Below are 64,390 nucleotides of genomic sequence, written 5' to 3'. Positions count from 1 at the left end.
AGCACATTAATGCTTGCAAAGCATTTTCCTTAGGAGAGCAGTTTGATGGGGATAGTAAAGGCACAATTCTCCTCCATATTGCAGATGAGGAGATGGAGGCCCTGAGCAATGAAGACCTTGGCCAAGGTCACACAGCTAGTAAGTGACAAACCCAGGGCTAGAAGCCAACTCTTCCAAATCCAAACCTTGTACTCTTTTCACTACATTATGCTGAATATATAGATCTGGGAATCATGTAGATAACCTATGGGAAATGATGAGGTCACCATGAAAATAATTGTACTGAGAATATAAGAGGACCAAGACAAAGCCTTGGGGAACACTCTCGGTTATAGGGGGAGGGGGCTTGATATAAATGGTAAGACAAAAAAAAGGAGATTTAGAAGGAGTGGTCAGACATATAGCCCAAGGACCAGGAGAGAGAAATAGTGTTGAAAAAATCCAGAGATGAGAGGGAGGTGGGCCACAGTATCAAATACAACAGAGAGGCGGCCAGAAATTGAATCCAGAGCCTCTGGCTATGGGATATTTTTGTTTCTCTTAAGAGATGAAAGATGAAGATTGAGGGAGAAGCCATCAGATTCAGCAATTAAGATGTCAGTAATATCTCTGGAGAAAGACGTTTCAGTTGAGTGATAGGTTCCAAATCTAGATTTCAAAGGGCTAAGACATAAGAAGAGAAGAGGGCTAAGACATAAGACAAAGGGCTAAGACATAAGAAGTAACAAAGCGCTTGGCTGAGGAGAGATATTAGGCAATAACTTGAAGGAGAGTTTTATTTTGTTTTGTTTTTAAGGATAGAGGAGAGTTGGCATATTTGAGGGCAAGGAAGGAACCATTAGATAGGGAGAAGTTGAAGATTAGAAAGAAAGAGGGGACGATTAAGGAAGCTATCTGCTGGAGAAGACTGGAACAGAACATGGGGTAAAGGGCATATGGAGAGGGGTTGGCCTTGGCAAGAGTGGCCATCTTATCATCAGAGACTGGAGAAAAAGAGACAGCGTAATATGGTAGAAAGAGTGTTGGTTTTAGAGTCAAGGGTCCTGGTTCAATTCCTGACTGTTACTTCTGAAAACTAAATGACCTTGGGCAAGTGACTCATTGGGCATTGGTTTCCTTATCTGTAAAATGGACTAGCCGGCTTTTGAGGTCCCAGATCTAAAACTATGATCCTATGAAGAGAGAGTGTAGAGATTTCAAGGGGTTTTGAGATGAAGGGGAAAAAAAGGGAGCTCATGCCACATGGCCTTAATTTTCTTTGTAAAATAAGAATTTAGATCCTCAGATGAGAGGACATGGAACGGAAGGGTGGTGTGAGAGGCTTGGGAAGGGAATTTTGCAATAACTTCTGTGGGGGGAGATAGGGAATCAATGAGCGAGGAGGAGCATTCTTTTGCCATGGGAAGAGCCCAGTTGAAATTGGATAACACGAATTTGTAGTGTTCCCAGTCCGCAGGGTTATAAGACTTCTTCCAGCTCTATTCAGCTGCAGAAGTGGAGGTGGCACATGGTAGGAGCAATCCAGAGCTGGGGTTTGGCAAGGGATGAACAGCAATAATTCACAGGGGTGAAGGATTCAAGAGCAGAAAACAGAACAGAGTTGAATTGGTTAACTAGAGAGTAGAAACTGGGAAGGAGAGTCAAGTCAGAACAAAGGTAATGAATGGCCTGAGGAGGTATTCAGGGAGGGAGGGATTGGAGGTTGTGATAAGACGAAGAACAGAGGGGAAAGGTACAGGAGAAAGACAGAATGAAAGGATATTATGGGCCAATAGAGAGATATCAGAGGTTTTCATCAAGGAGCAATTCTTGGATGCTTTACTTACAGTTATTACCTCCCAGGAACTCTACATCCTTGTATGTATTCTCTCCTGCCACCTCAGCCAAGGAAGGAGGCTGAGAGAAGATATCTGCCCATGACACCATACCTGGAGTATTATATTTAGCTTTGGGTAACATATTTTTGTTTTTTAAAAAAGTGACAATCTAGAGAGAAGAGCAGCCAGGATGAAAAAGGGCCTTGAGTTCATACTTTACAAGGATGAGGTCGAAGGGTTGGGAATGCTTAGCCTGAAGAACAGAAGACTCAAAGAACACATGACAGCTGTCTTTAAGTACTTCACATACAGAATCACAGAATTTGAGAGTTAGAAGAAACTTCAGCAGCATCTAGTCCTACCCCTATGTGAAAGGAATTCCCACTATAACATACTCAGCTCTGCTTGAACACCTCCAAGGAGAAGGAGCCACCTCCTCTCAAGGCATCTCTAATTGTTAGGAAGACATTTCATGAATCAAGCCTAAACTTTCTTGTTTGTAATTTCCATCCATTGCTCCTGGTTCTGCCCTTTGGGACCAAATGGAACAAATGTAGTCCTACTACTCTACTTGACAGCCCTTCAAATATTTGAAGACATGTCTCCCTTGCGTCTTCTTTTCTCCAGGTTAACCTTCCCATTTCCTTCAACAGATCCTCAAATGTCATGAACTCATGCTCTTTTACCATCCTGGTTGCCCTCTTCTGGACACTCTCCACCTTATCTATGTCCTTCCTAAACCAAGAACTGAACCCAGTACTCCAGATGAAATCTGAAAAGCAAAGAATATAGTGAGACTATCACTCCCTATTTCTGGAAGCTAATACCTCTTACTGCAGCCCAAGATTGAATAAGCTTTTTTGGCTGCATATTACATCACTGCCTCAAGTTGAGTTTGTAGGCTACTAAGCTCCTTCCCCACCCAGGTCTTTTTTGCACATCCCCCATATTATATTTATGAAGTTGATTTTTTGTACCCAAGTGCAAGATTTTACATTTACCCCTATTGAGTTTCATCTTGTTGAGTCAGCCCAAAATTTTAGCCTGGCAAGATCCCCCCAGATCCTGACTGTCATCCACTACCTTAGCTATCCCTCTCACCTCTGTGTAATCTACAAATTGGATGAACATACCTCATATGCTTTTATCTGAATTAGTGATAGAAAGGTGACACAGCACAGGGCCAAACACAGATCCCAAAGGTACTCCACTGGAGACTTCTTGCCATGTTGCTAGTTTTGATCCCATCTGATTGTATTATTGTTCAATCCATCTCTCTCCATCTTTTCTATGAGAATAACATGCTACTGTTCTGTAAGAAATGATGAAGGAGATGGTTTCTAAAAAACCTAGGAAGTCTTATATGAACTGATGCAAAGTAAAGAGAGTAGAATCAGAACAACTTCTACAGTAACTGCAATATTGTCAAGATGATCAACTGTGAAAGACTCAGTAACTGATTGACATGATGACCAATAATAATTCCAAAGGACTCGTGACAAAGCATGTTATCTACCTCCAAATAGAGATGTAGTGGACTCAGTGTACATTGAAGTATATTTTTTCTTTTTTCTCTTATTTTCTGGAATATGACTAATGTGGAAATTTGTTTTGTGTGACTTCATATTTATAATGAGTTTTGTATTTCTTGTCTTCTTAGGGGACAAGGGAGGGAGAGAATTTGGAACTGAAAATAAAATAAAACTGAATTTTAAAAGAAAAATGACATGAGATACTTAATCAAAAGCTTCACTAAAATCTGGGGAAACTACACCCACAGAATTCCCACCCCCCCATCTACTAGTTTAGCAATCCTGTCAAAAAAGGAAATGATGTGAGTTTGGGAGGATCCATACTTGAGGAAGCCATGATGGCTTTTGGTAGTCACTGTTCCCCTTCCTACATACTTACCAACCCTCTCTTTATTGCTCCTCCAATTATAGTTTGCACACGTAGCTCTCTTTCTTTTTATGAAAACTGAAGAAACGTTTACCTTTCTCCAGTCTTATGGTACCTCTCCCACTTTCCATGACCATTCAAGTACCATTAGTAATGGCTCAAAAATCACAAGTCAAGTCAACAAGAATTTATTAAATGCCTACTATGTGCTATTGTCTAACCATTTTCAGTTATATCTGACTCTTGGTGTCCCCATTTGGGGTTTTCTTGCCAAAGATCCTAAAGCGGTTTGCCATTTCCTTCTCCAGCTCATTAGCAGATGAAGAAACTGAGGCAAACAGGGTTAAGTGACTTGCCCAGGGTCACATAACTAATAAGTGTCCGAGACCAGAGTTGAACTCACCAAGATGAGTCTTCCTCAGCATTCTATCCACTGCACCACCTAGCTCCCCAGGGATACAAAAAAGGGCAAAAACAGTCTCTTCCTCAAGGAACTCACAATGGACAATTCTTTCAGTACTGAAGGATGTGTAGTTCATCTGGGCCAGGTGGTTTCAATTCATCAAGGGCAGTTAGGTGCTGTCTTACTCTCTCTTTCCTTACCTTGGGCATCAATTCCCTGTTATTCTCCTTTGAAGAGAAAACAGTAATAAATAAAGCCTGAAAGCTCTGCCTTCTTCCTATTCAGTTATCATCATTCTATCAACCACTAACAATGGTCGTATCTTTGATCTCAGCTCCTTTTCTCCCAATATGGATTTTAAAAAACCCAACAACGACCCCTTTTTGGCATCCTTAGCCTCCCTCCACAGTTCCCTCAGTCTTTTTCTTGAGTTCTAACGTTCCCTTTAGCGTTTCTATTATTAATTGAATTAGGTGGCTGCTGAGGTACCTTCCAAGTCTGAAATGCTGTGATTCTGATTACTCTGTCCTCAAAAAGGGAAGGAGAATGAAGGATGTGGTATGCCCAGGATACCACAGAGTTTATTTCTTGGCTATAGATGGGAAGGGACTTGAATAATCTCTATCAGTAAGTCAGAGTCACTCAATGAAGGTCCACCCTGTGGGCAAAGCCCCAAACTAAGGTGTTTGTTTGGGTTTTGTTTTAGGGGGGAAGGCAAGGCAATTGGGGTTAAGTGACTTGCCCAAGGTCACACATCTAGTAAGTATGTCAAGTGTCTGAGGCCACATTTGAACTCAGGTCCTCCTGACTCCAGGGCTGGTGCTCTACTTACTGCGCCACCTAGCTACCCCCAAACTAAGGTGTTAGGGAGAAGTGGTACCTAAGTGCCTAGTTGGTCCAAGGTTAGCAATTGGTCCAAGAATTAAAAACAGGAGTTCATTTTCTAGACTCAATTCTTCTCGAGGTAGAGCACTCAGTAGGACAACAGCAATAATCACACTAGACTTCATCATTCTGGCCATCTGCAAAGTCAGGGACCATCTAGCGCATCCAGAAACACAAAAAGGGTCTCCTTGCCCCTTCCCCAGCCCTGGAGAAGGCCTGAAAACCACAGGAGGTCTTTCGTGAGCTCTCAAGCTGCCAGTGTCCCACCTCCTACAAATTTACTCTGTATACATTTTGTATTTTCTTATACAGATAACAACCAATCAATCAGCAAGCATTCATTAAACATTTGCTATGTAGTAGACAGTTGGGTAGTACAGTGGGTGGAGCACTGAGCCCAGAGTCAGGAAGATCTGTGTTCAAACCCAGCCTCAAATACTTACTAGCTTTGTGATCCTGGGCAAGTCACTTAACTCTGTTTACCTCAGTTTCCTCATCTGTAAAATGGGGATATACTGGAGAAGGAAAGGGTCAATCACTCCAGTATCTTTATCTGTGGATAAAGCCCACGGGGACACGTAAAGTTGGATACGACCTAATGACTGAACAACAACATGGCAGACACTGCTAAGAGCTGGGGATAGAAAAGCAAAAATAGATCCTGCCCTTGAAGAGCTTAGATTCTAAGGATATATGCTATTCCTCCTCTCCCCTCTCCCCGCCCCCCATAGCCTGGCACGTAGAAGGTACTTAACAAAGGCTCACTGATTGGTTAAAAGGCCAAATAGCAAAATCTCATAGGAATTGTTTTTGCTCAATTCTATCTCCTTTGTGCCACTTGGTTCCGTGTAAAGGAGGCAGGGGCCCTCGATTTTTCTTCTGCTCCAACTTCCCTTTCTTTGCATTCCCCTCCAGCATGGCTGCACAGGACCCTACCAGGTCTGGAGCTCCATGGCCTCCAGGAACCAGGGATGCTAGTCATCATGAGGGAATGATGGCCTAGAAGTACCCTGTGAGATCCAAGAGTCCCTCTCATCCTGGGCCCCTTGGTCCCAGAGTCCCTGTTTCTCTCTTCCATACCTTAGTGATTCTTAATTGGACCAGGGGGCATGGTCTCGGGTGCCCAGACCAATACCAAAATGGAACCCATAGGTCAGTCCCCAAACCACCCTGGCTACTAAGGGATCCCCAGGAGAATACTTGTATCCAGATCCAGTTTAGACTAAATCTTTGAGCCCCATCCTCTGATCCCTCTCTCTAGCATTTGCACCGCTCTAAGCCTAAAGGCAGGGTGGGGGGAGGCGGCTAGGAGGTGCAGTGGTTAGAATGCCAGACACGAAGTCATCTTTCTGAGCTCAAATCTGGCCTCATACTTACTGGCTGTATGAACCTGTTTTACCTTGTTTACCTCAGTTTTCTCATCTGTAAAAATGAGCTGGAGAAGGAAATGGCAAACCACTTCAGTATCTTTGCCAAGAAAACCCCAAATGGGGTCACCAAGAGTTGGACAGGTCTGAAAAATGATTGAACAACAAGTCTAATGGAGGGATAATCCCAGCCCAACTATGTAAGACCCTGAAACTAAAGCTAAAATTAATGGTTCAGGTACTACTAAGATGAGGATAAGGAAGGAAAAGAAGGGGCTGGGGGAAGGAAGAAGAAAAAGATCTTTATCCAACATCCACCACCACATGCAATGAGATTTTTAATTAATCACTGTTTGTCAGTGATGATGAAATCCTAACCCTAGTGCCACCTGGGCTATCTGAATGAAGAGAATCCATCCCCTGGGAAGCCTGGAGAAAAAGCAGGAAGGAATGTGTCTGGAATCTGTCGAGGTCCTTATCTCACTCTCTTGGCCCGTCAGGGACTTCCAAGTTTGGGACTGTCCTTTGTTTCTTCCCTTATTTGGCCCTCCAGGTGATAAGATGAATACATAAGTGAGGGAGTGCAGGACAGGCAGCAGCAGCTGGGACATCCACAAAGTCAGGAGATGGTGAGTCTGAGGGATGGGGTGGGGGTGGGGAGGAGAGGAGGATGCAGGATGGAGAGGAGAGTAAAAGAGGAGCCTTCCTTTTGGGAGAAATTTGGTTTCTCCAGCTTCAAACTACAGGCAAAGGCCTTCCAAGAAGGTTAAGGGACAAAGCTGCCTCCCAAAGGTTGGAAGATTCAAACCTCATCCCTTCTTGCTATCTAGCAAGTGTGGGAGATGAAATGCCCTGCAGACAAAGATCATAGAAGAAAGACTGATGGAATGGAAAGGACCTTAGAGAGCATCTAATTCAATCCCTTTGTTTTACATATAAAGAATCTGAGGCTCAGAGAGATTGTGTGATCATGATTGGAGATATTCCCAGCAGCCACCTGGGTCTAAGGAAAATGATCTCCAGGGATGAGGAGGGGAAAATGGAACTGACTAGTCTTGGCAATATCCCTTAAAACTGAGAAGGGCTGAGGAGGGGGAAAGGGAGATGTAGGGAATTGAGATTTTACAACCATATGGATGGGATTGGGTTCAGTGGGATTTTAGCTTCAGAACCACCTCCACCCATAGCCCTGGGGGGATGTGGGACAAAGGAGAGGGCAATTTGGACAACGGGCTTCCCTGTTCTAAAATCTGGGGCAGAAGATTCCTCTGAGACAGATATTCCACAGGCCAGCAGGAAGGCAGGGACTCGGGGGAAGGTGGCGGCTGCCAAGCAAGCCCATAGGGGATCTTCGAATGTCTTCTCCATGTTTGAACAAGCACAGATCCAGGAGTTTAAGGAGGTGAGTCCCTCACCCACTCATCCCTCTAGTATCCCTGCTTCTCCATTTTCCTCCTGTTCCTCCTATATTCTCCTATTTCTCCCTGAGGTAGATTGGCACAGTGAAAAGTACTCACTCTATAATTGGAAGACATAGGTTCAAATCTCACCTCTGATATTTAATGCTTGCGTGACTTTGGACAAGTCACTTCATACCTTCCCTACCTCAATTTCCTCATCTGTAAAATGAGGGGGTTGGACTAGATGGTGTCTGATGTTCCTTCCAATTCTGGAGCTATTATCTCACAATCCTTCTTAACTTCTGCCTCTCTTCTTCTTCCTTATGCTGACCCTGAAGTTTGAATCAGCTGAATGAAGGGTTCCTGGATGTCCTCCCAAACCACTCTATCCCTTCCTTTGCTCCTGCTTTCCCACTCAATCTGTGATCTGCCCATCCCCTCACCCATCCATCCTCCCTTAGGCCCTTGGGGGAGGGAGCACCTGCCTCTCTTCCCTGGAGGCACAGTGAGTTCTGTTCCTGACCCAGGAAACTGGGACCTCTCTGTCTCGCAGGCATTCAGTTGCATTGATCAAAACCGAGATGGCATCATCAGCAAATCGGACCTGAAGGAGACATACTCCCAACTAGGTGAGTTAGCAGGCTTGCACACTCTAACCCAATACTTTCTCAATGAGGCAGGACCCATAGACCAGTTCTTCACACATCTCCTCCTCCCTGCCCAGTACTATGTTATGGAAATAACATCAGGAAGGTGATGCCATGACTTGCAAGTGAACTGGATTTCAGTGAGGGAGAGCTGCGCAAAGTCCAGTTCCCTCATCTTATGTAGCTGACAAGGAGAAGTTAAGGATCACGGATTCCATGGATTAAGAGGATGTCACGTCCAAGCCCTTTATTTTACAGATGGGGAAACTAAGTCAGAATGAGGTTAAGTGACTTGCCCAGGCTCATACAGCTAGTAAGTATCCGAGGCAGTATTTGAAGCCAAATATTGCAGAGTCCAAATCCAGAGCTCCTTTTACCATACCAAGCCTGCCATGAACTGAACCTAAATTTAATCATCTCTCATAAAATCGGCTCTTCTTCCTCTTTCCTATTCTCCCTGCTATCCCTCCTCACTCTCAGCTCATATCTCCTACCCTCTTCTCACACCTCCCCCCAAGCTCACACCTCCCCTCCTCTCTCCTCTTCTCACACCTCTGCTCCCAGTACATTGCCAAAGCTCATCCTTTACCAAATCTCCTCCTCCTTTTCCAGAGCTCTGCCTTCTCTCCACTACACAATTTTACATTTCCCTCATAGCTAGCACCCTTGCTGACTTTCTCATTCTCCTCAGACCTCTCCCAAAGCTCCCTTCAATTTTTTAATTTAAATTTATTCTTCAATTTATGGAAAAAACAAGCATTTCCATAACATAGTACAATAAAACAGATGACTGTACATGAAACCGCAAATTCATTATGTACAACTTGCTATTTCTTTTAAATACACAACAGTTATTGTGTAAATTTCCTTTTTTTCTTCTTTCCCTTTCTTTTACCTCCCCCCTCCCTGCCCACCTCAGAGATAGCTACCATTAGCCACAAATAGGTGTATATAAGTAAAATTATTCTGTACATACTTCTATTTATCAGTTCTTTCTCTGGGTACAGACTGGGTATTTGTGATATTCAAAATAACGTATTGCTCAAAGTCATTCTTAAAACAATATTGTTACTGGATACAGTGTTCTCTTGGTTCTGTTCATTTTGCTCTTTGTTATTTTGTGCGAGTCTTTCCGTGTTTTCTAAGATCATTGAGCTCAACATTTCTCGTAGCACAGTAGTACTCCATCAGGTGCCATCTCCATTAGTCCTGATCTATGTCTTGCCACTGGACCTAAATGGCTCTGGAAGAGAAAGTGAGGCTGGTGACTTTGCGCAGCTCTCCCTCACTGAAATCCAGTTCACTTGCAAGTCATGGCATCACCTTCCTGATGCCATGGTCTCTTCAAGAATGAAGGACAAACAACAGCAACAACAAATATTCCATCACAATCACATACAACTTGTTCAGCCATTACCTAGTTGATGGGCATCCCCTCAACGTTCAGTTCTTTGCCACCACAAAGAGAGCCGCTATAAACATTGTAGAACTTATAGGTTCTTTTCCTTTTTCCCCAGTCATCTTTGGAAATGGACCTAGCAGTGGTATTGCTGGGTCAAAGGGTATAGGCAGTTTAATAACTCTTCTTCTCTGCTCCCTTCTATTCTTTCCCATTTCTCCCACCTTCCTACCTCCAAGGTATTTTCTTTCTGCAATACCATGGGCACTGGAATGCTAGCTATGCCTGTAGGCTTGAGGGTTGGGGGGGAGGATATCAGTCCCCCTCTCATCCTTTGTCCATGCCCTCCTCCAGGAAGAGCGAATGTGCCTGAGGAAGAGTTGGATGAGATGCTACAGGAAGGCAAGGGCCCAATCAACTTCACAGTCTTTCTCACGCTCTTTGGGGAGAAACTCAATGGTAAGGATTAGAGGAAGGGAAGAGGGATCACTTCATCTTTCCTCTATACACTCTCCCAATATTGCATTACTTATTATTATATTATCCACATCCAATTTCTAAGTCCCAGGGACCTAAATCATAAGAAACTAGAGGCTATGTGACCAACTAATCCAAGACACCTCCTCCCACCCCTAGTTTGGGTCATATGATCATAGGTTTAGACTGCTAAGGTCTGTAGAGATTATTTAGTCCAGTCTTAACCTGGACCCCATGGATAGATTTCAGGAAGTCCATGAACTTGGATTGGAAAAAAACTACATCTTTATTTTCAATAACCTCCAACTGAAATTTAGCTTTGATTATAGATGTAGACAACAAACTGATGGCCTGAGAAAGAGTCCAGGGATTTCACTAGATTATTTAAGGAATCCTTAGAACAAAGCCGCTTCCTTTTACAAAGGAGGAAACCGAGGCATAGATAAGTAAAGTGACCCTCCCAGGATTGCAAAGCTAGTATCTGAGATAGGATTTGAACCCATGTCTCTGTGATTCCAAGTTTCAGTGTCTCCCCCACTATACTGTGATACCCTTAACTTGGTCTCACCATGGATCATTCTTCAATAGTCAAGTATATTCTGGGGCCATGGTCAGGCCTGGGGAATCTGGAACCTAATTGGAATCCTGAGTCCATCCTGGAACTGCCCTTGGTGTGTGTTGGGTCTGCCTCAGAAACCACCACTTATAGCAGATAACATTGAACTGGGAGTCAGGAGGCCTGAGTTCCAGTCCCAACTTGACTACTGACTAGCTGTGTGACCTTGGTCAAATCATAAAGCCTCTTTGGGCTTCCCATCAGTCAAATGAGGAGCTCAGACCAGGTGTTCTCCAAGGTCCCTTCCAGCTTTGATATTCAATGATGGAGGTGGCATGGGACTGGATTCAGAAAGACCTAGGCTTAAATTCTGCCTCACTTACAAGTTGTGTGATCCTGGGCAAGTCCCTTGCCTCTGTGGGCCTCAGTTTCCTCATCTATAAAATTAGGGTGTTAATCTAAGTGACCCTGGAAATCGCTTCCTATGATTCTGTGAAGAGAGAGTGACGGAATGACAAAGAGTTTTGAGATAAAGAGATAAATGGTCCCAAATCTCTTAACAAATGTTCCTTCTGCCTCTAAATCTCAGATCTATGTCCTCTTTTGGAATGGAGGAGGGAGAGTGAGGGACGTATTTATGAGGCCAGAGCAGGGGTGGGAAACCTGTGGCCTTGAGGCCACAGGTTCCTCACTCCTAGGCCAGAGTTTATACTGTCTGCTGTTCCTTAGGAACTGACCCTGAAGAATCCATCCTCAGCGCCTTCCGCATGTTTGATCCCAGTGGCAGTGGGGTTGTCAACAAAGAAGAGTGAGTATAAGCAGGAGAGAGCTGGGCCTAAGTGGGACAGGGTTTTTGAAGCTCTAGGAGAAAGAGCTGTTGGTTCCAGGAACACTCCTGCCCTTGGCAAAAGCACAGGGTGAATGTTTGCCTGCAGCAATTCTCATTCCCCGCTGCCCACATTGGATCTCCCAGGGCCAGAAGTTCCCAGGGACCTCGTGCTGATTCCTGAGTGCTTAGAACCCAACTCCACCCAGCTCCCAGGCCTGCTCTCTCCAACAATGAGCCATGCCCATGTTCTGGGCAGAACCTTTGCTCTCAGGATCAGAGAATGACAGAATTCAAGAGCTGGGAGATATGACAATAACCAGCTAGTCTAACTCTCCCACAAAAGGAATTCCAACTCTAGCATACTGACAAAATGGTCGGCCACACAGCCTCTGATTAAAGGCTCCAAGGAAGGGAACCCCATCACTTCCAAAGGCACTTCTAGACAGTTCTAGGAAATTTACCCTGACCTCAAGCCTAACTTTGCCTCCTTACAAATTCCACCCATTGCTGATGATTCTGTCCCTCTGGGGGGACAAATAGAACAGGTCTCCAAACCATCCAAATTTATCTGCACCTAATAATGAATGATAAATTCCCTAAGGTTCTACCCTAGGTTTTGTTAGTCAGTTGTGTCCAACTTTGTAATGCCATTTGGGGTTTCCTTGGCAAAGATATTGGAGTGGTTTGCCATTTCCTTCTCCAGCTCATTTCACAGATGAGGAAACGGAGGCAAACAGGGTTAAATGACTTGCCCAGGGTCACACAGTTAGTATCTGAGGCCAGATTTGAACTTAGTAATATGAGTCTTCCTGACTTCAGGCCCAGTGCTTTACCTACTGCATCACCTAGCTGCCCCTCCTGCCCTTGGATAGCTTCTGATAAATGCCACTTAAGTTCATCATGTGTTTGTGTAACCACCTGTACATTTTAGTATCATTAAATGACTTATCTCAAAGAAGTGCTTTGGGGTTGAAATGATAGAATTTCAGGCATCTTAGCAAGCAGGCCTAGCAGAGAACGTGGTGTAGGGTCTTCTGAATGCCCTTCAAATCACACTCTACCCCACCTACTTATATAACTCAGAGGCAGTGTGATACAATCAAAAGAGCATTGGCCCTGGAGTCAGAGGCCCTGGGTTCAAACTTCACTTCAGTCACTACATATGTGACCTTGGGCAAGTCATAACCCCTCTGAGACTCTGTTTCCTCATCTTACAGATGAGAAGGTTGGACTCGATGAGTCGATGACTTTTGAGGTTGCTTCTACTCAGCCCTACGATCCTAGAATCCAGTGACTGGCCCCTTGGGCAGACTCTTCCCTCATCAAAATCCCTCATTTGAATCCGCCACTTACTAGCAAGGTGGCCTCAGACAAAGTTGGTCACTTAACTTCTCTGAGCCTCAGTTTCTTCATCTGCAAAGTACAGAAACTGGACTAAATGATCTGTCAGATCACTTCTGGTTCTGTGAGTCTGTGAGACTTTCTTCCTGATTTGCTTCCCTTTTAATGGGGCTATAATAGCTTACCACTGCTAGCTGTCATGTTTTTCTAACTCCCTCCTCTCTTCCTAGGTTTAAGCAGCTCCTGCTGACCCAGGCAGACAAGTTCTCTCCAGCTGAGGTGAGTAGGAACCATCTCTATATCCCACCTGGGGCTAGGGCATTCCTAACTTTAGGTTCCCCATTTGGGACCCTAGAGGCCTGCCCACAGTGCTATGTTGGAAAACAGAAAATAATCTGAATAGTTCTGAGTTTAGAGGACTGGTAACCAAAAGCATGCATCATCGTAAATCCTACTATAGTGGCAATGGACAATCTTTTCTCTTTTCCGTACCTGGAGATGGGAAAAGGAAAACTGAATCACAAGATTTCTGTCCAAGTCACAGAGAAATACACAAATTGGATCCAGCCCTTTTCAGGCACTAAATGTCCCCCAGGCTGGGAAGTATGAATGTTGCAACTGTGCACCAGACTCTGTAGCAGAAGATGGGCTGGACTTGGAACCTGGTGTAGCATTCCCCTCCCTTCAGGCACCCTGGTACCCAGTGTCTGCTCACCAGCATCTTCTCTGTCATAGGTGGAGCAAATGTTTTCATTGACGCCTATGGACCTGTCTGGAAACATCGACTATAAGTCTCTGTGCTACATCATCACCCATGGGGATGAGAAGGAGGAGTGAAAGGATGAGGGGAGACGGTGGGCAGCAGAGGGACAAGCTCAATAAAACACAGATGCTAAGATCTAATGCAGTCTTGTCTTGTGTTTGGGAGAAGTGTGGGGGGGATGCTGCTAGAGGGACAGATGGAGGCAATGCAGAGTAACGGAAAAAGTGGTGTGGATTGAGAGGGGAAGAATGGATTCAAGTTGTTGCTTCCTCAGTCTCTGAACCTCAGTTTTCTCATCCGTAAAATGGAGATAACAAAACAACAGTACTATTAATACTGTTAATTGTAAATATTGCTTACCCCACCAGATACCTACGAGACAAATGAAAGTGATTTGAAAAATGTAAAGCAGCATCTATAGTCATATCAAAATATGCTCTAAACCACTATCAATTAGAGAAATGCAAATGAAAACAACCGAGATACCACCACATGCCTCTCAGATTGGCTTATATGACAGAAAAGAAAAAGGATAAATGTTGGAGGGGATGTGGGAAAATTGGGACACTGATTCACTGTTGATAGAATTGTGAACTGATCCAACCATTCTGGAGAGCAATTTGCAACTATGCCCAAAGGTCTATAAAGCTGTGCATATCCTTCGATCCAGCAATACCACTTCTAGGTCTGTATCCCAAAGAGATCATAAAAAAGAGAAAAGGACCCACATACACAAAAATATAGCACCCCTTTCTGTGGTGGCAGAGGATTGGAAATTGAGAGGATACCTATCAATTGGGGAATGGCTGAACAGGTTTTGGTATATGATTGTAATGGAATACTATAAGAAATGATGAGCCGGCAGATTTCAGAAAAACCTGGAAAGTCTTAAATGAACTGATACTGAATGAAGTGAACAGAACCAGGAGAACATTTTACCCAGTAATAGCAACACTGTGAGATGATCAGCTTTGATTGACTTAGCTCTTCTCAGCAATACAATGATCTAAGACAATTCCAAAAGACTCATGAAGGAAAATGCCATCCATATCCATAAAAAAACTGATGGAGTCTGAATGCAGACTGAAGCAGACTATTTTTATTTTCTTTATTTTTTTGGTTCTTTTTTCCTTTTGCAAACTGTAATTTTTTGCCAACTTTTTTCTTTCACAACATGATTAATATGGAAATGTTTTGCATGATTGCACATATATAACCTATATCAAATGAAGAGAAGGAAGGAGAAAATTTGGAACTTATATTTTTAAATGAATGTTAAAAATTAAATTATTTATTAAATTAATTATTTTTGAAAAGAAAAATGTAAAGCACCAAAAAAATGTAAAGCTTTATCATTATTATTTTCCCTAAGGGCTAAGTGGCACTTTGGGGTCAAAATACTCAGGAAATGGTTACTTGGTTGGAAGCAACACTCAGTGCCTCAAGGTTGCCCCAGAGAACTGGCTGCAAGATACAACCTGTGGGCCTGTGGCTCCCCAAGTCTTGAGTTCACATGAACCAGATTCCAAAGGTCATTTTCTCTTTAGCTTGTACCTCCTCTCCCCCTTCCCCCAAGTTTATTCTGATCAGTTTCCAAATATGCTCATGTCTAGATTCATTCATATCTAGGCAGCCGGGTGGGTCAGTGGAGAGAGCACTGGGCCTGGAGTCAAGATGACTTGAGTTCAAATCCAGCCTCAAATACTTAGTAGTTGTGTGATCCTGAGCAAAACACTTAACTTCAGTTTGCCTCAGTTTCCCACAAATGCAAAATGGGATAATTAGCCTCTACCTCGCAGGATTATTGCGAGGATTAAATGTGGTAATACTTTGTAAAGGACTTAGCATAGCATCTGGCACACAGTTGTTTGTCCTTTGCTTTTGAAGAGGACCGATGATGTCAGGGGTAATGTCACGACTCCCGCATGAATTGGATATAAGTGAGGCAGAGTTGCACAAAGTCATCGGCCTCACTCTCTCTTCCAGAATCTTCCAAGTCCAGTGGCAAGACAAAAATAGGCACTATATAAATGCTTATTCCCCTCCCCAGCTTCAGCGAGCATTTATTAAGCATCTTTTACAAGTGTGGGTAACTGGGTCTTCAGCTCCCCGCAAACTCAAATTGTCACAAATTCACATTGGGTAGAGGACAATCTTTATTTCTTCCCACTAAAAGTGTGATTGATTCAAAGGAGACCGTAAAAAGATACAGAAAACACACATACACACACAACTCACAACCCCTCCCAAGAGAACTTAATTTAGATTTGCCAGTGGGGCAACACTCTGACATTCCAGAGAATCCCTAGCTCTGTCCCACAGGGCCTTATATAATCTTTCCTCAATTCCTTGGTTATGCCTCCCTCCCCTCCTCACCTGTCCCCAAACAAACACACCTTGGGAGCATCAAAACAGGCAAACCCCATCTTTCCAACGCATGAATTCACTTGATTCTTACAAGCTTGTGGTGAAATAAGTGACTTACTGTCATGAAGGTGGGGAGCGGCTCCCAGTCTTTTACTTCCTCTTATTGTGATCCCTGATACCTTTCAGGCCCAACACAAAATTTGTATTACCTCATGGATATACAAGTTTAGAAGGAAGGAGCTGAGAAACTCAAGGGAGCTACTTTGGAATTCAGTCCCTCTCTACTCCACAGACTCTGACTGGTCTAATAAGAGCCTATTAGAAGCTCTTCCTTCTCAGTGAAGCCCTGACACCTGGAGCTCTCCCATTCTCCCTCTTATGTACTAGATGAGTTTCTGAAATCCTGGGTATGAATCAATTTTTTTGTCAGCTGAATTATATTTGAAAATGAAAAATTTCATGACAAATATTTACAACACAAATTTAGTTTTCTGGTAAACATAGATCCTTAGATATCAGATTGATTAAAATGAGGTATGAATCATTCAGGTCCGGGGCATGTGGAGAGCAGACCATATATGTTTGTGTATGTGTGTGTGCACGTGTGTGTGTGTGTGTGTGTGTGTGTGTTTTTCCTGGACCCGAGGAGCAGCACCAAGAAGCAGATGAATGTTTGAACTCAAGAGCCAGTTGTCCTAGAACACCCAGGACAAAGGGACCCTAAAACTTCTGTTTTCATTACAAATTGCATCTGTAGACATATCTCCCCTCTTTGAAGCTTCCTTATTACTATACTATTAAGGACACCCAAGCCTGTGACCTTGTTGTCCTCCTCAGTTCCTCATTCTCTGCACCTCAGATAGACAATCCATCACCAAATTCTCTCATTTCTACCTTTACGACATCTCTTGTACACATCTCCTTCTCTTCACTCACGTAGACATTATCCCATTTCAAGCCCTCATCAGCTCTCACCCACATGTGTAGTATCCTCCTAACTGACCTCCCTACCTCAAGTCTCTAACCACTCTGATCCAGCCTTCTCTCAGTTGCAAGGTGATTTTTATAAAGCATAGGTCTGACCACATCACACACAGCTCCACTATTCAATGAGTCTCAGTGGTTCCTTATTACCTCCAGCATCAAATAGAAATCCCTCTGCGTTTCACATTTAAACTCTTCATAACTTGGTTCCCTTCCAGCTTTCTTATACCTTATTCTCTTCCATGAACTCGATGATCCCACTACACTGGCCTCTTTGCTGTTACTCAAACGTGACTTTCACCAATGTACTTTAGGAACTAATAGTCTCTGTATGCTATCATTTACAGAACTTCATGTTTTAAAGAATCAGGAGACCCTGGGCAAGTGGCGTCTGAGCTCCGTACACCTTGAAGGGACCTTTGAAAGGACCCTAAAAGGCAGAATTGGAGAGAGAACATTTCTGGCATGGGAGGTAACCTTGGAGCCACCCTTGATTCTTCACTCTCCTTCACCCTCCATGGTCAGTCAGTTTGTTAAAACCCAAACTCCCCAGCCTGGCATTTAAAGCCCTCCACAATCAGGCTGCTAGCTACTTTTTCAATCTCCTTTCATATTGCTGTATTCCCTTCCATGGACTCTAGAATGCAGCAAAATTGTCCTCTTCACCTTGTTACTACACCTCCTGCCTCCATGAATTTATACAAGCTATTCCCCATGTCCAAAAGGCCTTCCCACCTCATCTCTGCCTGTCAGAATCCTTATCTTCCTTTAGGGCTTAATTCAAGTGGCTACTTTCTCCAAGAAGCCATCCCTGATCTCCTCAGCTGTTCATTGTTAGAGCTTTCTCCCTTCTTACTTTTCCTATATTGTACTTAACTTCCCAGGAAAGTGAAAACTCCTTGAGGACAAAGACTTTTTTCTTTTTTTGATCTTTTTATTCATATCTTCTGTTTTCCCATCACCTTCATTTCCCAAAAGATCCCTCCCCACACTCCTACCCAGAGAACCTTGCTATGTAATTCAAATTTGAAAACAGAGAACAAAACAGCAATTCAGCAAAATCATCCAACGCATCAGTCTAATCTGACATTTGATGTAACATTCCACATTTGTTGTTCCTCACCTCTGCAAAGAAAAGGGCGTATTTTATCAGCTCGTTGGTCATTGTTATAACAGAGAGCTCAGTTAAAATGTAAACTCTTTTGAGGACAGGGGCCATTTCATTTTTGTTTTGATATCCCCAACAACTAGCACAATGCCTGGCACATAGTAGGTGCTTAATAAATGCTTGTCGACTGATTATTGATTAAGTTTTGTCCTGTTCCTTTCATTTATATCATTGTAGTCATTGTGTATGTTGCTTTCCCTGGTTGGGCTTACTTCAGTCTGTATCAGTTCATTAAAGTTTCCATCACACCCCTGCATCCAGGACCTTCTCTCTCCCCTCCCCGCTTCAGCTTACTTTTGTGAGTTATCTTGCCCATTGTGAGGCAAGCTCTTTGAGTGCAGGGGTTGTCTTTCTTTTTTGCTTGTATATGTAATCCTGACCCTGAGCACCATACCTGGCCAGTAGTAAGAGCTAATAAATGTTTGTTGACTTGTTTATGAAGACATGTTATGCTTCTCTTTATTCCTCATATTCATGGATCCTTAAGGTGCAATAATATTCCATTACATTTATATAGAGACCACAATTTAACTATTTCCTAGATGATGGGCTTCAAGAACTATTTTTCATTTTATCTTCGTATCTGCAGGGATGTGAAAAAATAGACACTTCTTAAATATTTGTTGAAATTGAATAGATTGGATTTTTAACATTTATATTTATATGTTTTTAAAGTTTTCGGAGCAGCTAGGTGGCACAGTGAGTAGCGTACCGGCCCTGGAGTCAGGAGTACCTGAGTTCAAATCCGGCCTCAGACACTTGACACATTTACTAACTGTGTGACCTTGGGCAAGTCACTTAACCCCAATTGCCCTACCTTCCCTCCTGCAAAAAAATAAAATAAATAAAATAATTAAAATTATCATCCCAGAAAATGCATGCTCAGAGGAAGAGGTTGGTGAGTAAGAGATAGTCAATGGCTGGCCTGAGCACTCCACTGGCACCCGCAGAATGTTTCAAGTCCTAGACAAAGGCTCTAGCTCATTGAGTAGGTCCTTGGTGAAGGATATATGGAAGGACATGGACAGGAGTCATACGGGATGAGAAGGTGGGGATGAATTGCCATTTGTTAAGTTGGAGAGAGAATCCACATCAATGAGGTCACTGATTCACTGATCCACTCAAGGACTGAAGTATATGTGAATGTTTGTTTTTGTCAGTAGTTGTTAAATTCAGAACTTTTAAAAATGGCACAGTGTCTAGAGAGTCTAGAAGACCTGGGTTCACATCCCACTTCTGAAATATTGCCTGTGGAACCTTGGAGAGTCATTGAGCTTCTCGGTACCCTGCAGGCAACTAAGATGATAAATTTCAAAGCAGGTGCTGGTCTGCATTGGTAAAGGGAATTTCCTCACTGGGAGTTCCCTATACTAATGAAATTACATTTGGGGCAAAAAAAAATGAAATTTAAAAATGTGGTCTAGGAAGGAACTATGCCCTACATACACACACACACACACAGACCACACACACACACACAGACCACACACACACAGAGAGAGAGAGAGAGAGAGAGAGAGAGAGAGAGAGAGAGAGAACCTCAACACTCTTCACAGTGGAATGGCTTTCCTTCTGTCCATTTGTCAAAGTCATATCCTTCTACCATATACCTTCTACTCAGTAGCTTAGGGAAGGGAGAGGAATAAGCATTTATACGATTCCTACTATGTGCCAGGAAATTTGCTAAGCACTTTACAAATAGTATTTCATTGATCCTGACATCAACCCTATGAGATAGGTGCTTTTCTTATCCCCATTTTACAATTGAGGAAACTGGGACAAAGAGTCCAGGGTCATACAGCTAGGAAGTATCTGAGGCTGAATTTGAATTCAGGTCTTCCTGACCAGAGCTCTTTCCACTGAGCCACCTAGCTGCCTAAGCTAAGTATGATGGTGCTAATAACTTGTTTAATACCTGTAGTATTTATGAGGTGTTAGAGAGGACTAACACCTCTGGTGTGAGGGCCTGCTGAGCCCTTTTCAGGGCTGCTCATCTACCTTTTCTTTCTAACCGTCACCCAACTCTCAGCTGTGGCTCCAAGAAGCTGTAGCATGTACAGCACCCACACCCCAGTAAACTGTCTTGACAGATAGGCTAAGCCAGGTTAAAGGTAACCAACCCTCTCAAACCCATTGGCGAGTTAGGGGGGTGTCTACCTCAAGCATGTGAAGACTTTCCCTGATGGAATGGGCAGATGAGAACAATCTGTTCTAATGGCCATGAAGGCAGATGAAGCAGGAGCACTTAGACCTTGGTGAGACATAGAAGATGCCAAGGTCATCCATTGCATCCTGGGTCATTGCCAGGCATCTTGACTTTTGTCCTGCCATTGGACTCTGATGGAAGAAAGAGTAAGGCCGACAATTTTGTGCAACTCTGTCTCACTTAAACCCAATTTACAAGAGTCAAGACATCACCCCGATGTTGTCACTGGTCCTCTTCCAAAACGAAGGACAAACAACAACAACGGAGAACAGATAAAGGGGCAAAAAAAGGAGTTGGGTTCTCACAGCTGTCACCTAAAGGGAACTTCCCCATCCTCCCTTTAAGGTTCTGGTGATGAATGGAATGGCCAATGCAAAGAAAAAAGGCACCTTTGGAGTATACCTCTGGCTTCCCTTCTGCATTTCACTCCCCCACCCCCATCCCTTTTTCTCCCTCCTCTGACTGCAAGTTCTCTTCTACCCATGCCATTCCAGGAGTCTGCAACAACCTCTCACCTTCCATCTGCCAAACTAATCTCTAGCCTGATGCTCTCACCCTCTCTCCAGTCCTGAATTTCTTGCTGTCTGTGGAGATGTTCTGTGTAGGCATAAAGCTGCCACTTGAAGCTGAAGTTTGAAAATAGAAGTCTTATCTCTCTGACAGTGACAGTATCATCTATCCTGTCCCCAGGCTAACCATATTAAAAGTTGATTCTCTCTCTGTTTCTGTGTCTGACTCTCCCTTCCTCCATCCATCCTTCCCTCCTTCTCCTATCTGTCTGTTTCTTATTTCTGTGATGTCTCTGTCTCTCCTGCCTCTCTGTCTTTGTCTCTGTATCTGCCTCCCTTGTCTATCTGTATCTGTCTCTCTCTCTTGTTCTCTCTCTCCCTCTCTCTCTCTCTGTCTCTGTCTCTCTCTCTCTCTCTCTCTCTCTCTGCTTTTCCTCTTTACTCTCTCTTCCCCTTTCTCTGTCTTTCTCTCCCTCTTTCATTTTTATGTGCCACCAAGCCCTCTAGATTCTTCTTCCATGATGCTTCCTAGAAGATCTACATTCAATGTTGCTAGCATTTGGACAGTTCTCATAATTTGTCCCTCACATCCTACCCCAGAGAGCTCATCGCATTTCAATGGCTCTTGAAATTTAGGAGACGGACATATGTTTCAGTTTTCAAGAAAATTAAAAGAAAGAAAGGTAGCATGTAGCTGCTCAGTGTAGGTTTTCATCCTATTCCACATTTGAATGATTGGATAGGACCCATGCCCTACACACAAAAAGACCCTGGGAACTTGAGTATACATCTGATCAGGGTCTCTCCTGGGTCATATGTGGGGCAGGCAGAAGCCCTGGCAGACAAGGCCACCTTTTCTTGTCGTATTCATCTCCTTTCCTCAAGCTCAAGCTGGAGCAGGTTCTCTAATAGCTAAGAAGCCAAGATATCTCCAGAAATCAATCCAATGTGTTGCTTTCATTTCAAGTTACCATAACAACAAAACAAGAATGTAGGAAGACAAAAATATGAGTGCTGTTTCTGCCAGATCACTGTTAGAATGTTCATTGGCACCTGGGATAGGAAGAGGACAGTACTCCTCTATTTAGTAACAATAATTAGGAGACCAGGGGAAGCTAGGTGGTGAACTGAATAGAGCACCAGCCTGGAGGCAGGGGAATTGAGTTCAAATCCAGCCTCAGACACTTACTAGCTGTATGACCTTGGGCAAATCACTTAATGCCAATTGCCTCAAAAAAACACTAGCTAGCATTTAAATAGAATTTGATGGTTTAAAAAGCACTTTATATGTGTCATCTCATTCGATTCTTACATCAACTATAGGTGTTATTATTATCCCTATTTTACAAATAAGGAAACTGAGTGTGAGAGAGAGGTTAAGTGACTTACTCAGACTTACACAGCTAGAAAGTGTTTAAGGCAGAATTTGAACTCAGGACTTTCTAACTCTAATTTCAGCACTCTATCCATTATACCTTCTAGCTGGCATTAATAATTATTTCTTTATCTCTGCTGGTTCTTTCCTAGGAAAGTAGAAATCTGGCCTTGAGGGAACAAAACAAAACTTGTGACAGGTACATTTTAATTGAAGCAGAAGCTTAGAGCCCAAAGGGGAAAGACTGGGACAGTAGGTAACTATTTTTAATGCCTGGAAGGCAGGTCCATTATTGAGATGAAGCCTGGCAATAGGGCCTCAGGAAAGGCAGCAATTACCTAACTAGCCAAGGAATATTTTAAAAAAGGTCTTTCTCCACCCACCCCTGCTGGAGACACCCCATCTCTACCTGATCTTTCTCCTTGTTTTTCTTCTCCTACTCAAAGAGAAGAGGAGGAAAAAAAAGATGGGTGAATTCACAGAAGGGGAAGAGACTACATCATGGGCTTCTAGTAAATTTTAAAAATTGAAGACAAAATTATGCATAAAATGTTTCCTAGTTGCTTTGGTGTCATTCAGTTTTTACAAGAAAAGTCCTTTTAAATACAACTGGTAGGGGATATGGTGCAGCATGATGGCACAGTGGATGTAGCATTGGGTTTGGAGTCAGGAAGATCTGAGTTCAAATGTGACCTCAGATACTTACTAGCTATGTGATCCTGGGTAAGTCGCTTAACCCTGTTTATCTGAGTTTCCTCATCTGTAAAATGGACTGGAGAAGGAAATACAAACCACTCCAGTAACTTTGGCAAGAAAATCCCAGATGAGGTCACAAGGAGTCAGACACCACGGAACAACAACCATGGTAGGGGAAGCTGTGACCAGTGCTTGCTCCTTTTTTGAGTTGCCAGATACTAGAGGATATGGCTGTCACTAAAGTACTCCTTCCCTTACTGTTACTTCCTGTTTCTTACATATCTTGTCTAGCAGTACCATTTATTCAACCTCACTGGCCCTTCCCCACCTACTTGTCATGCCCTTCCTTCTTCAGGTGCTGTGTCAATAAAGCCTTTATAGGTTAATCTTACCGGTACCCTCTTGGCACACAGCTTCCAGACATCACCATGGAGATGAGAAAACAGGGAATGGATGCCTATGGGAGATTTCCCATGATCCCACCTTAATTTTCCAGAGTTTTACCCTGAGCTAAGGAATTTGTGGGGAAAAGAAGCAGAAGAACAAGAGGAGTCAGGGAGACAGAAGTTAAACAAGGGAGGTATTGAGATGCCACGGATTATCAAAGGGAGTACCAAGGGACCAGATGAAGCCTCCAGTTGGGGCAGTGTGGATGTTACACAAACTACTTCAAGGAAGAACCTGCTTGAAGGGATCCATGGAGATTTAGAGGAGATTGTACCTTCATTTCCCTCCCCCCCCTTTTCCTCTCTTCCAAGAAAGTGCATGGCAGATCATTTTCTCACTTTGGACCTTGTGCTTCCTTCTGGCCTGAGAAGGATTTTTGTTGCTGTTCAGTCATTTGAGTCATGTCAGACTCTTCGTGACCCCATTTGGGGTTTTCTTTGCAAAGATACTGGGGAAGTTTGCCATTTCCTTCTCCACCTCATTTTACAGATGAGGAAACTGAGGCAAACAGGATTACGTGACTTGCCCAGGATCACATAGCTAGTAAGTGTCTGAGGCCGGATTTGAACTCAGGAAGATGAGTCTTCCAACTCCAGGTATGGCGCTCTAACCATTGTACCACCTAGCAGATTTAGCTTTGTTTTAACAGTCTACTTTATTTCTTAAGCTTGCAGATGTGATAAAGCTGGAACAACAGATTTGCTAAACTATTTGTGCCAGTGTGCGGATGCTCTTCTTAAGTGGGGTAATGCCAGTGACTACTGGTTAAGGGCTCATATTTGACAAAGAAAAATTGATTTATTTTAACAACATCCAAGAGCAGAGAAAGAATAGGATTAGGCATTCAGTAAGCATGCACAAGGTAACTGGTTGGAAGTGAGTAAAGCAAGCATCTGCCATTAATCTCTTTTTTAATAGGTGTGAAAGGAAAGCACACCCCTGGAAGGCTGGAGGCCAGAAAGTCCTACCCGCAAAGCACGATTAAGTCTCCGGGAAGCCACGCCCACACCAACGTGGAAAGAGTAGCGCCAACCTAGCTTTCCTACTTACGAACACAGCGAACCATTACGTTATCAGCAGTCTGGTTGTATTAAATAAAAAGGTAATAAAGTGTAAGCACGAAAGCCCACTCAATCCCCACCTCCCTTCCCTCCTCGGCCCTCCGCTCCCCGCCCCCCGCCCCCCGGCCCCGGGGTGGAACCTCACTTTTTGGAGCTACTGGTTCAGGTTGAAACAGACAGTTCAGGTCAGGAGCTTAAAGCAAACTTCCCAACTCCTCGTTCCGTAAGGGAAGTTTTCAGTCGTGGTCCTTACCAGTTTGATGGCTGCACACGAGATTTAGAGCGTGTCACTTTCATGGCTGCAGGAATCCCTCCATTCTGCCCCTCCTGACTCATCTGCTCATCTGGACAAGAATTCCTTGTTCTGCTGGGCGCACTATGGTCTAAAATACCTCCCCTGTTCTCACTGCCTTTGTTCTGTTACTAGTGGAGTGGGGAGCTTCCATGCCTGACACACAGGCATGGTCAAGACAGTGAAAGGGACCTTCCTCACTGCTGCTGCCATCCCGCCACCACTCTGTAACCTCTACCTGGAAAGTCTATGCACCCGGGCACATACCAAGCCATTATTTCGCCTAGGATCCCTGAGATTTGTGTATTCACTGCCCTCAAAACCTGAGAGACGCAGTCTAGGGAGAAGTGGGTGGGGGGCACAAGTCTCCAGACACAGATCGATTATGTAAATAAGTTAGGGAAGAAGCAGAGGGAGTAAACACTGGGAGAAAAGGGTTGGAGGGCAGGGGGAGCCATAACGAGGTGGATGCCATAAATCAAACTCCTTTCACCATTGTACTTAAGGCTTACCGTGATTCCAAAAGGTAATGGAATGGATGTCTAACTAGATGGAGTTATGAGAATTTGGCCACTGCTACTAATTTGTTTTGTGACTTGGAAAGTGATTTCACCTCCTAGAGCTTCGACATACCCATCTCTATAATGATATACTCATGATATGTGTATATGATATACTCATATGAGTATGAGGGGGTCAGAGTAGATAGACTCTAAGGTCTATCTCTTCCTGGTCAACAACTGTTATATTTGGTTGTAAGTCCCATGAGGACAAGAACTGTGCCATATATAAACTTTATATACTTATATAAACTTTATCACTCCCACTTTGGCCCAATCCAGCATAGTGCTCTCCATATAATAGGGGCTTAAATAAATGCTTGTTGAATAAATGTTGGGAATGCTTGTTGTTCCCTGCTCCCCTCTCCCCGCCAAAGAACGTAAGCCCCTTGAGAACTGGGACTGTTTCTCAATTTGTTGTTTTTAGCACAGTTCCTGCAACATAACAGGCATTTAATGCTTGATGTATGGGATGATTCCGTGATTCATTCACGCCCAAGTTCTCTTCCAAGCTCTCACAGTCAGTCACACCTAGGGAGGGCTTGGAGATGGGAAGAATCGGTCAGTCAAAAAACATTTTTAAATTGTGTGTCAGGCGCTGTGCTAAGAACTGGGGATACAAATAATAAGAATAGTAATAGTGATTTTTTAAAAAGGCGAAAGACAGAAATTCCCAGTCACACCTGTCATCTGTCAGTCTTCATTTATCGGGAAGATGGAGGGAGGGGGTGTGAACCCGTATTTTTTGCATTTCTGTGAATAAGCATCAGTGTTCTTAACACCTGGAAATGACTTAGGTTCATTTTGAAAAAGAGAGAAATCTCTAATCCTTAAGGCGCAATGGAAGCATAAGTAATAATGATGAAAACCGACATGAAAATACACCGCCCTCCTAGGCGCGGGAGCCCAGAAGTGCGCAGCCGCAAACTAAGGAAGACCCAGCCTCCACTCTCTCTCCCTGCCGGGTGCTGGCTAATAAGTGAAGGGGTGGAGCCTGATTCCAGGGGGTGGGGCTGTGGCCTAGGCGTTCCTCAGCGAGATACTCACTCTCCGCCGCAGGGAATGAGAAGGGGGCGTGGCCCAGGCTGGAGTCGAAGTGGAGGCGTGGCTAGAGCAGTCTCTCTCCAATTGGGGAGGGGGGCGGAGCCGCGGCCTCCGGTTCCGGGGCGGAGCGCGGGCTTGGCGGCTGGTGAGCTACTAGTAAGTGGTCGCCGGGCGCGCGAGCGGGTAAGTTAGTGATTCCGGTGTAGGCCGCCGGCGGTTCTGTGGGGTCCAGCCGGGCCCGGCCCAGCCCATGGGCTCTGCTGACCCTGGAGTCCGCGGAGCCGAACCTCGGACGGACCAGCGTGCGCTGGGAGCTGAGCCCGGCCCAGCTGAGCCGGGTGTGAGGCGGGAAGGCCGCGTGAGCGGAGCCCGGCCGGGCCAGGGATGGGGTCGGGGAGGGGACCGGGACCCTTGGGGGGCTCGTTAGCGCTTCTAGGTCTGCGGAAAAAGGACTAATAACGTTATCTCGGCAGCATCCACATTCCACGGTTCTCCAAGGCCAAATGACCACGAGTCACTCAGAAAATCATAGCTGCAGAGTTGGAAGGGACCTCAGAGGCTTCTCAAGCCCCACCTCATCGTTTTACAAATGAGGAAACTGAGGCCCAGAGACGTGAAGTGACTTGCCCAAGATAACGGTCAGTGACAGAATTTGAACCCAGGCCCTCCTCCATTTGCACCATGCTGCGTCTCTGACATGATAGTGTCAGAGGCTGGATTCTTGCTAACCTCAAGTCTAATGCTTTTTCTACTTTACCGCTGTGCCCCTAAGAGCCCTGGATTTGGAGTCTACACCCCGGCCCCGACACTATTTGTATGTTCTTGAGCAAATTACTGAATCCCGTTGTGCCTCAGTTTACTCATCCGTAAAGAAGTTGGATGAGAAAACCTTCCTTTCTGGGTCTTGATTTGCTTATTACTAAAATGAAGTTGGACTTGGTCCCTTTTGGTTCTTAAGTCTGTATCTCTTCTCCCTCTCAACCTACTTCCAGTGAGGCCAAATTGCTCCTCAATACCGGGGAGATTACTTAGTGCCAGACGTGAATCCACATCCTGTACCCTGGTCAAAATTGTATCTCTGAGCCACAGTTTACTCATCTGTAAAGTGGGACTGATGATATCCATGCTTCTTATGTCACGTAATTCATAGCACAGATTTAGAGCTGGAAGGTCATCTAGTCCAAGCCCCTCGTTGTTACAAATTTTATGAACTGAGGCCAGAGAGGAGTTAAGTGACTTGCAAAGGGTGGTAAATGGCATAGCTAGGATTTAAACTCAGATTCTCTGACTCCAAATATAGTAATATATTTGTATAGTAATATATATAGTAGTATATAATAATATTATATATGATATAGTAATATATTTATATGTTAATAAAGCATCCCCTTTTCCCTTGATGGTTGTGAAGAAAGTGCTTTGTGAACCTTAAAGCACTATTTTAAAAAAATCTATGTATATAAAGAGAGACATGTCACACACATGGCTACATTCCTGAACCAGTGTGCAGCTTCAGCCATACCTTGGAGCTTAAGGATTAGAACTGGGAAAGCCCTGCCTGGTATGAAAAACCTCAGGCCTCCTCCTGCTTAGGGCCACAAAAAGGAAAAGATGTAAAGATAAATTCAGAACAGGGACCTTGCAAGTCATCGGGTCTAACTCCTTTATTTTACAGATAAGGAAATTGAGGCCCAGAGAGGTTAAGTCATTTCACCAAGGTCATATAGGTGGCGTAGTATATGTGGAATTAGATCTCAGGTCTCTTGGTTCCCGGTCCATTTCTCTTTCCAGAAATTTGTGTAATTATAATTTATGCCATCATTTTGTAAACTTGCATTGAGCCACCTCAATTTGAATCCAGTTGGGAAGCAGAAAAGTGCTCTTGGCCCTGGTTTCTCCCTTCCCCTTCACCACGTGACTACAGAGGTAAACATAGGTATCTTTATTGGGTGACTGTCTTCATTCTGTCATTAACACTCATTTAGGAGGCTAGGTGTCCCAATGGATAGGGCACTGGGCATGGAGTCAGAAGTTCAGATCTAGTCTCAGACGCTTACTAGTGATGTGACCCTGGGCAAGTCACTTAACCACTGCTTCAGTTTCCTCATCTGTATACTGGGGATCATAATAGCACTTACCTCCCAGGGTTGTTGTGAGTATCAAGTGAGACATTTGTCAACTGCTTTGCGCTATATAAATGCTAGCTATTATTATTAATTAACAAACATTTAATAATGTTTGTTTAATTGAATATAAACACCTACTAAGTGCAGTGTACTGTCCCAAATGCTGTAGGGAATACAAATGTAACAGAACGATCTCTGCCCTTAAGAAAATGGTAATCTTGCCAGAAGATATTTTACCCCATTTTAAGCCGGTTTCTCCTAGACCTGTCTCTTTACCTCCCATGTACCTCCCTGATACTGTGTACTAAACGAGGCTAGTGGTGAGTAGGTAGAGGAAGCCTTTTGAAAATACACAGTGACCAATTTCTCCTTTATTTAGGTGCAGCATTCCTCAGGTGAAAACCTACCCGAGGACTTGGCCATGTTTTCGGAGCAAGCTTCAAAGAAGGCCCACACACTCTTGTCTCCACCATCAACAGAGTCCTCCACCTTTGCTCGAGTACCCGTGACAACTTACACTAACTCTTCCCAGCCTTTTCGTTTGGGGGAGCGAAGCTTTAGCCGGCAGTATGCCCACATCTATGCCACCCGCCTTGTTCATATGACGCCTCTCCTGGTGAACCGGGCTCGGCAACGTTGGAGTGAGTGACAGAAGTTTGGGGAATGCTTTTATTAGTCTGTTAGTTAAGGGGCAGCGAGGTGGCACAGTGGAGTCAGGAAGACCTGAATTCAAATCCTGCCTCAGACGTTGACTAGCCATGTGAACCTGGGCGAGTCACTGTTTGCGTCAGTTTCCTCATCTGTAAAATGGGAGATAATAATAGCAGCTACCTCACAGGATTGTTGTGAGGATCAAATTAGAGAATATTTGTACGGCTTTTAGCACAATTCCTGGCACGTAGTTGTCAGTATACGTGTTAACTATTAGCTGTTATTGTGTTTACACCCACTAGAAAGTGATAGGCTTTTCTTAGAGTTATTGAGAGAGAATTAGAGAAGTTCTTTCTTTAGGCAGTCTTCCACATCCTTCCATCGTAGTGATTCCACAGTTTGCTAGCCAAGGAAGATTTTTTTTGTCTTTAGCTAGATTTTCTCTCTTTTCAAAGTTTTCTTCTTTCCCCTAGATTTTCTTCTCTGCTTCTCCGTCCTCACATCCTTGTAAGGCCTATGCCTCTCTTCTCCATTAGCCACAACTGCTTTAATCTTTCTGAAGGAGCTAGTCCCTGAGTTCCAGGCCATTTCTGCTCATATCAGGTGCTCCTTCCCTACAGCTTCTCCTTTTTCCGTTTAGAAGTAAAGGGGTAGAATGGATTATAACGGCATGATTCCATCCCCATTGGCTTTGCTTTTTATACACTTCTAGGCTGTACTGTTGTAACTATTTGTATATTAATTTCTTTCTTTGTGTTTTTCATATTAATATGTTCAGATTAATTTTCTCTCCCAAACCTGAATTCCTTTAGATGCTTGTTTGCTGGGTTGTATCAAGAAAGCTTCTTTCTCTCAATGTTTTATTCTCCCTCTGTATGAAATGCAATGCGTCACCTAGTTACCATGCCACATTTTCTGTCCTAGGCCCAGTTCCTCTGTAGGCTTCTTTATCCATTATTTTCAATTCAGTTTAATAAACAGTTTGTTGAGTACCTGCTATGTATCAGAGGGGAATAAATAAAGCTAAATAATACACAGCCCATCCCCACAAGGACCTTGCTGTCTAGTCAAGGAACTAATATTTGAAGCCATAACCCCGCCCCACCCCAAAACAAAAATGTGATTAAATCCTGTAAGAAAAGCATAAAGTGCTATGAGGTTACCAAGGAAGGCAAGATCATTTGTCCTAAGGCTAAGGGTGGGGGAGATCTGGGGGTGAGGTGGGTGGGGAGCAGAGAAAGCTTCTTAAAAGAGGTGGTATTTGAGCTAGTTAGGATTTCAGCAGTTAGAGATGAGTTTGGAGGGAATGCATTCCAGCCATAGAAAGTATCATGAACAAAAAGGAAAATTCATGATAAGTTGTGATAATAACATCTAATTTAGGTTGGTTGTAGTATACTTTTTGTTAAGACAGTAGTATGGGATAAGGGTAGAGGAAGAAACAAGAGCAAGATTATGTAGGGCCTTAAAGACCAGGCTAATAATTGTGGACTATATTCCATTGACAATGGAAAATCTAAGTAGCGGAGTTATGATTGCAGGGATGAGAGACCCTTGCAAACAAAATGTATTGATATTCTAAATTCAAGTGGTTAACCGTGGGATTAGTAAGGATGTGATGGCTTCGAGAGACAGAATCAGTAGGATCTAATGACTGGATATAGGAAGAAGGAAGTGTTAAAGATAACTCAGATTTCAAGTACGGGTATCTGGGAGGATAGTAGGTGCCATTATCAGAAATTCTGCAGTCAGCTGCAAAAAATATGAACCTGGAACTTGGGAAAGAAATCAGTGTGGGGAATCACCTGCATAGAAGTGATAGTCAAAGTGAGAGTGCATGAGATTACTGAGGGAAAGAAGGGGCCCAAACCTTTGGGATTGTTTATACTTAGGCAGTGGTTGGAGAAAGAGTAGACAGGCTATTATCAGAGGTAGAAGTCAGCACAGTGCCTCAGAAGCTAGGGGAGAAGAGAGATCAAGGAGAAAGTGATTATTAGCATCATGGCCATTGGTGTCTTACATTAACAGATACTTGTTGAATTAAATTGGTCACGTTTGAGAGAGCAACTTGTAGAGTGGTGTGACTGAAGCTAGAGTATGAAGGGTTGAGGAATGAATGGGGCTGAAGTAGGTAAAGGGCAGTGAATGTAGCCATCTCTTTCTAGAAGTCTGTCAGTGAAAGGGAGGGCAGGGATGGGAGCATTGCTTCAGGAAAGGGTTTTGGTTTGCTTTTAAAAGAAAATGAAGACAAGTATGTATGTAGGTGGGGGGAAAGTAACTGGGAAAGAAAAAGGGGTCTGGAGGAGGAAAAAAAGGATGGATCCAAGAGTACGAGTACAGGGGCAATGCTTTGGCAATGAAGAAGGCCACCCCTGGACATTGGTGATATTTTGAGGGATAGAGGAAAAAAGTTGAGGTCACACTGGCTGATCTTGATCTCAGTAATGTAGGAAAAGATGTAGTTACCTGCTTAGGTGTGGGTAGGGGCAGAGGTTGGTGTAAGGGACTGAGAAGAGTGGAAAAGGTTTAGAATAGCTGTTATGGGGAATAATGCAACAAGAAATTCAATTTCGTAAGCATTTATTAAGCACTTGCTATGTGCAAGACATTGTGCTTTATAAGAGGTGATTAAAAGAGTTGTCACTTAGTACTGACGACCTAGATGAAGTTAGAAAACAGGTGTTTGTAGTAGACTTAATCACCTTGTTTTTTTTTTTTTTACTACTTCCTCTAGCTATACTCTGTGGTGGGGAAGGAGTGGAGAAAACAAATAGTGGAGTTACCCAAGACTGGAAGGTTTAGCAGAAAGGGAGTGTCAAGTAAAGGAGGCAGGGAATTCTAGGGTGGTGGCAGCTGAACTCTGGAAACACTGACCCCACAGTCCAATGTAGGTAGGGAGACAAATAAAGCCAGTGATGGATTAGAAGTATAGTAATGTTAAAAAACTGAAGTCATCATGAAGATTAACAGGTTTACTAAGGTGTGGGAGAATATGAGAGAGAAACAGCTGGGAGTTTGTGGTGTGGTCAGAGAATAGAATTCAAAGTTCAGAATCTTAAATCGAGGGAAGTCCTGAGTCATGATACTGTCCCGGATGTGCTGGGCCTATTGGTGACAGAAAACAAGTGGTGCTGGTGGTCATGAAGGTAATGAGCTCTGAAAGTTCTGTGAGGTCAGGGTATTAAGTCATTAATGCGAAGATCAACATGACCAAGGATGATGGCCTGGAACACAGTGGAGGGGGAGACTGGGCCAGAGGAGAGTGACTTAGAGGTTCCTAAGTATCAGTGTTTCCATCTGGCCTGGGCACTTCACCTTCACTCGTAACATTGTTTCTATGTGTTCTAAGTTACAATATAGATATATATATATATATATATATAAAATATATAATAATTCCAAACTTTTGGAATGTGGGTGTAAGTTAGGCACTACCTGTTTATAACATGCGGTCTTTTTTTCCTCTTTGCATCTATATAAGAACATAACAATTAATGGCTAACACTTATGTAGCTCTCACTATGTGCCACACACTGTGCTAAGCACTCTACAGGTATTACCTCATTTGATCCTAACAACAACCCTGGCAGGTAGGTGCTGCTATTTCCATTTTACAGTAGAGGAAACTGAGGCAAACAGAGGTGAAGTGACTTGTCCAGGATCATACAGCTAGCAGTGTCTGAAAAGATGGCCAGAGCTATGACACTTTATCTTAAATATTTTATTATTATTTTTTCAGACCTCATAATCCCTTTTACCTTTCCTACCCATTTTCCAAAAGGAAGAAAATTCTGAGGAAAGATGTTTTTTTCCCAAATCTTTTTGTTCTGTTTTGATTTGGTCTGGGCTATCGCATCACAGGTGGAGTACTTTAAGTTCCTTCTCTAGCTTCTCTAGTTCAGGACCACATCATTAGTTCATCTGTCTTCTTGTGGTGCCACAGAGTACCTTTGTTGCTACTAGTGGGCACCAAGTTTTCTTGCTTTGTTAACTGCTGTCCTCCACTTTGTGAAAAGAAGGCACATCCATGTTGCTTGAAGGATTAGGATTCTGTTAAAGTGTTCTCTTGTGAGGCTGTATCTTGAATGGACCTTTGCTGTGGGTAAAGGTTGAGGGAGTCCGGAGGCCAATCCTTATGGCCCTTCCTATTGACTTTTCCTTGAGCCTTGATAAATGACATAACCATTGCTATCCACAGGTAGTGAAGTAAATGTAAGGAAGCTCTGTGAACTGCAGCCTGGGGAGAAATGTTGTGTGGTGGGGACTCTCTTCAAGTCCATGCAGCTGCAGCCTTCCATCCTTCGGGAAATCAGTGAAGAGGTGAGTTTTTTTACCTCACAGCCTCACAGTTAATCTCCTTACCATGCTCTTGGGAAGGGAAAGCTAAAACTGGAAGAGTCTGGTTGGGGGTTAGAACAAGGAGGTTATCATAGGTTTGAAGGCTGTTCTTGAAGAGATATGTTCAGATACAAACCTAGCCAGCATTACCCCATGGAGCCCAAACATGTAGGCCTCTCAGCCCTTTGGGCTCTGCAAGTCAGATTTTATACAATGGACATAGGAAGAATAGGACTGGCATTTGAAGGAACAGAAGGCCACTTGAATACAGGAAGGAAGCAACAAGGCTGAGTATAAAGGCTAAGTGGGTTATTAAATTGTAAGAAATTTGAGCTGTAGCAACTTTGACCCTAAAAACCCCTCCATTTTGATATCCCAGCATAATCTGCTGCCCCAGCCTCCTCGGAGCAAATATATCCACCCAGACGATGAGCTGATTCTGGAAGATGAATTACAACGCATCAAACTGGAAGGCACTATTGATGTGTCCAGATTGGTAACAGGTACATGGTACAAGTGTATGGAGCCAGGTGGACAGAAGATGGGGTGCTGGGCCTGGAGTCCAGGAAGACTCCTCTTCCTGAGTTCCTATCCGGCCTCAGATATTTAATAGCTATGTGACCCCAGGCAAGTCATTTAACCCTGTTTGCCTCAGTTTCCTCACCTCTAAAATGAGCTGGAGAAGGAAATGGCAAGCTACTCTGGTATCTCTCCGAAGAAAACCCCAAATGGGGTCACAAAGTGTTGAATATGATTAAAAACGACTCAACAACAACAACAAACATGGTGCAAGTGTGTGCTTATTTACTTGCACTCATGGAGAGGATGGACATTGTAATTAGACCTAGTGGGGGCACATGCCACCCATCTGCTGATAGACCGGTAAGGGACTCAGAGTGCAAAATGAGATACGTATTTTGCATATGACCAATACCGAAATCTGTTTTGCTTGACTACACGTTTGGAACAAGGGTTAGAGAGGAGGGATGAGGAATTTAGTGTGGGAGGAAAAGAAGGCAGATTTTTGTGGATTGATTAAAAAACCAAAATATATGCCTATAAGGAGCAGGGAGGATCCAGATGGGTATAGATGAAGAAGGAGGCTACTCTCTTCTGTCCAATGGTAGCATCACCAAGAAGGCTACAGCGTCCCTCACCCTAAGAGATGGAGGATGATTAGGGGTTAGTATAGTCTTGACAATAACGAACACTTCCTTGCTGTGCTGCTATGTGACAAGGGAAGGTGGCTGCACCTCTAGGCTCCTCCGTTTAACTCTGGCACCCTGATCTACCCTGCTCTTCAGGAATAGTGCTGGCAGTGTTGGGCTCTGTGCAAGATGATGGCAAGTTCCTGGTGGAGGATCATTGTTTTGCTGACCTGCCACCCCAGAAACCTATGGCAGTACCTGATGCAGACAGGTGAGGTTTTAATGCTTTAACATTTAACCTGCTTTTAGTTGCAGCTCTTGGCTATCTTTTGACTCAGAGTTGTGCTATACCTTTTAACTTGACTGCTGCCTCAGGGGCTATAAAGCCTCATTTCACAGTACCAAGAACATCAAATGCCTTGTTTTCCTGAAACACTATAGAGTAATCCTATCCTATCTGTCTATAATCAGGCTTGGGAATTTTCCCTGAAATTCCACTGAATTCCCCGAAATTCCCCCTTCTCCTTTGGGGACCACCCAGAAGAACACAAGCACCAACTTAGCCTTAGGAGACAACTGATCTTCTCCCGCAGATTTGTGCTGCTGGTATCTGGGCTGGGCCTGGGCGGATGCAGTGGTGAGAGCCTGCTGGGGACCCAGTTGATGGTGGATGTAGTGACAGGACAGCTGGGCGATGAAGGAGAACAGAGCAGTGCTGCCCACATCTCTCGTGTCATTCTTGCTGGGAACTTACTCAGTCAGAACACACAGAGCAGAGACTCTATCAGTAAGGTATGGATTCTCCCTGTCTGAATTCTCCCTGGACCTTCTCCTGAAGAGAGGTCTGGCACTTCCTGTAAATTTTTGTCCTATGCCCGGGGCGGGGCGGGGGGGAGGGAGACGGTCATCCCTGTGGTGAGTGAACTTCTTTGGGGAATTTGGAATTAAAAAGGATACAGGTTCTAGTGATAAACTTCCCAGAGTGGCTGCTGTACCTTCTTTGTTTGGAACCTGGCCTGATTGTGTTATCAGGAAAATAGAGTATGTAATAGCATAAATTCTTCCCTTCTGTCCCTCCTTAAATAGCTCAGACAGTGAGACCTATTTTTTCTTTTCTTTTTTTAAAATAGTATTTTATTTTTTCCCAATTACATGTAAAAACAATTTCAAACATTCATTTTTTAAAATTTTGAGTTCCGAATTCTCTCCCTCCCTTCCCTACACTCTCCCTGATACATTAAGCAAATTGATACTGGTTACATAGGTTTGCAGTTGTGCAAAACTATATTTTATGTTAGTCATATTCTGAAAGAAGACACAGACCAAAAAACAACCTATGAAAAAATAAGGTGAAATATAGTATTCTCTGATCTGTATTCAGACTCCATCAGTTCTTTCTCTGGAGGTGCATGGTGGGACTTATTTGACATAAGGCTCACCTTTCTACTTTGAAGAGAGAGGGCTAACGGCTGTAGAGGTGGTGAAGTCTACAGCACAGGACTCTTGGCTTTGTCCTTGGTTACTGGGTTCCATTCTGCACTGCCTAGCAGAGTGCAGGACTCGGGGGAAAATTGTTTGATCCACACTTTCTTTGGGGACTGACATTGACTATTGGGATTTCTGCTTCCAGGCTAAATACTTAACTAAGAAAACACAGGCAGCTAGTGTGGAAGCCATCAAGATGTTGGATGAGATCCTACTCCAATTAAGTGTAAGCATACTGGAGACTATAGTTACTATTAGAAATCGCATCCTTAGAACTGGAATCAGGCAACAAATGGCTTGTAGTCGGTGGGAATTTGGAATTTGGGAATAAGGATTTGGGGTAAATATTGACAAATTTATTTTCCTGTTCTCTGCTGTGCTAGGCCTCAGTGCCTGTGGATGTGATGCCTGGTGAATTTGACCCAACAAACTACACGCTACCTCAACAGCCACTTCATCCTTGCATGTTCCCGCTGGCTTCTGCCTATTCAACACTGCAGCTGGTCACCAACCCCTACCAGGCCACCATTGATGGAGTCAGGTACTTCTGAGATGGTTTGACTCCAAGCTGAAAATTTTTTCTAATTTTACTAGAGACTGAACTGTTAGGGGAAGGTACATGTTTTAGTGGGAATTGCAAGTGGAGGTGGGAAGTGGCACTGGTGTTTGTAACTTTCCGACTTAAAGACTGGACCACACCAATCACAAGAGCCCAAAGTGACCTTCAGCAGACAGCTGGGTCTTCAGGGATCGTGCAAGCCTATAAGGATCATAGGGTAGAATGTGACTATATCATATCCAAGGACAGAGAAGGACTGTGTTAGAATAGAACTAGCTTGAAATTTGCCTTACAGATTCCTGGGGACATCGGGACAGAATGTGAGTGACATTTTCCGGTATAGCAGCATGGAGGATCATCTGGAGATCCTGGAATGGACCCTCCGAGTGGGCCACATCAGCCCCACTGCACCTGACACTCTTGGTAATGACACTCATAGTCAGGTACAGGGGATTGAGAGCATGGGAAGGATCAGGAAGGATTAGCGATTCTTTGGCATGGATTTATATTCTTTTTGTCCTTTATGACAGTAAACAGTAACTATTTGAGTAAGGGATTTAGAACTAGAGGTGATTCCAGAAGCCAGTTCTGAGGCACCTCAGGTTTTTCTTGTATACAACCCAGGCTTGTTATAGGACTAAAGGACCCAAAAGTTCAGGAACTTGAGGCCTCTTAGAACTATATATCTCTTCCCATCTGCCCCAAGGGCTCATAAAGTTGAAATCAAGTGACACCTGAGATAGTTTTTCTCTTTATGACTTTTTGATCTTTTGACCATTTGTTTTTTTATGTATTTTCCCCCTTCCAGGATGTTACCCCTTCTACAAAACAGACCCATTCATCTTCCCTGAGTGCCCTCATGTTTACTTCTGTGGCAACACTCCTAATTTCCGCTCCAAAATCATCAGAGGTTAGTTCTATCTATGCCAAGGACACTAAAAGTCAGACCGTTACATAAGAGGATATATCTTCATTTGGGCCTAATAGTGTCTCATGTAGATTAGAACATATCTCACACACACACACACACACACACACAAATGGGGTGGATTTCTAGCATTCTAGAACAGTGTGATATAGTGGATAGACTAGAGTTGGGAGTCAGAAGACTTGGGCTGAGTTTCAGCTCTGTCATCCAACAGCTGCATGGTCTTGGGCAAATCATTTAGCCTCTCTGAACTCCCCTTCATCTGTAAAATTCTGTTCTGCCTACCTTATGGAATTGTTATGAAGATGAAGTAAGATCATGGATGTGTTTAGTTTTGCCAAGTAAAACACTATATAAATACAGGGTGGTAGTTATTATTAATATTTGCTACCCTGAAACTAGCCCAAGCTCTTCTTTCTGGAGTCTTAGGGCTGGTTTCAGTAGAATGAAGGTGCTTTCAGTCAATTAGCTCACCAAGAATGTAGATGCTAATCTGAACCTGTTTATTAAGACCTGAAAATGCCCAGGGCCCAATCCTAGGTAGTTTCCTTGATCCTTGGAAATTCTGGTAGATGATTATATATTATGTATTATGTATTGTGCTGGTTATATTATTAATTCAAAGTCCCCTGTCTGCTGTGGTTTCTCTGAGACTAGCCTAGTTCCCAAAGAGCTCTGGGATTTCCATCTAAATATGTCCTAATAAAAGGGATAGCTTAGGTCTTCACTTAAAGACTGCCTCCAAGAGTCTGCCTCCCTTTTCGATGTCCATTGAGATGGTTCAGGGGTTTCAGATGAGTCCCCATTTCTCCTCCATTTGATCTCTGCAGGGCCTGAGGAACAAACTGTCCTGCTGGTTGCTGTTCCCAACTTCAGCACCACCCAGACTGCCTGCCTGGTGAACCTAAGAAACCTAGCCTGTCAGCCCATCAGCTTTTCTGGCTTCAGCACTGAGGATGATGATGACCTAGGAGGAGGCCTGGACGTGGGGTCCTGAGCTGGGAAGATGGAAACTGCCCTCACAGATGAGCTGTGGCAATGATGTCACTTAGGCTGAACCACATGTAGAGAGAAGACCTGGGTAATGCCAGGGGACTCTTGTAAAGGTAGGGCCTGGAGCTAAAAGGTCTCAGGCTTCCTTCATGCCAGTACTCCACTTTGTGTCAGGATTTTGGCAGCTTGTAACTTTGTAAATAAAGCTGGGAAGATTTGCTTCCTGTCTATCATGTGCACTTGTCTTAAGCTCCTGAGGGCAGATTCAGATCTCTCTTGTCCAAAGGGAATAAACGAGCCTTTGAGGGCAGATATTGTAAGTGAAGAGGGTTATAGATTTTTCTCCATGGGTCTGCCTCTATAAAAGTATCCCCATTTTCTTCTCTGAGCCAGGCACAAAGGTAAGGAGATCTTTTGCCATCAGAGCTTATTTTATTGGAATAGCAGGATGGTAATGGGGGACGGGGAGGTAACTCCATTCTACTGCCTCTGCTTGCTCTGATCCCATCTCTCCCCACCCCTGCTAGACAACGGGAGTCCATATTCCACAGCTGAGACTGGGCTGGAGGCTAGATTACTGCCGGGGAACGGGCAAACTTATGGCCCCCTTGCCCATCATCTCTGGCACTTGGTAGATGTGTCACATTCTTTCCAGCCTAAAAGTGGGGAGAGCCAGCACCCTGGGGAAAGGCTACTAGGAGAAAAACAGGTGACTCCTAGCAGGGCCCAGACAGGGGCTCTGCCTTCTGCTCTCTGGAGGCTGCTGAGCTGGCTGGGCAGCCAGCTCTGGGTCAGTGGGTGTGCTGCGGTGGGTAGGGGCAGTGTTAGAAGCCAGGCCCTCAGAAGTCCCCAAAGTTCACAGTGTAGGTCTCTGCTGTGGTGAAGGGGAAGGCTGTGCCTGTGGCCAGTTCTTCTTCCTCTGGCTCCAACTCTGGTTCTAACTCTGTGGCCAGTTCAGTCACAACCTCTGTGTACGTTTCAGTCTCTGTCTCTGTCGCCCAGGTGGGGGCAGTGGGAGGTTGGAGGCTCCAGGGCTCCAGGGTGGTGCTCTGGGAGATGGGATAGGCAGATGACAAGCTGGTGGTGGGGATGGGGGTGGGACTGGTTGTGGCATTAAGACGGCGGAGGCGCATCTGCTCACGCATCTTGATGCGGTACATCATGCGACGGCGCTGCATGAAGCGCTCTCGGGGCGTCATGGGTCGATTAGGATCGATGTGGGGAATGGGCCTGTTCCCATTCATGGCTAAGATCTCCCTGATGCGCTTCCAATTGGAACGAGCCAGAATGAAGTTGCACTGGGTGGCGCCAATGTCATAGTCCACATTGCAGGTCTTGGCACTGGGAGTGTAGCCTTCTGCTCGGGCCGTCACACGGTATTCACCCGGGTTCAGGATGCGCCAGTAATCACCTCCAGCAGCTACAGAGAGGGACACAAGGACAAGTCTGGTGACTGTCACTGCATTCTACCTTCCCGTGCTAGGGCCCCAGAACCCTGAGCCCTTCCTGGCTACAGTATCAGAGAATCGGTGACCCCATTAACCTAGGTTTGTAGGTTAGCGGGGTTACTCCCATCCTTATTTGGATAATATTGAAAAAGAAAACTTCAAATTTGCACAAAGCAGAAGTAGTCACTTTTCTCATAATTGGTGAGAAGCTCAGAAATGGATAAGAACTATACCTCCCTGAGAAAAACATTCAGGAGTGGGGTTGCCACAGAGGGCAGGGGCAAAATGGGCATCACATACCTGTTTTGACACCATGGTTAATGCCGCTCACAGAGATGGTGGCATTGGCAATGGGGATACCTTGTTCATCTGTCACAACCCCTTTAATTCCTCGGTGCACCTGCAGGAAGAGGCACTTTTAGGTTTGGCCCTGAAATTGCTGTGACTTCACAGGGCCCACCCTTCCTTTTGCTTAAGCCTCATGGCCCTGTGTACTACCTGTATGACCCAGTTCTCCAGAGCCCTGGACCCTTCCCCCCAGAGGCTTCTCCCAAGATTTCTCCCCCTGAAGTGTTCCTTTCCACTGCCTACTACATCCATTCTTCTCCCTTGGAGGCTTTTTCAGGGGCCCACTCGAACTTCCCTGGCCCACCTGCTCCATGAAGGTGAGCAGTGCTTCCTTGTTATTCTCCCATTCTCGAGGAAGTTCACTCTGATGAGGGAATTTATCACATCCCAAGTAGATAGCGAGCTCCAGACAATTGGTGTGTAAGTAACTAAAGTCATTCATACCTGGGGGTGGGGGGACAAAGAGACAGTGGTCACTCCCCAGAGGCCCTGCTTCAGGTCTCAGCTCAGTGCTCAGGGACCCACTGCTTGCCCAGTACTGATGCTACTTGTGCACACAGACTTACAGTCATGTGCTTAGGAACTTAGAGGTCAAGCTGAAGTGGCCAGTGACCCACAATAAGAAGCACATGTTGGCTTCAAGGATCCCTGCAGCTCTGACAAGAATTGATCTTTTATCAGCCTTGGAGTGGAGGACAGGAGACACTTTGTATTAGAGAGTCCAGGAACTTTGATGTGAATTAGGGTATTCCTGGAAGACTTTATCTAGCTAGAATGGCTGTGGGAGAGGAGATGCCTTTGGAATAACAAAGGACTGTCAGGGTTAGAGGGGTAGCCCTCTAACTCACCCCCAGAGATAGGTAAAAGGTCTAGAATGGATTCCCTAATGTGCTGTCCTGTGCCAATTTAAAGCTCTAAGGAGCCCCATACCTAGCACCTCTTAGCTCTTTGTCACTGGAATTCACCAAAGGTTTAATGTGAAATATTTTATAATATGGGGTTCTCCCTATCCAAGCCCCAGGAGACCTGTCTAGCTGTAGGATGTTGAGCTTGGAGTGGTGGATGTAGGCCACAGGATAGAATTTCTTTTTCAGCCATGCCTTGCTCCCTCCTCCCCCTACCACATTCCTCACTTACTTCCTGCCCTTGGATTCCACTTGGCACCATTGACGATGCCCATGCCATTTGTGTAGTCCTGTGCTTGGCAGCCCCCACGGTAGGTTTCGGTCATGGTGAGGTGGGCTGAGGAATAGGCAATGGCAAGCCATCGGAAGATGGCATGGTCCGGCGTCTCCTGAATCTCATCTGTTTCATCCTCCTCCTCTCCACGGGCGGCTGCCATTGCTGCTGCCCTGAGCTGTTCCTGGCTGGGGGCCCGAGTCATATCATAGGGATAGGACACGAGCCGTTCACCCCCATTCAGGTTCGCACCCAAGACAAAGGGATTTTTCTCCATCCAGGCAATGATGGCACGGACTTCTACAGCTATCTGTGGGGTACAGGGGGCAAGTGAAAGCAGGGCTGGAGAGGTAGGGAGATTGTTCACAGAAGATCCTACTACTAGCCATCATAACCTAGTTGTGCATTAGAAACAAGCAAAGGCCATGCCCCTTTTGATGCTTAACTTGTCCCCTTTGGTTCCCACAGAACTGTAGGGGACAATCTTTCAGTATCACCACCGACACTGAGACTGGAAACTTTGTACCATGGAACCAAGGCTACTATTCCATCCCCTCCACCCTCAGGTGGAGATTGGGGCAGGAATTGCCTGATTCCACATCCCTGGCTCTGCTCTGCCACCGTGGTGCTCACCGTGGCATCGGCATTAAGGTAGCGGTCTGGGATGGGCAAGTTGTTGTTGGGCACTCGGTGAGGGACCCACTTCCTCTCCTCAGCACCCCATAGCACTGTGTTGATATCCGGGAAGTTCTCAGAGATATCGAAGCCCTCCTCAGTCCACAGTCCCAATGCCCAGTTTCCGAACTCAGAGCCCTGAAAGAAACCAGCCTTGGTCAGTGATTATGATCCTTGCATCCTGTCCCTCTAACCCATATATTAACTCTTGCAACAGACACCATCCGTCTGTCTGTCTGTCTGTCTGTCTCTCTCTCTCTCACACACACACACACACACACGCACACACCCCTCCCTAAGTGTCTGACTCTCGAGCCCCCACCCCCACGCACCATCTGGGCAGCAATCTCATAGCCGTCAGGGTTGAGCGAGGGCACCAGGTGGATCCTAGTGTCATGCACAAGGCTTCGGACCCGGGGGTTTCCGTCTCGGTATTCCCGGCACATGTACTGCATCAACAATAGCAGTAACTCCCGGCCCAGGACCTCGTTGCCATGGATACCGGCTGTATAGCGAAACTCAGGCTCCCCTGTGACAGACATGAGGAGGGGGAGGTGGTCAGCGGAAGCACTGGCCCGCCCAGGGGGCTCGAAAGGCAGGGTGGTGTAGCAAACAGCAAGCGGAAAAAGCCAGCGTCTGAAAACGTGAGTTTGAATCCTGGGCTGTGCCACTCGTGTGACCTCGAGCGAGCCAGAGCCTCTCTGAGCCTGTCTATTCGTCTGTGCAAACGGGAGTGATGATTTCTGCCCTGCCCTCCTAATAAGCTCGTGATGAGAATCAAATGAGGAGGGCGAGAGAACGCTCTGGGAGCAAACGGAGGGCAGTGTGATTTAAGGGAAAGTACCCTGGAGAGCGGGAGAGGGCTTGGGAACAATGTTCGATGCGCTATCGGAGGGGCCCGCTGCCTCGTCTGCTTTAGCTTAACCTTGACTTGGTTATGAGAGAGGGTTTTCATTATTGGGGTGGAACGTGGCATGTGAAAAAAGGCAGTGGAGCTGTTGGTAAAAGAAAAACCCTCGGTCTCAGAGGCCCCCACTCTGCCACCTCTAGGCAAGTCACTTCACCTGAGCCTCAGTTTCCTCATATGCAAAATCACTGTAATTGCTGTACTGCCTACCTCACAGGACTGTTGTGAAGAAAGCACTTTGTAAACCATGAAGTCATGCATGTGTGTATACACACACGTACATGCGTGTACACACATATATGTAAATAAATATACAGGGTGTCCCTAAAGTCTTAGTGCAATTTGGGGACTCCTGTCTAGGGAAAGACAGAGGGAGAGAGAGAACATACAAATATATCAGGATATGTGGGGCAGCACGGCATAATAGATAGATATTTGACCTTGAGCCAAGAAGACCTGAGTTCAAATCCTCTCTCTGATATGCGTTAGACAAATCACTTTACCACCCAGTGCCCCCAGCTTGATGGGGGAGGGGAATGGTAATTTAAATTTGAATATCTTCATAGAGGAAGTTGACACAGTGTTTCTGTAAACCAGTGAAATCACAGATCTGGTTTAAAAAGTGTGTGTGTGTGTGTGTGTTTAATAAAAGATTTGGATTGAGAGATAGATGGCAATCTTCTCAAAGAGGGATCTGGCCCTGTGTCCGAGCAGGTATACACCAGAGAGGTGATGAGTTCCTCATCACTGGTAGGCTTCACCATCCATCCATGAGCAGGGGCTAAAGGACCTCTTGTTAGAAATGCACAGGTCATTCTTGCTCAGGTACAGGTTGGGCTCGGTAGCCTTGTAGGTTCTTTCTCATTCTAAGGCTCTCTGATTTTAGGATAACCATGTGAACTGCATTTACTGCTTATAAATGGATATCTCTCCTGAGGCCTGGCAAGGCCAGTATTCAAGCCAGTAGGCATCTGTCCCTTCCAAGCTTGGCCTCCAGGGGGCAATGTGGGCTCATGTTTTGAGCCAAGTGGATGGATACTAAGGGTTTGCCCTGTGGGGTCAAAGGCTCTGATGGGATGAAAGCACTTAGCCCCATGCTCACCCAGCTCATGTTCCCCGGGATTGTCAGATATCTCCATGGCATAGATCTTCAGTCCCTTGGAGCTCTTGCCCAGGCTGTAGGTGCGGGTGATGGTGGGGCATTCCTCATTCACCACCTTCATTAACTGAGCAAGGAAGAGAGAACAAGAGTCACATCACTGCCCCCTTCTACCTGCCCAGTGTATCCAGTTCCTAAGTAACCTGTCCCTCCCTCTCTAGCAGAGAAAGGCATCAAAAAAGGTAGATGATGATCAGGGACTGCCACTAAAATGTGCCCGTTTATGTGAGTTCACCTGTCCTGGCCTGTGGTCTCCATCACCCAGGGCTTAGGAGCCACAGTGGGCATAGTGATACCAATGTTAAAGGTCCCTTAAAAGAGTTTCTTGTATCTCAGATGGAGGCAGAATTTCCTAGTGACCCCCAAGTGAGGAGAATGTGTGTATGCCCACAATGCCATCCTGGGGAACCCTTGGGACATCAGTGCCCAGTACTACTCAGGAAGAAAGGGAGGCATCTCTCCCTAGCTCCCATCAAAGCATCTTTTTCCAAGACAGAACCTGGTCTTGACAGGGAAATATCAGTGCTTCCCCCGACCACATGGTCCTGTTAGGCCCCTGAACAGCTGGGGTTTGGGGCCTCTCAAAGAAGGGCTGGAGAGAGGACATTATGGCAGGGAAATATAACAGGGACTAGGATTTGTCTGGGCACCAAGTAGCTATGGAGATTGGAGAAACAATGCTCAGACGGAGACAGCCAGGATGTGAAAAGGTAAAACATCATTCCCACCTGCCTCATGTCCTTGTAGTTGTGGTGGCGGAAATCCAGGTTGTCAGTGGTCGTGACCTCGTTATGTGTGTAGTAGCTGTGGATGGCTGCAAGGGGAAAAAGGTCTTGGACCATCTCCACTACCCCTTGATCCCCTCCACCTCTCAGTTTAAACCCCACCTCTGACACTAGCTATGTGACTGTAGGTGTGAAATTTAACCACTGATCCAGCTTCCTCATCTGTAAGATCACCCTAACTCCTGTACCTACAGGGTTGTTGTTGCAAAGCCCAAAAGAGAATGTCTATGCACCACTTTGCAAACTTTAACTGTTGTTGTTAGTAGCATAAACATAGAATATTTAGGGTTGGAAGTAATCTTAGAGATCTTCTAAATTTATTTCTTCTAAAAGCCTCAATGCCTATTCCCTAACAGAGACCTCCTGGACCAAATGTAGTTCTGCTGCCCTGAGACCATGCTCACCAGTCAGAGGACAGCCCAGCACCTCCAGCCTCATACAGAGGCTGCCATTCCAAGTGAGTGGGTAGATGCGGATGAAACGAGCCACAACAGGCTCCGGGAATTCACTCAGCACTGGCGTGTCCTTGTCCACATTCCCATAAAAGGTCTGGGGAGAGGTCTGACTCTTAGCAATGCTTCTTCCCAGTAGCCAGTCCTGGCTCCCCCACTGCCCACATCACCACCACTACATGACAGCACCTCTACAGGGAAGGAGTGATGGGGCGAGAGAGATGGGGACCCCCAAGGGCTCGGTTTTGAGAAGGTCCTAAAGGTGGCACAGGGAGCAGGGAGAGGAAAGATCTCAGAACATAGAGACACCCACCATCTCCTCATAGCCATTGGTGTACATCACCCAGTTCTGGCTGTCATTGCTGAAACCCACAAAGAAGGTGGTGACAAAATCATCGCTGTGTAGACAAGAGGCAAAATTCCAGTTAGAAGCTGTCCTCCCTCAATAGGTTTTCAAGAGACTCGATTTCCCCCAAGCCAGCCTGAGCCTTCCCTCTGAACTCTCTGGTTCCTGACACTGGAAAAAAGTGCTATGGCTAACAAATTCCTTTGAGAGGGGTGATTCTTCTTTAACCTGGTTCCCCTCTGTAGCTTAGGCCAAGCCCTAGATCTCAGCAGCTGACAAGCGGTGTAGTAGGAAAAAGGCATGTAGAGTCAGAGGATCTGAGTTCTAATCCTGGGTCTTCCATTTACTTCCTGTGTGATCTTGGGCAAGTCATTTGATTTCTCAAGATCTCAGTTTCTTCATTTGCATAATGAGGGGGTCGGATGAGGGATGAGATGATCTCTAAGATCCTTTTCTAGCTATAAGTCTGTATAAACTCTTCCGGGTCTAATTAGTCTACTAACCTCTTCTTGGCTGCCTTATCTTCTACCCCACCCAATGGTCTCCTTTCTATTCTATGGTGGAGGAAGAAATAATCACCCATTACCACCTCTGCCCTGTGGCTACATCTTAAAGAAGGCAGTCCAGTCTTAAAGAAGACACAGTCCCAGAACTAGAGTCAGTGAACAGATGGAAAAACTGAGGCCGGGGCTAGAAATCTACCAGTCCGGCTTGCTTCTTATCATGGGGAGAAGAATGGAATTGGAATCTGGAGCCTTCAAGATTCCCCATTTGCAGTCCAGGTCCATAAGGAACTCTCACTCCCCTTTCCCCATGACTGACTTTCTGGGCACGTACTGGATGGTAGAGTCACGACCCTGGGTGATGACACCGGTGAACTTGGTGTTTCTTCTTGTGTCCACTTCCAGCCACTGGACTTGGGTGTCATCTTCAGCACACCAGGCTCCATCATAGTAGTCATCCTCATTGGAGCCTGCCTGCCCAGTGAGCCAGGGGCATGGCCTGAGCATGGGGGAACATCCCCAAAGACCCAGACACCCAAGCCAGGATGGGGATAAGGACCAGGGAGTGAGGGGAGCAAGGGTCACAGAGTGAAGGGAATAGATGGAAAGAGTGGGGGATACAATGAAGATAGTCCTGGTAAGGAGGTAGGGGAGGGGTGAAGAGAACTACCAGCTGGAGGAGGCTAAGGACCCCAGGGGAAAGGAGGATGCCTGGACTCAAGGGCTAAACCTGTATATTTAGCCTCCCACGCTGGGCACCGAGGCCATGTCTTAGCATGGAAGAGGCCCGGATCTGGTTGTCTTCAATTCGGTGTGACTCCATCCCAATTGGTGGGCACTCTAAAAAGGAACATAGCCCCCTCAGCCTGCAACCTCCCCAGCTTCCACCTGGTCCCAGCCTTTCCTTTGTCCTTCTCCTGGAATAGAGCCTCTCCAGGACCAACTGATACTCTCCTGCTCCACAGAAAAGCAAAGCCTTTGGGCCACCCCACCACCCAAGCTTGGCTAAGCAGACTCTTGCCCACTATGTAGCAGAGGCCCCTGTCTGCCTTCCCATTTTCTGAGAGAGCTCCTGGTCACTCACTCTCTTTTTCCACTGGACTCCATTCCTCTTCTGTTTCCCAGGGTTTCTTGGGCTTCCCTGTGGGAGATGGAGTTGAAAGCAAAGCGGTGAGGGATGTCCAGAAAGCGTGGGCCTGGGAGGGAGCTTGGTCTCTGTTCATGGCTGAGCTGGGAGTAGCTCCCTGCTGCCCCTCCCCCCCCAGCCCCTTACATAGCACACGTGCGCATACACACACACATGCACACATGCATATACACACACATGCACACACGCATACACACACACATGCACACACGCATACACACACACACACACACCCCCCACACCTTTCCGGTCTTTGCCCTTCTCCTCAGTCCACTCATCCGGCTCTTCTTCCTTGTCGCTACCACCCTCTTTCTTAGGTTTTTCTGCAGAAGAGGGGTTGGAGGGGAGGGAGAGAGCCATGTCAACTCAGGGCCCAGGGAAGGGAGTGGGTAGGTAACAGGGTTTGAGGACATGGGGGCTTGTATTTTCTTACTCAGTCGCTCTTTTTCCTCATCCGTCTCCAACTCGCTGTCTGGCTTCCGGGGCCTGGGTGGCCGTAAATAATAATCCACTGGAAAGAAGAACCATCTGTGCGCAGGGGAACAATTCCTGTTTCCCAGACTTCCACAGCTTCCTTCCCTCCTTGCCCTTAAAACTTTCCTCCTTTCTTAATTCTATTCGCAGAATATTTACTGAGCACCTATTAGGAGCCCAGCACTGTGGGAGGTAACAAAGAAGACGGTGATACTGGCCTGACCCTTAGGACTTAAGTGCATGAACAGACAGAATGAGACAACCCACTGGCCTGTAAGCTCCATGATATTTTAATGGCTTGTTTGATGAGGCCAAAGGAGAGGAAAGAGTCAGAGAGCTGGCTTGAGTTTTCTTCTTGAATGATTGGGAAAATGGTAGTATCACCGATAGAAACTGTGGATCTGTGGGTGGGGAAGGAAAAAGGTGAAGAAGGCAATGGGAAAGGGAGGAGAGGAAAGGATGGAAAGGAAGAGAAGAGAAGTGTCATTTTGGACAGGCTCATAAGAGATGCCAGACTGGAGCCCAGATGAGAGGTCAGGGCTGGAGACCCAGATCAAAGTCATCAGAATAGAGTTAATTGTAAAAGTCAGAAAGAGAGAAAGAAAAGAAAGAGAAGAAGGAAAAAAGAGAAAGAAAAGAATGGAAGATGGTATCATTGGGATCCCCACTGTTGGGTAGTAGAAGGAGGAAGTGAAACCAGCAAAGGAGAAATGACCAGAGAAGTGGGAAGAGGGTCAGTAATGAACCAAATCCCAGAAGCCAAGGGAGGTAAGAATTTCCCATTATCATGGGGCACATCATGTAGTAGGATTGGCTCCTAGGAGCTGTTATATTAGATTCCACTCTCCCTGCCATTACCAGTTTCTCTGTGTCCATTTACAGGGTTCATCCCTGAGCATCTCTGCCCCTTACACCTGCCCCCCAGACACCTGTGAGGTATAGACCCCCACTTCCCAGAAGGCAAATGAGTGTTGTAGGTGGGATAAGGGGACCAGACAGAGCTGGATCTGAGAAACGGGGAGAACAGGGTCAACATGGTACTCACTGTCATCATAATCTGGAATCACGTAGCCATCTCCATAGTCGGGGATTTGTAGGGGTGGTGGGGGCATAAGGCTGTCTATGGAGCAGGAAGTCAGGAGAAAAGGGTGATTTAGCTTGGAGTACCCTTGTCCCTCTCCTCTGATGCTTTGCTTGCTCCATCTTACTGTGATTTCTTCCAACTTCCTTGCTTTTGACCTGTTCCATCCCTAGTCCTGCCTCTCTCTCCCTCCATCTCATCCATTCTTTTCACCACCCTGAATATCCTCAATCCTCATCTCTTTCCTCTTACATCTAGTCCCTGCACCCCAAGCGCCAAAAGTGAAGAAGCAGATTCCCTACCTGGTCTCTCCTCTGGAGGCTCTGGTTTCAGCTCCTCTTCAGGGGGCTCTGGGCGAGGTCTCTCGGTCTTCTTCCTGCTTGGAGGGGGCCTGGGCTTCCTTTGCCTTCGAATGTACTCAACTATGAAAGGAATAGAATCCGAGGTGGCAGTATCCCTGCCAGGGGATGGGAGTGGAAAGCAGACTCAGGCAGAGAAATGAAGCTACAGATGGAGCGCTGGGGCCTGGGAGGGGGTGGGGGTGGCCTTTCTCACGACTTGTTACACCAGGAAGAAGATGATGAGATGATTCCATGGCTAAATAGATGTTCCCAGTCCCATAAGAGCTATTCATTCTATGCCCAGCTCAGGCACTCTAGGCACTGGCCAGCGCTGAAATTGGGAGCAGTCCCTCCTTCCCTCTCAAAGGTAGAAATCCTACTTACAGTCCTCATAGTCCTCCCTCTCAATCTGGTCATTATAATCCAACGTAGGTGGCTCTGTCTCCTCCTCTTCTGGAAAGAAAACACTGGTCACAGCCCTTCCTGGGCGACTCTGGTTATAGCATCATCACAGACCTTCTCCAATGATCCCAAGTGGCAAGGAGGCTGAGAGGTTGGGCCTGGAGTGGGGGCTTTAGCTGAACACATGAGTGAGGATTCTAGGGCTTGGGGGTGTCTGTAGCTGCTCTTGCCAAGACTCACCTGGCTGGAACTCCCTCCTTTCCAGATCTGTATGCACTCCCTCTTGATCCTCCCAGGGTGGAATGATGGCCCCACCTGCAACAAGGACCCAGAGATACAAGAGGCCACAATCATATCTTTCTCTCTTGTCAGAGTAGTGGGATCCCTGTCCTCCTCCCCAGCCAAGAGACCAAGGTCTCAACCAACAGCTATATTACTTTCCCTGAAACCTCAACATTGAGATGTCCCTGCTTAATCACAGAGTCACAGAATTTTAGAAAGGTACCATCTAGTCCAACAACCATACTCAAAAGGAATCCTGACTATAACACATGGGACAAGTGATCTCATTCAGCCCCTACTTGAGTCCATTCCACTTTCAGAGAGGCCTACTGGCTGCTCAGAGATCTATGCAGGGCATCACCCCCTGCCAGACGGACCTAAGGTGCTACCCTCCACCCCTGCAGCCTCTTTCTCTGAGTGGTGGATTCCTTCCAGAAACTCCATTTTAAGAAGGATGCCCAGGCAAACTATGTCTTTATTCCTCTCCAGGTTGCATTTCTGACTCTCCTCCATAAGATTTTCTCTACCATTCCCCCTATCCATGCTGGATATCTTCACCATCTCACCCACCCCCTTTTAGCTCCTTTTTATGCGTTGAGAATGTAAGCTCCTTGAGGGCAGGGTTTATCTTTCTTTATGCTTGTGCTTGTATTCCAGGTGCACAGCACAGTGCCTGACACATGATGTTGTTTAGTCATTTTCAGTCACATCTGACTCTTTGAGATCCCAATTTCTACCTCATTTGGGATTTTCTTGACAGAGATACTTGAGTGGTTTGCCATTTCCTTCTCCAGATCATTTTACAGATGAGGAAAACATTTGCCAGGTCACACAGCTAGTAAATGTCTGAGGCCAGATTTAAATTCAGGTCTTCCTGACTCCAGGCCTGGCACTCTGTCCACAGTGCCACCGAGCTGCCTTCTGGCACATTGGAAGCCATTAATAAATGCTTCTTGACTGGACTTGGCTTGACTCTTTAACAATCCAAAGTGGCTCAGAGCATCGGATTTGGAGTCAAATGACCCAGTTTTGAATCCCAGCTTGGCCACTTACCTGTTGCCCAAATAACCTTGGGAAACTCATTCAACCTTTCCCTCAAGGCTCTCAGTTTCCTTATCTGTAAAATGAGGAAGTTGAACTAGATGATTTCTATAGTCTCTTCCAACCATAAAGTCCTCTGAACCTTTGAAAGTGCTGAAAATCAAATGTTGCATCTCCCCCCTCCAACCCAACCTCTACAGAGCTGCTGAAGCAATTTCCCTACAGCACAGGCCTGACCATGTTGTCTGCCTGCTCAGCAGTCTCCAGTGGCTCCTATTTATTACCTCTAGGATCAAATATAATTCATTGGCCCAGCATTTAAAGCTCTTTACAACCTGGACCCTTCCTATTTCTCCGGGATTCTAACATGTTTCTCTCTCCTACAGCCAACCACATTGGCTTACTTTACACATGACCCTAGATCTCCCATCTCCATGTCTTTGCACTGGTGGTCCCCCATGCCTGGAATGCTCTTCCTCCTCATCTCTGCCTTAGGGAATCTTTGGATTCCTTCAACACTGAGCTCAAGCACACATTTCTGCAAAAGGCCTTTTGTGGTCCCTTCAGTGACTAGTACCTTCCCCTCTAAGATTACTTCATGTCTGCATGTGTGTCTATGCATGAGTGTATATGTGTGCATATATGTGTGTATGCAGGTAGAAATATCTTCTCTCCCCTGTTAGAATATAAGGACCTTGAAGACAGGGACTGTTTTGTCTGTCTTTATATCTCTAGTGCTCAGTACAGTGCCAGGCTCATAGTGAGCACTTAAGAAATGTGTGTTTATCAACTGGCTGACTGATTAATTCCATGATTGTATATCTTTAGCCAAAGCTGTGCCTCTGGCCCTAGACAGTGCTTTCAAGAACTCACCAGAGGGAAGAGTAACTAGGCTCCAATGAGCTGTCCATAGCCTGCTTTCCTTACTCCTTCCCTCATCTGATCCCTCAGAGAAGGGATCAGTCTTAGTTCTGAGGAAGGGGGAGGGGGAATAGTCCCTCAGAGGCATCAAGATGAAATGCTTGCTCATCCTGCTCCTGGGATGAGCTTAGGGCCAGTCTCATACAGGACCACTGGACTGGAAAGATACTTCATGTCCACCAACACAAAGACCATGAGCCTGGGATGAATGGGACTGAGATAGACAGAGGCAGGACCTGGCAGGGCAAGAGACTGATAGACAAGGTGGGGCTACAAGCATGGAAATGGCTTTTTCTTTGTAGAATTGTGCCAAAGAACCAAGAAAATAAAAGTTACACAATGACTGCAGTAAAGGAAAAGAAAAAAATCTCTGAAAGATAGTAGAGCTCTGATCAATGTAGTGACCGATCTTGGTATAGTAAGTGAAACATGCTGCTCGTCTTGGTCTGGCAGGAGTGGACTCCAGGTGTAGAATGAGCTATCACATACAGTCAATGTATTGTTTTTGCCAACCTGAACGTCTTTGTTATAATGAAGCATTCTATTGGGAGGGAACTGACAGTTAAAAATTAAAAGAAAAACCACATCAGCAAACTATTTAAAATAAATAAGAAATAAAGTTGCTCCCAAAGCTCAAAAGGTCTGTAGGAGTGTATGGGTTGGGCAGAGGGGAGGGTTAGGACTGGAATCTCGAGCCATGGTGATGAATAGCTCAGGTTCATAGATGGCCAGAAACCACAGCTGCCCCAGGCTCTGGAGCTTCCCTTAGTAGGGTAAGAGATGATTCCAATGAGGTAAATAGATTATAATCTCCTTGAGGGCACATAGAATTTCATTTTTATCTCTGTATCCCTAGCCCCTACCACATTTCTTGGCACAGAGTGGACTTAACAAATATTTGCTGAGCTACGTTGGTTGGTGGGGGTGGGGGAAGGGAGAAGGGGCCATTTTTCATATGTGGTGCTATGGAGAGATATTTCCGCCTAAGACATTGCTGGCTCCCCTTGCCCTTTCTATGTCCCAACCTTGTCCACATCTCTGCCCTCACCATGCTATCACTTTCACCCATGTCCTCCACAACAGGTAAGAGAGAGCAACAGGCTCACAATAAGACTTCTTAACCCCATATAGGCCATTCTGGGCCTGGCACTGACCTCTTTCTGTTTCCTCATCTGGGCGGATCTCCAAGACCGGAGGCGGGGCTACAGGCCTCTCCAAGTCCTCCAGAGAGAACTGGGTGGGACGACTTTTCCCAGTGGGGGGCTTCTTGGTGGTCTTGGGTCGTTTCTCCTTGGGTTTCTTAGTTGCCTTAGGTCGTTTCTCCTTGGGCTTTTTAGTTGCCTTTGGGGGCTTCTCCTTCCCCTTCTTGGTGGGCTTTGAGGAGTTCTCCAAAGGTCTCTTTGTAGGCTTGGGGCCTTTATCTTTCTTCCCTTTCTTTCCTTTGTCTTTAGCCTTTTCAGGAGGCACTATGGAGGAAAGAAGACTCTATTATCAACATGATATAACCAGGGAAAAAAGTTCATTCAGTTCCCTGGCCCCTGAGAATCAGAAACTGCAGAGGGGAGACAAAGAGATTCCCAAAGTATGCATATACACATATATAGTTATGCATAGATGGAGGATCAGGGGACCACTGGCTCTCTGCTGCTTCCTTGTCCCCTCCTAGCACCCTGGCCTAGGACACTAGCTGCTCCTCCTGGACACCATCTCTAGGAGTGTAAGTACCACAAAAATTGTTTCTAAAAATTTGGCGCCGATAGCTTAGAAAGGAAAAAAGAGTGATCCTGGTTCTGCTTCTATCTATGATCAAGAGGGAAAGTGAACAAGAACAGGAGGAGAGAGAATCCTGGGAGTCTGAAAAGGGGGTATGACACTTCTTGCATTGAAATTAATTTAAATGAAGAAACTAAGCAAGTTTTATTGTTTATATTGATATTTAATGTTGTTCATTAATTTTTTAAGTGATTCTACCTGTTCCCAAGGTTTTTACCCCCAAGAGCAGATGGAGGTTAAAGGGGAGGGGGAGATTGAGCTGGGCAAGAAGCCATTTACAAGGACAGGAATGGAGCTAGCTTATGGGCAGAGAAACTTCTCAGTACCCTCTTAGTCACTTCAGAGAAGCCTGCAACCTCTCCTCTATGGGACTGGAGCAAAGCGAAGGGTGGGGAGGGGCAGAAGGAGAAATAATCCAAGGTGGGGGTGGAGGAGAGGGAGGACAGATGAGAAAAACAGAGCAAAGCGAATGCTTATCAGCCACCATGAGGGCATATATGTCATAGAATGTATCCTGATAGGAACATGAAGCATGGCGTAGTACAAAGAGCCCCGGATTTAGAATTAGAAGATGTGGGTTCAAATCCCAGCTATGCTACAGGTGGCTTCACTTTTCCCAGCCTTAGTTTCCTTATCTATAAAATTAGAGGGTTAAAGTTATCTCCAAAGTAGACTTAGAGCTGGGAGAGACCTCAGAAGTCAGCTACTCCACCTTTTTCATTTTATAGGTGAGGAAACTGAGGCACAGAAAAGTTAAAAGATTTGCCCAAGGTCACATAGGTATCTTTCAGGGTCTGGGGAAGCCCTGTGACAGCCAGTTGGTATTGGAGTGGACAACTCCTTTCACTGAGTCCACAAAATTTGGAAGCAGGATCATGGTATCAAAGAATGGTAGAGCTGGAAAAGCCATTTACTCCAGCCCCTCTCACTTTACAGATGAGGAAACTGAGGCCCAGAAAGGTGGAGTGCCTTTTCCAAAGTTGCACTGCTAGAGCCAGGGCAGAGGCTAGAACCCAGGTCTGACTTCCAAGATCATTTGTTTTTCATACTAAGTAGGAGGGGGACCAGGTAAGGAGGAGTGATCCAGTGAGCCAGTGATCCAGTCAGTTTAGTATGAGGAAGTCTTCTCTTACTCCATATAATGATAGCTAGGATTTATACAGCACCTACTGTGCTGGGCAGTACTAAGCGCTTTACAAATATTATCTCATTTGATCCTCACAACAACCCTGTGAGGTACATGCTATTAATTTACAATTAAGAAAACTGAGGCAAACAGAGGCTAAGAAACCCTGGTTAGGGTTTCTTGTGGACTTCGCTAAGGTTACGCAGCTAATTAGTGTCTGAGGCTAGATTTGAACTCAGGTCTTCCTGACTCCAGGCCCAGTGCTTTCTTTATCCACTGCATCACCTAGCTGTCCATACCCAGGAGCAGGGATGAGGACAGTGCTGTGTTGAGACAGCTGCCACTGGTCTCTGGACATTCTGCTGGTAGAGTGAATTCCAACTGGCTGGGATGAGATAGTCACATGAATTGGATGCTGCCAGGCAGATAGAAACTGCAAGGAAATGATCATCTTAAGGAGAGATGGAGGGGAGACTGGCTGGGGTTGGGGTGGGGGGGTGGCCCAGAGAAGAGAAGCTAACCAGTTAATCTAGAGGGGTAGTGGGAGGAACCAAAGTCTTATAATGGGGAACAGAGAGGGGTGGGGGAGAAGGGAGAGAGAATTGCTTTGGGGCAAAATTCTCAGAGAATAAGAGTGAGAGAGATCTATTTTTTAGGTGTCCAAAGAAGCCTATAGGAAAACAATGACCCAGAAAAAGCTCAGCCACTTATAAGGAGAGGCTGGAAGTGCTGCCGGGAATTTCATCCAGACTAAAAAAAAAACCAAGCCAATACTGGAAGACTAAAGAAAAATAACCAAAAACCCAGACAGCGACCTGGGAGGAGAAAAACAAGAGAAGCAGAAATGGCCAAAAGCACTGTGGGGTAGGGACCTGGGTGAGGGACAAAGGGAGATGGAGACTGGCCAAAAGCCTCAAGAGCAAACCATCCAGGGCTGGGGTGGTGCTGTAGGGTTGGGGGAGCAGCACTGGATAAGGTGAGCAGTGAGCTGGGGAAGGATCAAGACCTCAGGGTTCCTGCTCCAGCCTCTACAGGTGGGAGGGAATCCAGGAAAGAGTATGAGGAGTCTGGAAGGATGGAACATTTTAGGAAACTGGGAAGGCCTCACAGGGGTAGCATTACTGAACTCCAGAAACATTGAACTGGAAGTTAGGAGACCTTTGAAACTAGCTATGGAAGCTCAGGACCAGTTAACCTCCCTGCCCCTCAGCTTTTTTATGTGTGAAATGAAAGGGTCATAGTAAATGACCCCGAAAGCCCCTCTTAGCTCTAAAACACTTGGAATCACTGAAAAGAAGTAGCAAGAGTGAAGTCAGCTATATGTCTAGGCCTGTTCTATCACTCTGGTTAGGGTTTCTTGTGAGCAGCGGGGGAAGAGTGAGAGAAAACGCTGGAAATAAGAAAAAGGGAATTTGAGAATAAAGTTTGTGGGGGGAAGAAAGAATAGATGCTGACCAGTCACATTTATGTGGCATATAAATGTTTACAAAGCACTTTCTTTAATGATAACCCTGGGAGGGGAATGGTGTAAGTATCCTCATTTTATAGACTGAAAGTGAAGCTCAAAAAGGTCCAATGGTTGATCCAGGGTCACATAGCTGGGACTCAAATCCAGGTCTTCTGACTAGAAAACCAGTTCGCTTTCAATTATACCATAACCACCTCAAACAATCTGAAGCCAGGAAAGTAGAGCTTGGCTCCAGAATTTCCAGCCCCAGCCAATTCAGAATGATAAAGTAGGACAGAATCATATTGGGAAGCACATTGGATCTGCAGTTCAAAGCCCAAGCTTGCTCCTTATCACCTGGATGACCTCAAACAGATTAACAACTTCTCAGTCTCCCTTTTCTCATCAGAGAAGGTTACCTAGATGATCTTGTGATCTCAGACTGGTCCAGGCACTTTAATCCAGTCATCTGCCCATTTAAGCCAAAAGGGCCTCAGTCTCCAGGACTGCCTTTCTTTCCCCTTATGACGATTTTTTCCCCCAAGCAAAACTATTCTTTTGCTCCTAGACGGTGAGGTCCAGGTGCTCAATACAGTTTAGGGGGAGGGAGGGACTCCCAGATAGACGGTTTTTTGCAAGATATGATTGCAATCAGATGGGGGGGGGGGCAACAGAGAGGGTCATCTCCCAGACCACGCATAAAATGACAAAGGACTGAAGACTGAGGACTGAGGATGCCTGACTGACTACTCAGGCACCAGGCAGGGAGCAGCCCCCAGAGGTGTGTGTGATCTCTGACTCCAAAAGACAACGTTTGTGTTCCACAAAGAAGGTGGGGAAGGATGAGTTTGTAGCAAACCTCTCAAAGCTCTCTTAGCACAGACTGCCTGAGTAGAGAGCCTCTAGGCACAGGGAGAGAGGGTTCTCCAGAATGTCATGCCCAGGGAAGATGAGGGTCCCCCGGGACGGGAAGGGGGTGTGTTGAGGGAGGTGTGATCAGTGCATCAGACTAGACCAAGGACCGTAAGGGAAATCAATTGGACTAAGAGTCTGAGGACACTTCTTCCCAAAGCCTCCCCGATGGAGGACCCTGGCCCCAAAATGAATGGAAAGGAGCTTATTGCTGCGCCAGCCCGACCTGTTTGGGGCCGTTCTATCTACTGTCTTGGGAATAAGTCCTGTCTCCGTACTTAGCGTTTGAGATGACTTGGTGTGTAGAGCAACCCCTTCTGCTTCCCGGAGTCCCCTGCTCCCCCACGCATCCCATGCTCCTCCCTCTCTCCCTTCTACTCCCCCCACCCCACCAGGGCACGTGGCTGGTGCCTTGCGGTTCTTTCCATCTCCTTCCAGTGTCCCCTCTAATCCATCTGGGGCAGGCTGCCATCCCCCCGCACCTTTCCACGAGGACGCTTACCTTCTTTTCCTTCCACTCTGGTGTCTACAGGCTTCTTACCTCCCGTTTTCCCTTTCTTGGGACTCAGGGTGGTTTCAGGGAGCCCCTGCTCCACTTCCTTCCCCTCTCCCTCTCCCTCCTCCTTCCGCTGGGGGTCCAGCTCCTGAAGGAAGCCTTGCAAAAACTCCTCGATCTCATCGTCGGTTAGCACGGTCTGGGGCTGCCCTCCAGGGCACAGCGTCAGCAGCCCCAGGAGGCAGCAGAGCAGGGGGAAGAATGGGGTCCCTCGAGGGCTAGGGCGAGCCATAGCCACCAGCTCCTCTTCTCCCTAAATGCAGCACTACTATTCGGGAGTCTGAAGTTACCACCGGGATGGGAGGAGACGGAATGAGATGGGACGGGGCGGGGCTGGGAGAGAGAATCTAGAGCCCGGAGCTCCGAGTTGGAGGGGCTCGGGTACGAGCCGGGGGCGGCCAAGCTCCCAGTCGCCCATTCACTGTGGGGAGTAAGGCGCGGCTCCCCAGCTGGGCAGGTGTGAGGCGCGGGGGCGGCCGGGCGGCAAGCCGCTACGCGCCGGGCTCGGTTCGGCTGTGCCTTGCGCTTGGCTGCGCTCTGCTCTGCGTTCCTGAGCTCGGGGGTGCGGGGGCAGCCCCGTCCTTGGGAGGCGCCGAGCAGAATAGCGGTCCAGGCAGGGCCAGGGTTTCTGGAGCCGGGAAAGGAGGAGGTTAGGGGAGAGGGAGGAGGAGGAGCCAGAGCCGCCCCCCCGGAGGAGGCTGCAATGGGGGAAACTAGCGTTCGGCCCAAAGAATGTTAGCTCGGGAAGAGGGCGGGCGGACGCGTAATGTGGAGCAGACGGCGGCCCGGCGGCAGAGATTGGCGGCTTTGAAGTTCCGTAGACATCGCCCGAAGAAAAAGTCTCCGGCAGGAGCCTGCTCTACCGGGAGGCCCCCTGACTGAGCCACGTACACTTCCCTGCCCGGGACCCCTGGGCGGACTCCACTCCCTCCACCCTCTCTGGAACAGCCAAGTCAACCCTAGCCCTGCCTGGGTTTGGCGGGTTGGATTCAGCCCTGCCCCCCCTGCCCTGACCCAACTGAAGAAGCCACGCAAAAGCCAGAACCGAAGAAAACTCCCCCCACCCCCGCCCCGACATCCTTCGCCTCCAGTCCCAAACCCTAGTCTGGCGCCTGGGAACCCAGGGGAGAGCAAAGGGCTCTAGAGGGGAAGGGCAGTGGATGAGAATGCTTCTAGATGATCCCCATGCTCCTTGACGGGCTTTAAATCTGTAGTTGTCCGGGCCAAAGAACCGACTGTAGGGAGGAGGATGGTCACTACCGTTTGGGTGACCCAGCTTCTGGGTGACCAGAAGCACAAGGAAAGGCTCCGGCCAAAGCTGGAGGTAGCAAGGACTTGGCAAGGCAGACTGTGGCCTAGAGTGAAAGGAAGAATAGTTTAATGGTACTTTCTGTGAGCTCGCTTTGGTAGGTGGTTAGAGCGATGGGCTTGGAGTTAGAGAACCGCAGGTTTAGAGCTGGAAGGGTTTTTAGTAGCTTATAGTGCAACAGTAACTCTTTCCTCCATTTTACAGATGAGGAAACTGAGGCCGAGGAAGGTGAGGTGACTTGCTCAAGGTCTCACAGGTAGTAGGTGGCAGAGTCTGGATTCGAATACAGGTTTGTTGACTATAGGATTTGAGAACAGGTGGGTGCTAGGATTTGAATGCAGCAACTTTTCCCACTGTACCACTCCGTATTGTGAAAGGAAACTTGTTGAAAGATGCATGAAGCGACTTACATTTTTCTCTACCAAAGCATATATCTTCTATAGTCTAACAAGCAATAAATGTAGCGTCAAGAAGACTTGGATTCGGATCCCACCTCTAATACTAGTTTTGTGACCACGACCAAGTCTCTCAACTTTTGTAGGCCTCAGTTTCCTCACCTGTGAAATGGGAACAATAATACTTGTGGAGCCATGCATATGAAGTGCTTTGCAAACACCACATGTGTCGGTTATTACTTTACTGTACCATAGACATGTCAACAGTGATTACTACTGTTTTTGTATTCCAAACACTTTGTTTAGCGCAATGTTCAACGCACAGTAGGTATTTAATAAATGCTTGTTGATTGATTATCATAAATACATTTTTAACATCAGAAAACTTGGCTTTCCATGACTGAGGGGAATTTATGTGGTGATATCAGATATGTTACCAACTGGGCTCAAAGCCTTCCACGAATAGTAGCTGATATAAGAAACAGCTGTCAAATGCAGAGGTCCATAAACGCCTCACCCCAGCCAGCCATAGCTTGGGATACTCTCTGGGTTTTGGCTATCATCATCCTCACACAGTGGGGGATAGGGGCCCCCTGATCGTGAATCCTGGATCCTTGCCTTGTCCAGATCTTGGTCTGAGAACTGGCAGCTGAATACAGAGGAAGGAATTATTTTTTCATGGTTGGCTCCCATGGCAATAATGAGGAGATGATTAGCCCTGGGTGGGTCACCTCAAAATATTTGCTGTGACCTAGGCTTAGGGCATTGATGGAGATGAGAAATTTCTTGCTTGCTCTCCCAAACTCATCTCTACACACAGGTCTAGAACATTCACAAACAGATTAGATACAGGGATGGGGGAAAAGGCAAGTCAGTGAGAAGAGGCAGGAGGGAAATCTTGAGGTAGTGTTGAGTAGGGGCCAAGGATGAGGTGTGAACAAGTGTTCTCTCTAGTCGCTCTTCTGAGGCACTGGGAAAAGGACCAAAGAGATTAAAGAATTTACTGTTTACTTGTTTACAACAAGATTAAAGAATTTTCGGTTACTGACATATGTCCCTACGTTCTTGCTTTTGGCACTGGTGCCACCATGTACTAATTTTAGAAGGGAGATTAGCATATCACTAAGAAAACTCAGGAAACATACATCCTTAAAGACCTCCAAGGAGGGGGAACCCACCTCCTTTCTAGAAATCCCCTTCCACTTTTGGACAGCTCCAGTTGTTAGGGAGGGTTTATTTTTTCTCCCTGAAGATAAGCCTAAACTTTCCTCTTTGCATCTTTCAGTCATTGCTCCTGGTTCTGCCAAACCAAAATAGTCACCATTCCTCTACGTAGCTCTCTAGATGCTTGAACAACAGCTATCATATCCTCCCCAAGTGTTCTCTCATTCAAGTTTAACACATGGAGTTCCTTGACTGATCTTTATGGTTGTTCCCCTCAGGACAATCTCTAGTCTACCAATGTCCTTCTTGAAATAGATGATTGGATCCCTATTTAACCCCAATCAGTATTAATCAGCTAGTGATTTCATAGGGGTAGTGATTGTTAGTAATTATTAACATACTATACTTGTTTGTTATAATTATTATATAATAAATTATATTATATTTATTATATGTGATACATAATATAATAATTATATAATTACATGCATTACATAATTATTATATTTTTATCAATATCCATTTAATCAGCTAATACATGTACAGTCTGGAATAATTAAATAGGATAGGTTCTTTTTATAAAAGTTCCCCAACTCTTGTAAAATGCCCCAAACTATAAATTACAAAATCATAAGTTTACTGTAAGTTCACTTGCTTGTCATGAAGTTCATTTGCTTAGGGAAGTGAACTTCATAGGAAGCTGATTAAAGGACCTCCATCCTTTCTTCCTGTTGAGTAGGGGACCAAGCATGATGGAGGTGACTCAATGATATGGAAAGTCCTCCTGCTATTTCATCGCCCCTCTGCTCTTCATCATTCTCCTATTGCCCAACATGAGGAGATGACTATGAGCATTGGGCCAATGAGTGACCCTGTTTGCCGGTCTGTGGCCTGCCTTTTTACTGGCTAGTCAGCCAATGAAGATGTTTTGACATCTGTTTATCAGCCCAGCTCATGGGTCTGTCTGCTCATCAGCAGATAGTAGGCCTGATTGGTGGGCCCTCCTTAAATATCAAGATAGATTTGTCAAAAGTACAAAGGACCCACAATAGAAAATGCTAAATAAATAAATAAAATAATAAATAAATAAATTAATAGACATAAATAAATAAATAAAAATAAAGAACTGATGTACTCTAAATGCAGCCTGAAACATATTTTTTCACTTTTTTTCATTTTTTTTTCCTTTTGATCTGTTTCTTCTTTCACAATTGTGACTAATAAGGAAATATGTTTTACATAATAGCACATTTATCAAACTACCTACCATTTAAGGAAGAGGGAAGGGGAAGGAGAGAGGGAGGAAAATTTGGAACTCAAAATCTTATAAAAATGAAAGTTAAAAATTGTCTTGACATATAATTGGGAAAAAATAAAATACTATTAAAAAAAACAGATCGGTCTGTCAAGGTCTGCCCATCAGCTCATTTGTCAAACAATGGGATTCTGTATTTTGTGTAGACCCTCCTGGAGGATCAAGGGTAAAGTCTATCCATTAGTGGGATTCACTATTTTTAGTTTGCTTCATCTGTTTTGTCTGGTCCTATAGCACTATAAAACTAAGATGCTGGAGGAAGGGGGCATCTTAGATTTTGAGAAAGATCTGAAGTCTTATTCATTAAAGAGGGCCAGGTCCCTTTAATAAGTGGTTATTGGCTCAGATCTCTGCTTCAGTGTTTTTTCTCGAAGACTGGACATTTTTGGGCCCCACATTCTTGAATCATGGTGCCAAAACTGAATGCACTGTACTAGATAAGCTCTGTCTGACAAGGACAGCATATGGTGGTGGGACTATCTTCTCCCTATTCCTAGAAGCTATGTCTGTGTTAAGGCAGCCCAAGATTGCATTCACTTTTTTTTTTGCCTACCATATCATATTGTTGACTCATAATGAGCTTGCAGTCCACTAAAATCTATAGATCTTTCTCAGAACAACTGTGGTCTATCCATGATTCCCTCATCTTATACTTGTAAAGTTGATTTTTTTGTACCCAAGTGTAAGACTTTACATTTATCTCTTTTAAATTTTATTTAATTAGATTCAGTCTGATGCTCTAGCCTGCCAAGCTCCTTCTGAATCCTGACTCTGTCCCTCATTATGTTACCTATCCCTTCCCACTTTCTGTCTTCCAAAAATATGATGAATATGTTTTCTATGCCTTTATCCAAGTCATTGATAAAAAGCTTTAATGGCATAGGGCCAAACACAGATCTCTGTGCTATTCTACCAGAAACCTCCTGCAATGACATTCAGCAGTTACCAATTACTCAGAATCCAACCATTCTACCAGTTCTAAATCTATCTGCATTCTCACTTAATCCATCTCTTTCCACATTCTCCACAAGAACAACACAAGATGTTTTATCAAAAGATTTGACCTGGAAAGATTTACATGAGCTGACACAAAGTGAAATGTACTGTGTACAAAGTAACAGCAATATTGTAAGATATCAGCTGTGAATGACTTAGCTCTTCTCAGCAATACGATGACCCAAAACAACTCTAAAGACTTAGGATGAAAAATGCTATCCATCCCCAGAGAAAGGACTATTGGTGTCTGAATGCAGATTGAAGCATAAAAAAAAAAAGATTTGCTAAAATCTGGGTAAGCTATACCCTTAGCATTCCCATCATCTCTGAATTTAGTAACCTTGTCAAAAAAGGAAATGAGGTAAATCTGGGATGATTGTTTCTTGATGAAGCAAAGACCAATCCAGCCTCATGGATCTAATTCTTTCGTGTCTCAATGACACCTATGAGGACAAATTTGTCTTCTTCATTAGAACCTCTAATTCCTCATTTGTTACCTAAAATTGGGGCACTGGTGTGAAAAAAGCCAGTAGGTAGTGGCATGTTGGTTCAGGGAGAAGCTTTGCAGGTTCCAGAAAAAGGGGTCTGTGTATGTGTATGTCTGTAGGGGGTAGATTGAATGAGAAGCACCCATTCTGAAGGATTAGTACAGGTTATTTGGTGACTGTAAAAGGTGGTTGCAATAGTTGAGAGGGAATATCTCATGGTTTTTACTATTGGTTCCTTTCTCAGACTTTGTCTCCTATGAACTGGAGTTCTGTTGTCTACGTGTCTCAACTACTATTCTTCTTTTATTATAGTTTCTCTCTGTGGTATCTAATTTGAGTTATATGCATAAACAGTTTTCTTCTTTTCCTCATAATTGTTTCCATTTTATTTCTTTTGATTAGATTTCCAAGACACCTAATAAATACATTCTTACCATTTTTTGTTGATTATATTCCATCTCTGGCCAGGAATCTGTCATTCCTACATTTTAAGCTACGGCCCTAAAATACAAACATCACTTTTCTAGCCACTTCCAAAACTCATTTTTCTTTTCTGAATCCCTTGCAACAAAGAGGAAAACATAATCTGTATCCCCTTGGTCTTTGGTTTCTTGCCCAAGGCTTCATAATCATTAACAATACTTTGTAGGTTCCTTCTGGCAATGTCATTTGTGCCCATGTGAATCAATCACCAGTAG

At 45.4% G+C, this 64,390-nt stretch overlaps 3 protein-coding genes across 6 annotated transcripts; 2 read left to right on the top strand and 1 right to left on the bottom strand.

Annotated features, from left to right (window-relative positions):
- Positions 1–6,985: 6,985 nt before the first annotated feature.
- Positions 6,986–13,857, top strand: MYL7 (myosin light chain 7). The gene is made up of 7 exons (XM_036752133.1): positions 6,986–7,000; positions 7,660–7,773; positions 8,325–8,400; positions 10,172–10,276; positions 11,580–11,658; positions 13,251–13,299; positions 13,756–13,857. Exons 1-7 carry the CDS (start codon positions 6,998–7,000, stop codon positions 13,855–13,857), a joined length of 528 nt encoding a protein of 175 aa, XP_036608028.1. The 5' UTR covers positions 6,986–6,997.
- Positions 13,858–26,611: 12,754 nt separating this feature from the next.
- On the top strand, positions 26,612–38,958 carry POLD2 (DNA polymerase delta 2, accessory subunit). 2 transcript variants are annotated; one of them, XM_036751209.1, is made up of 11 exons: positions 26,612–26,675; positions 28,998–29,259; positions 33,468–33,589; positions 33,987–34,110; positions 34,912–35,026; positions 35,349–35,547; positions 36,386–36,466; positions 36,624–36,781; positions 37,095–37,222; positions 37,608–37,709; positions 38,558–38,958. In XM_036751209.1, exons 2-11 carry the CDS (start codon positions 29,040–29,042, stop codon positions 38,722–38,724), a joined length of 1,416 nt encoding a protein of 471 aa, XP_036607104.1. In that variant the 5' UTR covers positions 26,612–26,675; positions 28,998–29,039; the 3' UTR covers positions 38,725–38,958. The 2 variants fall into 2 exon arrangements, with proteins under 2 accessions (XP_036607104.1, XP_036607103.1); XM_036751208.1 differs by having other exon boundaries at positions 26,672–27,130.
- A 177-nt stretch (positions 38,959–39,135) lies between these two features.
- On the bottom strand, positions 39,136–58,570 carry AEBP1 (AE binding protein 1). 3 transcript variants are annotated; one of them, XM_036751204.1, is made up of 21 exons: positions 57,972–58,570; positions 53,366–53,677; positions 50,208–50,282; positions 49,950–50,018; positions 49,527–49,646; positions 49,189–49,263; positions 48,103–48,180; positions 47,912–47,992; positions 47,607–47,663; positions 47,253–47,362; positions 46,857–46,996; positions 45,987–46,071; positions 45,626–45,770; positions 45,165–45,250; positions 44,380–44,503; positions 42,703–42,899; positions 42,329–42,508; positions 41,654–42,005; positions 40,821–40,960; positions 40,469–40,568; positions 39,136–40,140 (listed from the first exon to the last, which is right to left on the bottom strand). In XM_036751204.1, exons 1-21 carry the CDS (start codon positions 58,255–58,257, stop codon positions 39,560–39,562), a joined length of 3,393 nt encoding a protein of 1,130 aa, XP_036607099.1. In that variant the 5' UTR covers positions 58,258–58,570; the 3' UTR covers positions 39,136–39,559. The 3 variants fall into 3 exon arrangements, with proteins under 3 accessions (XP_036607099.1, XP_036607101.1, XP_036607102.1); XM_036751206.1 differs by having other exon boundaries at positions 49,950–50,015; XM_036751207.1 differs by lacking the exon at positions 47,912–47,992.
- Positions 58,571–64,390: the final 5,820 nt, after the last annotated feature.

Source organism: Trichosurus vulpecula, chromosome 3 (assembly GCF_011100635.1).
Source record: "Trichosurus vulpecula isolate mTriVul1 chromosome 3, mTriVul1.pri, whole genome shotgun sequence".
Classification (NCBI taxonomy): domain Eukaryota; kingdom Metazoa; phylum Chordata; class Mammalia; order Diprotodontia; family Phalangeridae; genus Trichosurus; species Trichosurus vulpecula.
This window is presented reverse-complemented; position numbering and strand designations above follow the sequence as displayed.

Coding starts and splice junctions, on each gene's coding strand:
- MYL7 (XM_036752133.1), top strand. Junction 8,401..10,171: donor GGAGACATACTCCCAACTAG/GTGAGTTAGCAG, acceptor GCCCTCCTCCAG/GAAGAGCGAATGTGCCTGAG. Junction 13,300..13,755: donor ACAAGTTCTCTCCAGCTGAG/GTGAGTAGGAAC, acceptor TCTCTGTCATAG/GTGGAGCAAATGTTTTCATT.
- POLD2 (XM_036751209.1), top strand. CDS start 29,040: ATGTTTTCGGAGCAAGCTTCAAAGAAGGCCCACACACTCTTGTCTCCA. Junction 33,590..33,986: donor TTCGGGAAATCAGTGAAGAG/GTGAGTTTTTTT, acceptor TTGATATCCCAG/CATAATCTGCTGCCCCAGCC. Junction 36,782..37,094: donor GCCACCATTGATGGAGTCAG/GTACTTCTGAGA, acceptor TTTGCCTTACAG/ATTCCTGGGGACATCGGGAC.
- AEBP1 (XM_036751204.1), bottom strand. CDS start 58,257: ATGGCTCGCCCTAGCCCTCGAGGGACCCCATTCTTCCCCCTGCTCTGC. Junction 44,504..45,164: donor ACTACAAGGACATGAGGCAG/GTGGGAATGATG, acceptor TTCCTTGCTCAG/TTAATGAAGGTGGTGAATGA. Junction 42,900..44,379: donor TCCCGGGGAACATGAGCTGG/GTGAGCATGGGG, acceptor TGTCTGTCACAG/GGGAGCCTGAGTTTCGCTAT.